Below are 72,089 nucleotides of genomic sequence, written 5' to 3' on the forward strand. Positions count from 1 at the left end.
TACCTTCGATTAGCCTGGGGTGCCTGTTGGGAAGAAAGATCCCCCCGGGCACCCAGCGCTGCAATAAACCGGTGTCGGCTTTCTGAACTATCATTTGGTTTGGAGAGTTTTCCTGGCTACTGTTTTTGGTAACACTAATGCTCGTATGACATATTTTGCAGGATTAGAAATTCAAGAATTACCTGGATTTAATTTAATCCATATTAATTGCTAATTTTAGTCTGCAGGGCCAGGTGCAGCCATAAGGTTCAGAGGAGGAGTGCCCTGCACCTTGCTTGCTGGTCTCCCTCTCCAGACCTTGCCACAGGTTACATGCCTCAGTGTGGGGTAGGTGGGAAGAGGTGCGCGCAGGGACACGCTGAAGGCAGCCTTGCCATGTGGTGCCTTGCTGGAAAAGGCACGGGAAGCCAGGGACAGAATTTTACAGCTGCTGCACAGCTCGGTGGCTGTTCACCCGCTGCAGCATCTGTCTTGTGGCAGTGTGTGGCTGCCAAGGGGACTGAGCATATATTGCCACCATGGTGGCAAAGGGGGAAGATGTACTGGGCAGAGCTAAGGGCACAGGAATTATTGTTCTAGCTATGGTCTTAATTTAGTTCCAATTTAATATTCTTCATCGCCTGTCTAAAATCCTTAACATTATTCTGTAACCTTTTTTTTTTTTTTAAATTCTATTACAGTGACAACTGTATGCGGGAGCAAGTAAAGTACCATATGCTTTGCAAGTAAAAGCTGGCCTGTGAGGAAAGACTTTTGGCACAAAGCTCTATCTAATATATGAAGAACAGACTGGAAGACAAATTCTATTTTTGGCAAAGAATGAAAGCAAAAAATAAATCAACAGATAAACAGAACCATTTCCATTCACTTAATAAGACAGAGGAAGCAATGGAAAGGATGAAAAAATATTTGATTCCTCTTATTAGGAATGATACAAACTCACAAGGGCTTGGCTGTTTGTGTAAGAGTATCACTTTGACTCATAGAGTGACACTCTTTGTGTTCTAATCAGTGGTTCTTTATAATCTGAAAAGTAATTTTAAACTTTCAATACGGAAAATGAATCAAATTTGTTATTGAGATTAAAATAAATAAAAAGGTCAATGCTTTTTCTTTGTATATTGATATATAAAAGACCAAGACCTGGGAAAGGTGTAATAAGGTCTGGCAATTCACTTTAATGCTAAAATCATGGAGAGCATATATTAAAGCATCATTTGAAGCACAAAGAGTGCTACAGTTTCAAATAATCAACCTTTTTGAAAACTGTATATAGTAGTATAAAACAATTGCTTATTACCTTTTGATAAGTTTTCTTATACAGGCCATTGATATAAAAGTTAATTTCATTAACTTCTAACACATCTTAGGCCAAGTTTTTAGTCCTGTCCTTGTCTGTGAGTACCATTTGTGCCTACCTTTTGGCACCTGCAAACAGGAGTGAGCAGTGCTTCACTGTGGCGTGTCTAGCTATCTAACAGGAGTACAAATCACTGGGCAACAAACGGGGGATATCGGATAAATGCAGTCACACATAGTAAAGGTATTCTCCTAAGAAATTGGGAAGAGAAAACCATATGAATAAAATCTTAAAAGAGGACCTAGCAGAAAGATAGCTATTAATATGCAGTAATTGAGTAAGGATCAGTGCAAATCCAAGCTCTAATAATTTTTCTAATTTTATATTTTATTTGGTGGCAATATGAGTTTAACTAGCTGAAGTATTTCGCAAATCTTTATATTGAATATTTTTTTTATGTCAGCTGTGAAGAAGTGGTGAAGAAAAAGACACTTTGTGGAAGGCAAGCTACAATGTTCAATAATGATGGCAAGGTGCAGGATTAGAGGTAAAACCAGAAATAGATCCGGTTGGTGAAGGAACACATTAGATTAGATTTTCCTGAAGGGATTTTGATGTTCCAATTTCTCCTTTGGCTTTGTGATGCCAGCCTTTAGGTATTAGTACAGAATTTTATAGGTTTATGGTGGTGAGGGAGAGACTTAGTGAATATCTCCTTTTCCTGGCCATGTAATTGCCAGTCTTAGAACTGGGAGCTCAAGAGTCTTAGTTTGCAGAAGCTTGTGGGACAGGTTGGTGTGAAAATCGTCTTAGCTTGTCTATCCATACAGTACTGTGTAGTGTAAATGTTAGTTGGCACTAGCCAGCTGGCACCACTTCGAAAATCTCCATGTGTTTTAAGATTACTTCAAAGCTTTTAAAGGCCTTTTATTTTGAAGGTTTCTGAAACTGGAGGAAACTTTTCAATTTGAACTGTTTTCTCTGTTAACTTTTAGTTATTTATTTTAGCTGCCTTTAAGGAGAGGACTACTTTTGATCCAGTCAGGGTGGATATGTGTATTTTGGCATGACTAACAGGATTAGAAATGGGAGTGGCCACATCCCATAAAATTTAGATGATAAAACATGTGATAAAATTATTCTGAGAAATTATCCATGCCTATGAGCAGATGACAGGATGTAATCCTTCCTTCCTCCAACCTGACAAGCATCAGGCATCATCCAAAACCTATTCTGGATGCAAAATCTGTATCCTCTAAAGTTTCTTTTGAACAATTTAGGCATTTCAGGGGACCCACAGAAATTAGCAGCTGAAGGTAACCTATACTAGTGGGGAGAAAAGAAAGTTTCCTGGTGGATGCTCTGAGGGTGATTCTTTGCTGCTTAAAACATTGTTGACTCAGAATATATAGAAATTTCTCCTTCTGGAAAACCAATTTGAATGGGAGGAGAGTACAAGCAGTGATAATTTTAACCTCTTTTTTTTTTTTTTTTTTAAATACATGACAAAACCCTTGACATTAGTTGCTGGAATCAGGAGTGGTTCTAAACCATGTGGTGGTGATGGTGGTGTGTGTGAAGGCTGCTGGCAGCCCGCCAGCAGAGAGCTCCCCTGAACTATCAGTTATTTGCTGCAGTAGCTGTTGTCAGAGGAGCTGTATCTCTTTTTTAGCTGCTCAAGAGCTGCCAATGGGATAATGAGCAGTTCCCACTTAATTCATCATACAAAGTGCATACAAAGTACCGGTAGTTCAAGTACAAAGTGATCAGTTTTGTCATATTTGGTCTGTGTTATGTTTCCAAAGTGTCTAGGTTTTTAGATTGGTATTTGATAGACCACGGTTGCAGCCCAGCATATTTAAATTAAATAATCACATAAACTCATGATATCAGTTCTGTATTCTAAAAGAAAGGGATCATTTTGTGTAAATCTCTGCTTCTTTTCCAGAGAACAGCCTTATGGGCTGTTCTTCTGAAGCTCCCTTTCCAGGATGCTGCAAAGAATATATAGCTATTAAAATATTAGACCACATGATACACACCCTTGAGGAGCTGGGTTCACTAATAAGATGTTAAATATGAATTTGTAGTCGCCAAATTGATTTGAAGAATCAGTCAGCAATATGCAGGTGAGCGGAGGTTATCTTTATTCAGCAGCGCTGGGTGCATGAGGGATCGCTCCACCAGTCATGCACACCGAGGGGACATTTCAGTCCCCCCTTTATACAAGTTACTCATGTCTATCCATTAGTTTTCCAGGAAATCGTTTACATATTCATTATAATTCTGAGAATTCATTTATATATCTCGTGCCTGCGCAATGTCCTTGAGGAGTTATCTCTGTGTAGACTTTATTCCTTAGCAGCCATGTTTAAAGTCTCATCTTCACCACGTTGCATGTACAACAGGAATCTAAGACCAAACGTCCCTTTTAAAGATAACCAACCAAGGACTTAGCAGTCTGTGCATCCGTCATGTTGCAATAAGGGTCCTTGGACATTTCCTGACTTTAACTAAACATAGGTGCGTCATCCTTTAGATCAGTGGTACAGCATTCACTATTCAGTATAAGCTGGAAAAAACATTCTTAGCACAGAGCTATGCTAAAGTTAATATTGAAACCATTTCAAGGCTTCTTAGCAAGGAGGATTAACTATATTTTTCTACATCTACCTGAAGTGATTAAAGACTGGACAAGATGCATCTCTAAATCAAATGAAAAAGGAGGAATGGAGGGAAGATGGGACAAGCAGCAGAAAGGGGAAGAACCTGAGAGGCAGGTCTGTTCCACCCCATCCATATGTCAGGCACCAAAGTAAATGGTATGGAAGTGGTACAAGATGTTTCTCCCAGCTGTGTCCCTGATGAAGCAGCAGTCATTACTGCATACTCTTTGACCCCTTCTTTGGTGGCCAATGCAGGTGCTACACTGTGTTTCCAGGGATTTGGATTTCATCACTTATAATGCCTCTCATGAATAATTCGATGATAAATGTAAAACAAGCATGGTCTCTTTCATTTTATGTTCCCTTCTTTCTGTTGGATACTAACAGAATACATGTCCCTCTTAGGATGCCTTTCTCCAGAGTTTTTTTTGGGAAAATACTGTAAAGAGGTTTGTTTTTATGAAGCAATACTCGCACATCTATGTGAAAGCAGATTTTTGCAAAAGCCTAGTGACAGAAAATCTCTTTCTGAATGCATGTAGAAAAGGCAGTTTATTTACACAAACCTGGGTGTTCCTTATGCAGATACAGTAGATTTGGCCTGATTTATCTTATTTGCCAAAGGTGGGGTGATGATGAGTATTGCTGAACAAATGGTGCTCTTTGCAGTAGTCCGGATATTGCGGTAGATGTGAAATGGGCTTCCATCAGTTTCTGGATCAGATTGTCAACTTCTCTGATCAGCACAGTTCTACTGAAAACAGCAGCTTCTCACAGGCACATATTGGCAGGGAACCCTCTTCCTTTCCTATTTCACTCATTCCAGAAAAGAAAACGAAACAAACAACACTGTGTTTATGAGGATCTAAGAGGCACTTGAGATGGAAATAGTTGATCCTTCCAGGGCTGATAAAAAAGATTATTCATTACTAATGGTGTTTGCAAGACTGGTGCCTCAAAACTACACTTTTTAAGACACAAGTTGTTCTTTCTTTGTGATCTGTTCTGAGTAGAACAGAACACAGAGTATGGTAGAGATGTCTTGTACTTGCAAAAATGCAACAAAGTTAATAAAAAATATGTATAAATGAATCAGATGTACAATCATAGAATAATTTAGTATGGATAGCATCTGTTTTTATCCACCACTTAAATCAGGGCCAACTCTGAAGTTGCATCAGGTTATTCAGGGACTTGTACAGTCAAGTTCTGAATACCTCCAAGGAAGGAGATCCAACAGCCTCTCTGAGCAACCTGTTCCAGTGTTTGGCCACTCTTGTGAAGAATATTTTTCTTGCTCTTATTAATGAGATTTCTAACCTGAAGTGTCCTTTCCAAACTATGAGCTGGGGTTGTTCATGCTTGCACGCAAAATGCAAAAATCACAGCGTAGACTCACAAGCAACTCTGCCATGGCAAGTTATAGGTTTATGACACCTGTATGTTTGCCTAAAAGAGGGATCTGTGCAATTGTGCTAACTGTTGTGTGATTACAGTCTAAGGGCAATTTTTTGGAAAAAGTATTCTGCAAGCAAAATGCTGCCTTCCACCATATCTGTCTTGCAGAAGCCCAGTCTTATGTAGTATACCAAGTGTTGTTTTTTTTAATGTCTGCTTGACAAAATGTCAAGTCTTATAAGTAAGCCTATTTCTTGACTACCAATAAAATTTCAGTTATTGCCTGCTCTGCTCTGTGATAAGTGGGGCAGTTCAGAACAGGGGTAGTTACAGAAACTGAGCAGACAGTCACAGTTAGGAGCTGTAGCCATTCAGTGCCCCCAAGACAAGGAAGGATTTTCAGAATTACAGTCTGGGACTTCAGCACCTGTATTTATGCATTTCACTGGCAATGCCTAAGGTTTTTGTGGACTGTAGCTCCTAATCCATAGTCATTATTTTGATGGGATAATTTTAACAAACTAGATTATTATTTTTTTTAAGTATAAAAAAATGCCAAATTTGAGTTTTTACAAGGTTAAATGCCAATTTTAGCATCATGCTTACTTGTGTTTATTGAGTGATCGGTTGTCTGGAAGGACTGGTGCAAGCATATGTGATATGTTCATCCTGTAATGTTGTGTCAGCTAAAGGAACTTGAATGAATGGAATGTGTTGACAGTCAAACACAGTCCTTTCAATTCATGATAAACCTGATAAATAGAAAAGCACAAGAAATACAAGCTTGACTACCTAATCTTTGAATTCGTTTTAGAGGTCTAATGCAAAGAAGACCCCTCCCCCAATACTAATGCAACCAGATCCATCAATATTAATTAACAACATGTAAGCACCTAGAATAACAGGCTAGTACTGCGTGTTGCTCTTGCAGCTCGCTGTGCCTTTCAAAGCCCTGTCCATGTGCCTCAATAACATACTGTTATAATGCCCAATATAGGTTTTACCTCTAAGGAGCCTAACAATAGCTTCTGTTCCAGAACAGAAATGGCTTGTTACAGGACAAAAGCCTTTTGTGAGGAGAAAAGTTGAGCAAAACAGTTTTATACTCAGTTGTCTTTGTTTCCAGGCAGGCAGGCAGCTAATAATGTGTGTTTGTCAGTTTACTACTTTAACGCTGTTCCAGAAAGCAGTGCTCTTGGCCATGACATGTTTGGGTTGCTCTTTATGGTTCGTCATCTGTGTGGCCTTCTGGGAAAAGAACTTTACAGCAATTCTGTTTTAAGTAACCTTTGTTGTATCTGTGCCTATAAATACAGGATGTCTTTCTACTAGATTTTTGCTAGGCCATTTCTAATGGTGACCTGAACTAGAATGAAGTGGACATGAGCAAAGAGGAAGATCTTACTCAGCAGGTAAGAGGCGGCCTGTGGATGATTTCTGAGCAGATACACTGATATAAAATACTTTTGCATCCACTTCAAGATTTCAAGTGAGTGAACACTTCATTGTGGATCATGTGCATGTATGTTAGGCATGGTCTAATTCTGAAGCAAATGAAGGTCCAAGAAAAGCTTCTTGTTTTAGCTAAAAAAAATCCCATTTGCTTTAGGAAGCAACTCTAACACATTTAAACTTCCTGTTTCTTTCATTTATAACATTATCAAAAGTAATAGAAATAAAGGTCTAAAATCTGATCCCATTAATATTTGTGGGAAAACAGATTAGCTTTGGCTTCATTAAGGTAGATGAAAGCACTATAATTTGTGGACCAGAGTCTGACCTGGATTAGAAAGTGGCACACTTGAATCAGCTACCAATCTAAGTGGAGCTACTCAGTTTCTATATGAGTGCATTTTAAAACAAATTCTGGTTCTGAATTTGTAATAGATATTTTCAACAAAGTAAAAAAAAAAAAAAAAGAAAAAAAGAAAAAGTACCAGTTGTTTTGAGTAGTGTCCAGAAGATCTTATTGTGAAAACATTAAATAATAATTTTTCATTAAAATTTTTGAGAAAGATGTAATGTGGCTTTTAAGTAACAGTGCGGGCAGACTTGCTGAAGCTACTAGACATTCTTATCAAGGTGAACAAATGGATACTTTATATGCCAGAGGTGCACCTACTCTGAGTCACTGACTGCCCCCTAGACCATCTTTGTATATGAAATGAGTCATAGAAATTAGAGATAAAATTATTGTAGATCATGAAGTTCATTCTCTCGCAAATGTCTTCCTGAGGATTAGTCAACTGTTAAATGGATCCTGCTTTTAGCTCTCATTTACATTGCTGCAAATTGGAGGTGACACCAGCAGTGTACTTTTGTGGTCCCAAATCACTGTGAGAGCAGGATCAGCCTCTTCATTTTGAGACTCTATTTTACTTTAGGGATTTTTTTTTTCATGGTGCAGGTGGCATAGTCCAAGGGAAAGCATTTACAAATAACCTTGCCACAAAGACAACTCTGTTGCTTTGAGGCAGCAAGGGAACCAATGATCTTGAGAAGCTCATCTAGTAATTGCATATATAGTATGAAGGCTCTGGATGGGAGTAGCAGATAAAGGCAGATGTCAGATGTGAAAAAAAGTGGCACAATATTGTGAGCTAAACTCATTCCATGAAGGACGTTAATAATCTTGAGTATATTTGAAAGTTTCGAAGCTGAAGGAGACTTTGCTTCCACTCCTAATATTACCGCACATCTTCCTGTGACCTATGGCAAGTTTGTGCTTCAGCTTCTCTAACTGTAAAATAGTCACACGTACCTAATATTTACGCCACTTGCAGGTCCTTCCCTAGGAGGTTTTTGCAGCAGTATATTACTCTCAAAGAGCCACTTCATCAAACAAGGTCACTGAGGGAGAAATTAGTCACAGCAATATCTTGACAATGTGCTGTGATCTTCGTGTCTCTACCTTACAAGCCACCAGTGTCTGTAACACACATTTTTTAGCACTGTGCACAAGAGCCAAAACCTCCCTCAGTGCCTGGAGCTACTCCCTGGAAATGTCTGTGTTGTCCTGCGTATGACTCCATGGCCAGATTCGCTCCTGGTACAAATCTGTGTGGCTCCAGTGACTGCAATGAAGCTGCATTAATTCCCAGCAGTAGATAATTTGTTCCTGTGCCCTCTCTCTGCTCCTTCGCTGCCTGGTTACTTGGGGAGCAGGTGGGTAATGCTTTCCATCTATCAGGGGCAGGGGCAGGGAAAGCACTTGGACATGGGTATACTTGCTTTATGGTTACTGTTGTGTGAAGTCTTAAGAAGCATCTCCTGTTGATTTACTTCTAGTTTTTGAAATTCATTACTACACAAAAAGATTAATTAAACTTGACTGTACCAACCTGGGGCTGTAAAGGGTAACCTGGTAACCGCCAGAGTGGGCCAGAAGAGTTCTTCTGCACTTACTGTTTCGTAGCAATTGAAATACTTTTAAAACTGTGTTGATTTTTAAATAGAACTGGAAAGAAGTCTGAACAATGTGAATAATGTCACATGTCAACATCACTTGAACAATATTCTTAGCGTTTTTTTAGATTGGAAACCTTTTATTTCAGTTTTTAAACATTGTTTTACATGATAGAAAAAAAATTCAAACCTAAGTGAAGGAGTTTAACTCTTCATAAATAAAAAATTCAGCCAATCAAACCTTATGTAATTTTGACTTTTCTGTTTCACAAGTTTTTCTAATTCTTAGTTATACAGGATTTTGACATTTTGATGTTCTTTGCAAAATTAATCTTTTGTTCTTGAAAATTCTTTAGCAACAACTCAGAAGATCATCACAATTTGATTTCTTAACCATAACTTAAAATAGTGGCTAAAATAGGTTAATGATCTGAAACAAAAGAGAAAATGAGAATGTGACTGAGACCCCAGTACTGAAATTTGCTAAGTGTTTGCATCACTTTTTTGGGTAGCCAGTAATAGGAACGTTGGGGTTTCTTGTTGATTAGATATACAAAAGCTCCTGCTACAGTTGCATCTTGCCTCTTTCACCTTCCTCTCTGATAGAAATCCTTCTGCAGCTATTCATCTACGGTTACTCAGAGCATCTTTTAAACTAACTCCCTCTCTTCCTTTTTTCCCCTTTCAAGTGCTATACTGTGCATTTCTTTTTCTCATTTCCCTGTTTCTTTTTATCAATGTGTTTTTGAGAGAGGTTTATAAACCCATTAGTGTTTGCAGTCTTGCCTGAGGTCATGACACAAACAAAAAGTATGAGAAAAATAGAAGGTTCCCTCCTCAGCCTCTGAGTTTGCCTCGTAGAACATTACAGATATATTTTCACTTATAAAATCCTTCTAAGGCAAAAGTTCAAGAACCGCCTTGGATTTTCACCTGTGTTTCACACACCAGGAACCTCAGTGCTTATTATTCCTCCCAAAGGCAACACTTTGCATTTCCAAATGCTCTCAGCTTGCAGATTGGCATATTTACAGATGAACTGCCTTTTGGCAGTGCTGTATTTCATGGTATAGCTAATGTTCCACTTCAGAGCTTATATGAAGCCTAAAAGTAAACACAAACTGATGAAGAAAAATTGCTTTAGATGCATATACATTTTCTGTGTTACCACAAGATAGAAAATGTCTATGAGCTGTAGAAGCCTGATGGGATGCCAGAAGTGGCAGGTAATTGGGTTAAGTGGAGCAAGCAGTTTCATCTGCACAGTGCTGAAATACTCGCTTGCTGATACTGTCCTCTGTTCTCTCCTCTTCCTACATGCACGGTGCCCTAATATGTTGCTGTAATGCACGAGTGGAGCCCTTACGCTCTTGTGGATTGTCACAGACATCCAGACTCTTGTGCACCTGAAGTGATGCGGCGGGTAACTAGTGAATACAAGCAAAGCTGTTATTTGTATGAGTTGAGATTATCCATAATGGGAAACGAAGTTTGATCCACTCCTACTCTTCCTGCCTATTGTAGGACTGGTGCTGGTCCACCCCTACTGAAACCTTACCAGGCACAGACCCCCAGTGCAGGGGGGGCTGGTGTACCAGCACAAGTTGCAGCACTGGGGCAAGAAGTCCTGATGGAAATCAGAACTTGGGGGAGTACCAATACCTATCAGCGACAATTAACATCAGATACATCTTTAGAAAGAAAAATCTGAATCTCAGATTTGTGACATAATGTGGCCCACAGTGCTTAGATTTTGAAGCTAATCCTTCTGGCAGAAACATTTGGATCAACACCCAAATGTTCACTTACTAAGAAAGAGAAGCAAATTTCAGAACTTTCAAGACCTCTGACTTAGACTGCCAGTAACTGTATTTGAAAACAAGCAAAGAAAAAATGATGCTGAAACAGATGTTGGCCAGAAGAACTTTCTAGTAGTTTCAGTATCTCCTGTTACTGTTGCCACACAACACCAAAAATATAGGAACATTCAGCAATGAAATAAAATATTATCAGAACTTTTGCCATATTAGTGCCGTGCCTGTTTTGCTTTCCTTTCAGCACAGCAGGACACAGAGTTCCATGAAATTAAGTCATGATCTGTGCCCAGCTCACTTGCACTGGAACTCTTTCAAGCTGCTGTTTTACTTAATCATGCCTGTCTTCTGTAGAAAAAAAACTTACTAAAAATAAGAAGTTAAACAGATGATTTGTAAGTCCTATTTCCTGGATGCTTTCCCCTCTGCCCAGGTACTGGGCCCTTCCTGATGGTAGACACTACGTAAACAACTAGACAAGTAAAGCTGTGTCATAACTCGTGCATATAACTGCTTGAATATGAAGGGATGCTGTATTTGTACCTTGCAACAAATCTGTTAAGTCCGTTTAATTCACTGCAAAAAATACTGTGAACGATTTATAAATGAAAGTCCATAAATATCTGAGTTTATTTAGAAAAAAGACTCACTCTTCTGCACAAAATCACAGTGCGCCTCATGCTAAGGACCTTGAGTAATGCATAGGTTGACCTCTGTATAAATGTAACAGTTTCATTTATCTGAAGGTATAAACAACCAATGTGTGTGTTTGTGAGCAATGGGTGCAGTATTTCTTTCAGGTCGATGATCAAAATGCATAGTCTCAATTTCTTCATGGAAAATAAATCCTTTGTAGATGACTATAGACACACTAGTTATTAGAGTTCTAATGCAAATTAATGTTTCCATTAATAAATTTACAAGTGATGAATCCTTACCCTGCTCATGTCTATTCAAAGGAATTTGTTTTGGTAAGCATTATAATGTGGAGATGGTACCTTGTGTTCATGAAATCATTTAGAATGGTTAATTACATGAATAGGCAGTTTTCTGATGTATTGCTTTTGATACATGAACTGCTCTTTGACTTCAGTATACAGGTGTTATAAAAAAGGATGTGCTCACCTTTCCTTCAGTTATTTTACTGAATAGTTTTCAGAGATATACAATAGGGACAATGGGCAAAAACTGGGTCAAACATTAAAATTTTCAATAGTTATTTTTGAACACAGAGAGTAGGAATACGTTATAAAGCAGAAATGCAAATGGTGTTATGATTATGTTACCAGTTTCAAGTTTTTGAAAGGGAGCAAAAGAACTCTGAAAACTTCATAAAACAGAAATCAGGATATTTTAATGAAGGCAACCCCTGCCACAAAAGATATTTAAGAAAATATTTTTCATAAATTCATTAAACAATACATTTTTTAATGACTATGGCTTTTGTAGCTGGAACTCTTCTCTCCTTTCTCTCAAAAAATTAATTTTATACGTCTAGAAATTAAATGTATTGCCATTTTTATTTAAAAATTATTTGGGTTTTTTCCATTTGGCAGACACTGGTTCCTCTACCCCTACTGTTTCTCCCACAGCTTCATTCATTTTCTTGTATTACTAATGGAGGTGTTAAAATTCTCCATTTAATTGTCCATTATAAGCAGGTTTTGTTTCCTTCATTATTCAGGGAAGTTCCTCCATTACATTTATATTCCAGAATGATGTAGGAATCAGGTCTATTCTGCATGGGGGAGTATCAGCAATACACCCAGAATTATTTTATGGGGTATTATAGGGTGTGTTATGGTAATAAACCAAAGCCTTTAGATGAAGAAACAGGTTCATTAAAAACTGAGTGCTAAAACTGGGGTAAGCAAGGATTTCTGTTGTAAATGAGCCAGTCAGACTGTGTTTGACTGCAAGTGGGCATCACAAGCATGTCACTGTCAAGATACGTGCACGGGAGTTACAGGCACAGAGTGGATTATTCTGCCTATAGAGCTGGTGGCCAGCTGCCTTCCACACTGACAGCAATGCCCCAGCGGGCTCCCAAAGTAGCTGTAAATACAACATGTCACAGAAATTTAGAGCAAGAGGGAGAGAGGAAAGAAATACTTCTGTGCTAGGAGAAAATTTTTGGACTAAATAATGATAGAAAATAACATAATGAGAAAACAGGGAAAACAGTGAGGAATAATATAGAATAAGGGAGGTGTTAATGACCTTAAAGGAAGTCACACAACCGTTCCTTTCCATATGCACATGAGACGCTTCTGCCTTTTCTTCTACGTGCTTTTGTCTGTCAGCAGGAACCTCTTTTGCCTTATCTAGACAGGCATTCACTTTGCTTTTGTGCAGATCCCTACTTCTTCTGGAAGTTCAGAAATTGGAGGGAGTACAGATTATTGCTTTGTGGAAAAGGTAAAGAATGGTCTCATGCAGAGGATATCTTTTGATTTCCCAGTCTTTTTACAGGTGTTAATTCCAGCCCAACCCAAGAAAATCAAGGACTGCTGGTTAAGTTAGAAAGTCTTAAATATGTGCTTGAGAAGATAATCATAAGCAATGTAACAGTCTGTGATTGGCTACGGAGTGATTTATATTTTGGTTAAACCATATGGTGGGGCCTGTTTTAAGACATTGTGAGATGGAGAATTCAATGCCTACCTTGATAATTTGTAAAATAATTAATCACACACAACATTAAAATCTCTGCTTTTTTTTTAAATTTGCATGTATTTGATTTTGATTTTCTGTCCTTTTCCCTGTCACCATCAGATTAATCACACTTGTGGTAGGTTCAGGATACTCAGGAGGGACGATGATCCAGACACTTCTTGACATTCTTTGGGACCATGGAAGCAGATTAATTTTTGTAGCTTCTTTTTACACCTTCTCCATGTTTTCATCTGTTTAAAAATCTGCTCCCAGCACTACAATATAAATCACACCAATGCCATATATAAAGGTAAACATCATCTTCTGGTTCTTTCCTGTTTACACATTCAAATATGGGGTTTTTTTGGTCCTTTTGACCACTGCCCTGGAAGTTCAGTTATTTGGCCACATTAGATCCACAAATTCCTTTAAAAGCTGTTTATTTTCAGGTTTCAGTCCCCATACTAAGAGTTACCAGTGTTCTGTGTTTCAGGGCAGTTAGTTTCTTTTATATATACAAATGTTTTTAATATGAGCAAGAATATACTTAAATGTAGCCATTAAAATAATTTTTTTCATATTTAAAGGGCATGTGCTTGACAAATGATGTCACACAGTGTACGTCTTATATTTTTATCTACTAAATCTAAGATATTATGAAGAAATATCTACTAAATACTAAATATATTATGAAGGCATATTCACCAATTTTGTTCTAAAACATAAGAAAAAGAATCCTGTGAGAGCTTTTTAAATCAAAATACTGACCCCCAATTTGAGGATCAGTAAGTGTCCACAGAGACCTCCATCAGCAAGAAGTAATGGAAGTGCTACAAGGTAAAAACAGCTGGTGGTTGTACTCCATTGCCATGTTCTGTTTCATTCATGCATGTTATTTGGTTGTATATTTTATTGCTGGTTACAGAACACATCTGAAAGTGACAATGATGAAGTTGATGGCAACAATATATGTGGTTTCAGAAAGAAAAAGGGAGTCAAAGGTCCTACAAAGTACATTCCTCCTTTAGAAAATGAGAAGATGGAGCTGTCCCACACCTCAAAAATCCCAGATCCTTGTCCACTTCAAGGAACCACCAGTTCCTCAGAACCACCATCAGACCAGTCTCTTCAAAACCCAACTGGTTTCCCTCCAGTACAAAAGGACAGAAGAGGTCTTGACGGTTCCCACACTGGCAGTGACATGGAAGAAGACATGTCTGCAGAAACACGAGAAGTCCAGGAATATGCTGACACTGGGAAAAGAAAAGCAGGAAAAATACACAAGGAAATAAATACACCAGCTAAAACAGAGCAGCCCACAGGCGTGCAACCTGTGAGGAGCACAGGGAAAGCTGGGTGTGCGGAGGCAGTGCGCAGGGGAGAGGGCAGCAAGAAGGCAGAGAGTAAGCAAGAAGAACAGGGTGCGATGCAAGAAAAAGATGTCAAGTTTCATGTGGCCAAGATGGGTGCCCTGGGCAGTACTGTGACCGCACAAGGGAGCGGTACTGCAGAGTCCTTCACGGGGGCCCCTGACATTTCTAAACGAAGTCTGCAAGAGCTGAAAAATCTGCTGAGTGAAGGTCCTCTGCCTGCTTATGGGCCCCATTACAGTGGCCAGACAGGTGGCACTTTTTCTCAGAAAAATCTGAAGCCCCGGGAGAAAACAGCTGACAAGCAGGGCCGGCCCTTTGAGGCTTTTAGTCCCCATTTTGGAGAGGAGAATCAAAAATACCACAGCTTCCACAAGGAGGGAGTGGGGCAGCAGAACAAACCTCTCTTGGTCCTCAGCTCTGCCGGGTCGGATCAGCAGCAACCAGCGGGAAGTGATGTGGATCAACTGATTCTGGGACTACCAGCAGCTTCTACACGTGCAGAAAACACAGCTCCTGATATTCCGTTCGAGCCCTCTGCAGGCCATGCCGGTAAGGATATTTAAACATCACCTGATGTCCTGTTAAAAAAAATATTTCTGTTGTTTTGTGGGGTTTTGTTAAGCTGCAAACTTTAGTCAGAGCTAGCACATGAGAGAATTGATACCTGCATTTTCTGTGTGATTGGGATGGATCAGATGTTGTACTTTACATCTATGCGACCTTTTTTTTTTTTTAAAAATAAGGCATTTATGAATCCCAGCTGCCTGCCCAAAACTGCCACACACAAGCGGTCATGTCTTTTTCACTGAAACTGAAATATTTTGTCATTTAAAGTGAGCACAGGCAACAGTTCCCAAAAGTCAGGTAGACACTGCAAAGCTCTGATGGCATCTGGGCTCCTTAAAATTTCCTTTTTGTTAACATTTCCAGCAGCGGAAATTGCTGCCTTGTAGGGATGATGTTTTCAATTATCTGTCCTATGAGATGACTGGAATGTACAACCATCTCATATAAACTGTAGGGGAAGAAAAGCAAATGAGGCAGAGAACTTCCATTTACCTTCATGCTGTTCAGTAAGTCCATTTTGGAAGTGTTTACAGAGCCAATTAATTGCTACTAATAGGCTGAGATTTCTTTGAAACTGTAAAAGCTATACTTCTGGGCTAGCTGGATCAGCAAACTGAAAGCTACTATTAGCTATGATAATGTAATGGGCTTTAGCAGTTTGTTGTTTTGTGCCTATTCCAGGAAAATCAACAATTTGCTGGTGGAATAGTTATCAGATTAATAGATTTCCAGGAACATCAGGCTAAGATCATACTATCAGCTTTTCAGGATCTACATTTTACCCTTACATCAGACCCTCTGTATCTCACTGGTACAAGATATATGAATCTCTTGATAAAATACCTTGTCCATCATTAACTATGTAATAAAATATAATAATAGCAATTAAATTTTTACAACAGTATTAAGTTATCCTGCTTTTTTAAATGTCTCCTTTCAGGTGGGTAGAAATATTGCTTTGCATACTCTGGAAACAGACAATTTGAATATATCAGGTGTTGTTAGCTACAGCAGGATTTCTTAGTATGGTGTTACCCGATTTGAACAAGTCCAAACAAGAAAATCCATGAACATTATCTGTGCTAACTCATGGCACTGCATGAGAAATATAAAGCTTTGAAAAGATACTTCATGCTCAAACGACTCTCTATTCATGTCTATCAGAATAAAGAGGTTAGAGGATTATTTCTTAGCCTAAATTTGATGCTGTTCCCTGTCCAGATTACATTGGTTTTCCACATTGCTTAAAGGCTGGTGAAATGCATTGACAAATTTAGATTACTACTGTTTTCTTTTTGTCTGCAAACCCAGCAAATGTATTTTAAAATACAGGAATAATTATTCTTTGTCATAATACCATTTACACGGTACAGGGAACTGATAAGATTAATTGCAGATCCCACAGGGAGGTTTCAAACCACTTTTAGTCACTTAAAGTGAAGTGCCTAATCCAAGTTTATAACCTGTTCGGTAGGAAAAGGTAGACATTTTGGCTCTGAAGAGATATTAGGCGTTGATGAAAATTGACCTCTGAAAGTGGGCATTTCTTTCCACTCAGTAGGGACGAATTCCCATGATGATTAGTTTAGGTTATTTGCCTAACTCTGACATGCCTAAAGCTACCTTGGGTTAGTCCTACTCTGCATCACTGGCAGTAACGAGACCGTAAGAGAACTGTGGATGAGAACTGTGAAGGAAGGTGGGGGAAAGCTGTTTTAGCTCATCAGAAACATATCAAAACCCAAAAGTTTAGGAATCTCATGAGGTTTGGATTCTATTTTGTGCTGACCAAACAAATTGTAAGGCTCAGTCTGTGTTACTACACAAGTAAAGGGAATGCACAGAAATATTTCTACTTATTTAGAAATACATGTGTTTGAAATTTAATTTTTTGAATACCTTCAGTAACTTAAGAGCAGAAAGTTTTAAATGAAATTCTGCACTCTTTAGTGAGCTGTTGAATAAACAGTATTTCCTTGCTGCCAGTGACAATTAAGGCTGATAAGATAAAAGCATAAATATTTAATTTTTATAACTAAAATATTATCTTAAATATTTTAAATATTTAAATATTAAATATTTACTTACCAAAGTGCCTGAAGTCTTGGATCTAAACATATTTCAATACTGAGTAGATCTGAAATGCAGCCTCTTGTAGTTCACAGGTTTTCAAATATTTGAACTTTCTCAAATCAGAAATCTTGTTCCAAAATGTTTGGGAAAATTACAAGAGGTTGTATTTCAGATCTACTCTGTGTTGAGATATGGCCAAAGCAGGAAGGCACCTTATTGTTCTAAAAGTACACAGTTAGGGGATAATCTCTAGAGGTCAGCAGCAGAAAGGCTAAACATACAGCTGAACTTTAATGATTCAGTGTAATGCAGAGGACTGAAATCCAGTCATGGTAGTTATGTGGTTAACATCTCTCTAAAATAATAACTCCATATATTTTTTCCAAAATTCTGATTGGAAATTGTGGAAATATTACTGTATGTGCATTCTGTCCATTGCTTGTCAGCTCTTTTGTAAAAGAAGTGCTTGGACATGGGGAAAAAAAAAAAAGAAAAGAGACAGACATGCAAGATACTTGGTTCAGTATGAAAAGTATTACTTGGATAGTGCCAGTGAAACTGGAGCTGAACCTAAAGCTCTTTTAATCTAATTCATCCCCATGGAAAGATATAAACTGAAACATGTAGTTAATTAGGCAAATCTACTGACTGCACTAACATGAATTTAGGAATTTTATTTGCATAACTATATGTGATAATGATGTGCACTTCTGCAAATTGGTATGTAGTCGTTAATAATCTGGTGTTTCTTAAACTGTTCAGCACTTGCATTCTTGGGAGACCAAGAGGGATTATTCCAAACAGTAAAGATTCAGATGAAATTTCAGATAAAAATTCAGATGAAATAGCATTAGTAGTGTAGTGTAGTATAGTGTAGCGGCAAAGAAATAGAAATGTTCTTCTGGAGCTGTAAGTGGACAATCAGGAGACATAAGTGGACACTTCATATTCACTGCCTCTGCAGTCATTCCTGTGGAATAACCACATCTTACACTGGCGATTACTTAGGACTATGTTTTTCACTTGCTACTCTTCTCTGCTTTTATTTTATGTAATCTGTGCTGTTCTTGCACCTTTCCTAAAGTGAAAAAAACTGAAGCCATATTATTCCTTTGTATTCCTTCCTCATCTCCTATCTGTAGTTCAAGAATTTTTTTCTAATATTTCTTTTTCAACATTTTGAACTCAACTTGAACATATCAGGGCTGAAGCTTAGCTACTTTCTAAACCTTCTTGATTACCCTTATGTTCTGTTGCAAAAACCATCATATTTTCTGCCTATTTCTTTCCTTTTCCCTCTGAACTGAGCTGTATACAACTTACTACTTTTTTTTTACCTCACAAGCTGTAAGAGCAGCTATTTTTCTTTAAAGCAAATCAAAACTCTTGAGTCCTTTATCTTCCATACCAACAGCTGAAATCTTCCTGCTCTGTGACTCTGTATGATTTTCCATTTTTCCCTTCAATCTATACAAAATAAAAATGCTAAGACAACACTTCCATCCTATCTTTCTGGTCTATTTTGTCCCCTTTTGGGTGAGATCCAACTTATCTGTTTCTGGTTCCTGTATTCACACAGTAATTCTTCCTACCCATTGGAGACGCATACTTTCTTTCTATTAATAGTGAAAGGTTGCCAGAATAATTAGTTTAGACATATGTAAGTGAAATGCATTCCGTTTGATGTCTCTGCCAGCTGCTTCACTTTCTACAGCATATTCAAGAAGAGTTTAGTCTTTACCTTCAATACTGTGCAAAATCTTCCTTTCCCTAGATAACCTTGCTTCCCATTTAATGAGGCACTCTCACTCATTCTCACTTGAACTTTTTTTAATTAGATGAAACATTTCAGACCAGAAGGGGCTACCTAGCTTGCAATAGTGTATACCTCTGTTCATGCAACTATGCTTGGTGATTCCTTCCTTAAATCCAGATTTTCTGTTTGCGTTTGAAGGTAGGCATGCCACATATGATCCATCATATTTAGGATTACTAGTTAGATAGTTCCAGTGGGTATTACTCACCTTAATTTTTTTTCAGACACCTGCATATTTTGATTTCAAATCCTCTTGCCTAGGTGGAATATTTTCTAACCTTCCTACAAAATTATGGTAATTTTCTCATTCAATAAAGAAAAGCCATTTTTATAAAACACCGTGGAAGATTGAAAAATATGGATGATTTATTTTATCTTTCATCTATTGAGAAATAAAGTCTTATTTTCTATTCGATTCTTAATGATGTAGCTCCTCTGAGAAGCTGTGTCATGTTGTTGTCATACAGTTTGGAAAGAATAATTCATGGATAATTGAAGCTGTTCATTGGTCTCTGAATTAGATATAAAAGTTAACAAAAAAGCGCTGAACTTCTCCATGACCATATCAGTAAAAAAGCCTTCTTCACAGTTAAGATCAAGAAAGCAGACTATCAAGAGACAAAGAAATGGATGGAAAAAAGTTTGAAAGTATCAGTATCGAACAGATCAGGAAAATATTTTTACTGTCTCCTATGCTTTGATAAGTTTCTGGTATGCTTACATATTTATTCCCATAAGGGGTTAGTGGTCTTGTAGAGAGGCAAAAATATGAGGTAGGAAATAACTTTTTATTTACTTTACTGCAGAAATCAAATACTTTACTGACCTATCAGTAATAATTTTTGGCAAAACTGTTTTTGGGTGAAACAGAAATGTAAATTATATAATGTTTTCAAATGAAAATGCCTCTGATCACTATTCATATCAATAGTACTATTCAAATGTAACCCAGTACTTATGTCCATGTTCATGTTAAAAAACAGATGGGAATAGAAAAGAGAGGTTTTTAATATTACCACTAAAAATTATATCTGGCATAGGAAAAGCTGTCATAGAAGGGCTGAGAAATAGAGGCTCTTAATGTTTGCAGAGAAATGGGAGAGCACTAATTAACATGCTGTACAAACAAAGTAGACTGGCTGTTCTTAAATACACAAATAAAAGTCCTGTAAGGAAGAGCAGATGTATTTAAATTAGCACTGACAGGAATTTCCATAGGACTCAGAAGAGTGTAGGTGTTGATTACCCTGTAGGACTCACTGCTAATGGATATCAGCAGCACCATGTATTCGTTTTCATAAAGGGAGTCAATATTCATATAGATCATCAGAGCCCTCATGTGGTGGGTTGACCTTGGCTGGGTGCCAGGTGCCCACCAAACCGCTCTGTCACTGCCCTCCTCAGCAGAACAGGGTTGGAAGAAAATAAGATGGAAAAAACCCCCTTGTGGGTCAAGGTAAAGGCAGTTTAATGAAACAACAGCAAAATTTGTGCATGTGGAAGTGAAGGAAAAACAAAAGATGTTATTCTCTGCTTCCCATCAGCAGGTGATGTTCGGCCACTTCCCAGGAAGCAGGGCTTCAGTGCATGTAGCAGTTGCTCTGGAAAACAAATGTTGTAAATAACAAATGCCCCCCTCCCTGCTCCTTTCTCTTAGCTTTTATTACTGAGTAGGCGTCGTATGGTATGGAATATCCCGTTGGTCACTTTGGGCCAGCTGTCCTGTCTATGTCCCCTCCCAAGATCTTGCCAACCCCCAGCCTAGTGGTGAGAGGGGGGAGGCTGGAGAGGCAGAGACAGCCTTGGTGCTGTGCGAGCACAGCGCTGTGGGGGCTGCTATGGGGCTCAGCCAGACCCAATACACCTCAGTATTAGATTTCCAAGGATGAAGAAGAAATTAAGACAACTTTGGATATTAACCCTTCTAGTCCTAGCAACAAGACCACCTTTTCAGTAAAGAACTGCAAAACCCATCGTTCTCTTTAGACAGATTCTTTTGCAGGGAACACCTTGCCTTTCCTGTTAATAGCCAGTGCCCAAGAGAGCTCTAGAGTGACGAAATGATGCCTTGACTGGCATACCAATTGCTATGCTCGCAAGGGTTTTTATTTCCCTACCACACTGAGACAGTACCAGGTGCCACAGCGTGCCTCAGAGCAGAGGGATGTGTGGTCCGGTGTGGGACAGGCGTGCCCAGACTTCATCTCACGGGACAGGAGGGTGAGCAGCAGCGGCGTGGCTGCAGCAGGGTCGTGTTAGGAGGGAGCATGGCTGGTACAGCTGGTGCTGCTGGAGAGGCAGTGGGAGGAAGATGCTGGGGAAGAACTGATGGAAACATGTCTCTTTTTCCAGGGCATGATTTGTACCTGGAGTCTACCTGCTGGTGTCTGTTGTTACTGCCTTATGTTACATTGGTGGTCATGTTTCTCGGTGAAGAGTTTCAATATTGCTACATTTTTCAGGTCAGCCTGTTCGTGTTATTGTCAACTCCCTGGAAACAGGTAGCACGTTCTTTTCATTTCATCAGTTTGACACAGCCACCTCTTATAGAGCTGAGAAATTGTTTGCTTTAGATGCGGTGTGATCTAATAAGGGACCATGGGAAAGGATTTCTTTGAACAAGCAGATAAAGACAGATTGATCTGGGACATGCACTTTCTTCTATTGTTGCACTTTTCTATTGCTGAGAAGATAAAGCTGATGTTAACCATTTGTTGTAGCCTTATGTAAGCTGCCTTCAGCAATTTGAATGATTTCAATATTAATAACCCAAGAGTGGTGCCACTCTTCTGCTAGAAATAATAATAAACCCTATAAAATTTGTAGATTTTTTGGTAATATATTTAGTTCTGTGTTATTAATAATTTTTAAATATGTAAAATAATTTCTTTAAATTTGCAGATAATTTATACTGCTTACAGAAGAAAAATGAGTAATACTAATTGTTTCTCAGTGGTAACTTAAATGGGAAATACACATCGAACCATAGAAACACAAACATAATGTGCTTTTCTGTTTACTACTGATTTGATATAGATATCTAAGGATCTGTATGTACCATTCTGCTTTAAGAAAGATGGCCAGTCTGGATTTATATTTGATTTTAAACTGAAAATCTGAAACAAAATCTGAGAAAGTTGTGAAACTTACGTTCATGTTTCCACAAGTAGATTTTCTGAAATGAAAATAACAATGCCAGTATTTCTAGAGGCCCAGAGAGCTAGGGAAACAGTTACACTCATGAACACAGTCCTCCCTCATAAGCATGTAAGAACTTTAGACTGTGTATCTAAGTCAGCTAGACCTGTCTAATACTTACTTATTAGCTACCTTATCTCTAGTAACTAATGCTCTGGATAATGACCGTAAGGACTGGGAAAGGACAGAGTACTCAGTTCCTTAGTATACCTTTCCAAACTTTAGCCATCACTGGTTTCACAGACTTAGTTTGCCCATGATTTATGTAGCGGCTATCAAGAAAATACATTTTGGGACTTGTGCTGGAGAAAAGTAAGTACTGTCAGTAGTTATTTCACTAAAGATTATTTAAGAAGCAGATCCCTTTTTATATTTCCAAAATCAGAGGTATTAAGTTATGATATTTCTTATCTACCATACAATTTACAGAAATTTATTTCAATGGGAAAGATAAGCTGCAAATGATTTAAAAGATGAACTTCCTCTAAAAAGTGTGTGAAAGCTGCAGGAGTGTTTTTATTGATCCTAACAGATTTTGGATAAAGGCTATGGTAAATGAATAAGTATCTGTCTTTTGACTAGTGGGCTGTCTAGACTGGTATATAACCTAATTTTACACTAATACTAGATCAATATATAAATTTTATTCTCATCATTTAAAAGTATCTGTCATTAATCATAACAAGTCCAAGTGGAGGAGACAAATTCTTGCTTCTTCAATTTCATTTGTGCTTGCTTAGTGTTCTTCAAAAACATTACTTTAGAGGAATATTCTGTTACTTGATGTTATTTCAAATAATCTAGTCCTGTATTAATGCATTTATACAAATATCTTTAGCTTGAAGATAATAGATATATACAAAATTCAGAAAACTACCTACCACTGGTAGATTTTTAAATTAAGTGTATTTGTAGCTGTACTTTTTAAATAAATCCATGCATCATTAATATGAATGCATATCACATTTGTGTTTTTCTAAGATATTGATTTTATATCACTTATGTCTCTTAGGAATACCAATCTAAAGAATTACTTAGGTCAGAGTCGAAGTTGTTGTTTTCATGTATTATATGTTTTTATCTGGAAAATATTTGTTCAGTAGATGCAAATTTAACAGGTAACATTTTGGGGAGTTATAAGAAATACTTGCAAAATGTACATCAAAAGTACAATGTTCTGATGTCAAGGGTTGCCAGTCAAACTTTACTTTGAGTAATATGAAGACATAAAAATCTCTGTGTGATAGGTAGACAGGAAACATCTACCGTCTTTGCACAGGACATTAAACACGTGTAGAATAAGAGGTGGACCACTGCTTTTACAAAGGCAAAAAGGCTTTTTACTTTTTTACTCAAGCTTCTGTCCCTGGAGTTGAAGAAAATGCTACTCACTGTAATCTGTAGGAAGTTTTTCAGAATAATTTAAAATTCTATTAATCTAATATATAGCCACAGTTTATTATCTGTTAATAAACTTCTAATTGATGGTCAAGTTCATAAAGAGGTCGTATCTGCTAAATGGAAGTAAACATTTGCGTTGTAAAACAACGTTATGGGATGACTGAAGTGGTATTCGAATAGCTGTTACTGGGATGACATACACAAGACAAGGCCAGTTTACATATCTCCCCTGCTTGCTATTGTGTTTTGGCAGCATCTCTAGCAGAGTGAGTGTCACACAAAATATTTAAACAGGACTTCCTCATGTAATGTATATCTTGTCAAGGACATAGTGCCCTAATGTTCATAGAAGACACTGGAAAAAAGCTGTTTCCATAAGCAGCTTACAGCTGAAGCAGACCAAGGGGAAATATGTCATGAGAAGAAGTGGATGTGACAAAATTATTCTTTTCTTGCTTCTACCTTTTTGATTTTTGCTGTATTTTCCTATAGACTCTTACATTTACTTAAAATTTTGTCCTGTGCTTTCACCTGTCATTCCTCAGGGAACACTGTTGTTACTTAACCTCTTCTACTTTACTGACCTAAAGCACCCTTGTCACCTCCTTGCCATCTGAAGCTGGAAGATGCAAAGGTTTTGAGGAATCTGTGACTGTGGATAGATTTGCTGTCTTCTCAGGGAATAACCAGACAGCCTTGTGCTGGGTGAGCTGGAAAGCCTCCTTACAGCCTCGCAGCTGGCGGTCCTACTAGCCCCAAAGGAGAGGTCAAAAAGATGTGTGTGTGCCTGCTGGCTACTGCTAAAGGAGGTCTGCTCTAGTTTGGGTAGTTTGGTTCTGGAGAGATTGGGAGTGCTCCCACCACCCTTTGCTGTGCCTCAGCATGAAGCTTTTAACTTCCACTTGAAGGGTGGTGGTGAATGGTTGCTGTTGGTGATCTTCCATTGTAGATCTGAATGTTCTGCAAAATTTCATCTGATCATATTCTCAGGAAGAACGGAGGAATTTCCTCCTAGAAATGCAGAAAGAAATATTTTTTCACATTTTTTCCGTATCTTAATATAAAATTTTACCCTTGGTCTATTTAGTTTATTGTGCTAAATGGAAATTAATCTCTTATGTAGTCTAACTTGAATAATAACAATACATAGTAAAAAGAAAAGCAAGCTGAAAGATAGGGAGGTTTGTGAGATGAAGTCACTATGCCCAGCTCTTTGCTCCATGCCAGAAGTTATACTCAGATGTTACTGCTTTCATGCCAAGAAGTTTATACAGTCCCACAGCTGCTGTAATACAGTTAAGAAGACAACACTTTAACAGAAAATGAATAAATGTATAAACTTCTCTTAAAAGTCTGCTGCCTGTGGTGGAGGAGACTGCAGTCCTCCTCAGGAGGTCTTGAGAAAGGTTTAGTAGAAGATAAATGCCCTTTTTGTCGTGTTTCTGTATCCATGCACTTTTCAAAGGCATTGAAGAAATATATCATCTGAATTCTATCAGCTTTCAGTGGGAAATAGGTATCCAGCTGCCATTTGTCCTCCTAAAAGCACCCAATGAAGCAGCTGAGGTATCCCTCGGAAATTCCTGACTTTACTACATGATTCCCCTGTGTTCTCTTGAAAAAAAGTTTATCAATCATTCAAAAATCCAAGGGATTTTGTACAGGTCCTCAGGGGGAAAAAAAGTGTGTTTATTTACAAAAATGTTTCATGATCCATATCTTTTCCTTATTTTTGTTTTTACACTCCATGTCACAGTTTCCCACTATTGCACTTTTTAGGAGAACAGCCTGTATTCCAGCATTCATTATTTTGTTTGACGTGAGCATTCCTCTTCACTTATAGCATCCAGCAGAGAGTCTGATGTAAACAGCCTCGGAGGTCCAACTCTCCTTCACCTGTTCTCTCATATTGAATTTATTAAGCAGCAGATGGCCAGGGACAACGTACAGTTTGTCAGATTTGAATCGATAGACCTCCATGGTGTGTCAAGATCAAAGAATGTTCCTTCTCGCTTTTTTCACGTAAGTTTTCTGGTTTCTAGCTGTACCTTTATGTTTTCATGGCCCTGTCCTTAACCTATATTTTTTCCATAGTGCAGGGAGAAACCCAAACTTAGAACAAATTATCTGTTCCCTCCACTTGTTCCCAAGGGATCTGGACTTTTTTTCATTACTGCTATCAGCTATTTCTCTGTTCCCTCAAACAGTAACCTAGTTAAATAAGGCCAGTAATTTCAGTTTTTTGAACTTCTAATAATCTCTTCCCTCAGAATTATCTTTTCAGATTTAATCTATTATAAGGATTTTGTTCTACTGAACATCAGTAAATTGCAAAAAGAAAAGAATAAACACTGAAAGAAAGAAAATGACTGAATGAAAATCACTTTAGTTATGAGAAATTTTATAGTCATCAATCACAATAGAAAATACCGTTGGGTTTCATGATGACTGAATAGTAATATTTGCCATATTAATGATTCAGGAAATAAGAATCAAATTAGGAAGCAGTCCTCACCATGTGTATCCTTGATGAATCAGCCTTTCCAGTATATTGCTTGTGTGATACTTCATGTGCGTAACTACAACATACTTTCACTTCACATATCACTACGAATATTTTTAAGCTTTACTGAGTGATCACAAAAAAAAATGTTGAGCACTTTTGTTTCAAATTCCTTTTGAAGTCTAAGCTGTATTTTGTTATTTCTCTTTTAGATGTTGCTAAACTGCAACTCTATCATCTAGATAAAATTTTCTCTCTCTGTTGTCATTTGGATTTTATCAAAACGAACTTTCAGTAATTTAGGTTTTTGTGAGGGGCTGTAGGTTAATTGTAACTTCACTTTCAGCTGCTATATCAAATTGCAAATGTCTAGATTAACTTGTTCAAAGACAGCTTTTGTGTTTACCTTACCATCTAAACAAATTGGAACTTTGCATGGCAGTCTATATTTCTGGACACTAAAAAGATGTGTATGCATGTACACACACACACGTATGCATACAGAGCAACTGAGAGTAATTTCCTTTTTTTTTTGGGGGGGGGGGGAGCATAAGGGTTTGGGGGAGGGAGAGGTAGTACTATAGGGTAATCATCTTCAACGCCTTTTCAGTATCAAAGGGACATCTTAGACATCTTGGAGCAGTATTCACCGTATTGTGCGGTTTTGGTTATGTGTCACACAAGCAGAATCACTACCACTAAACTACCACCTACTTAAGAGAAGGTGGACTTGATTTATGTATTTATTTTACGAGAAGCTACCATATGCAATTTGAGGTATTTCAACAATTTTCCATCTGGATAGGCGAAATTTTGGTTTTTTCAGCTCTGAGCTTGCCCCTTCCTAGGTTTGTTCTGTCTCCCCTGCTCACTCCGATGGTGATCCTTTCCCTTAGAAGAATAAAGGTAAGATGTAAACATAAGCCAAATTTCACTTGGTAGAACTTGGCATAATTGCAGTTTTCATCAGCTAAAGGTTTGAATATATGGTAAGTTGTAAAGGTGCCTGTTTGAAGGTAGACGGTCCTCCCCTGGGGTTCTACCTACATTTCATTTGTGTAAGCTGAACCTCTGTCTTCAAATGGGGAAGGACAACTATGGGTTTATCCTGTTTACTATACAGGGGAGCACCGGAACATTAGAATAATTTCTCATGTGGAAGTGCTTCCCTGCCATTTTACCCCCAGAGTTATTAAGTCCAGAAAGTGAGACTTTTCAGTTAAACTGTGCATCTGAAAAGCAGTGAGGTATGTGTTAATGGCATTTAAAGAGAAGACACAACCTGAATTCATATTGCCATGAGTCTTTTGTGGCCACTTGGATATATGTTAAGGAAATACTCAGAGGATATGGAAGCCTAGTAGAGTATAGATATGTTTGACTAGCAACTTTTGTACCTAACTGGTGATGTCCATAATTGTATAAAGACCATGCAAGAATAAGTGTTGAACATTTGCTTATTTTTTTATGGCAACTTAAAAATCGGTCATTTGGGATACTTGATGCCAGGGTTTTCATACCAATCTTGTAGAAGGTTGTTCTGCTTCATAATGACACAGAACTGGCTGTTGCTCTCCACTTCGGTGATCACTGCATTTTAGTGTTCTTTCAGGAAAAATACTATGATTCTTACTAAGACTCTGAGTTTTATATATTTTACATACATAAAAATACCATTCAGTTCTTTTCTCATTTGGTAATCTGTGATTCTGCTCTGTGTTTAGGAGAAAGCAATTCACGGTGTTGCCATGCCCAGAAGTTATCTTGAGCTGACATTGAATCCTAAAGATAATGAATTAGATTACATAAATGCAACCAATTTTAATTGTGACATAATCCTGAACCCTGATTTATCAACGTTTCGAATATTACCCTGGACTGAGCAGACGGCAAGAGTGATATGTGATTCCTTCACCGTGCTGGGCAACCCGCTAATGACCTCGCCGAGGCACATTGCCAAGAAACAGCTGAGCCAGCTTCAGGACAATGGTTTTTCTCTGCACTCTGCCTTCACTTATGAATTTTGTATTTATGGCATTACTGAGGTTGTAAATTCGAAGACAATATCCTTTCCTGCAGCCACGATACTAAATAACCATGACCAGACTTTCATTCAGGAGCTCATTGAAGGAATGTATTATGCTGGTGCCAACATTGAAAGCTTTTCTTCTTCCAGTGGGCCTGGGCAAATGGAGATCACTTTTCATCCAGCATTTGGCATAGATGCTGCTGACAGTGCCTTCACATTTAGAACAGGCATTAAAGAGGTAGCTAAGAAGTATAACTATGTGGCTAGCTTTTTCTCAGAATCAGGTTTCTACAATTCAGGGGCTCTTTCACATAGCCTGTGGGATTTGAATGGCCAGAAGAATTTGTTTTCTGCTGGTTATGGAGTTGGGGAGCTCTCAGATATTGGAAAAAATTGGTTATCGGGTCTCTTGGCACACACAGCAGCTATCAGCTGCTTGATGGCTCCTACCACCAGCTGCCGTAAGCCTTATTCTAAATACAGTAAAGAATCAAAAGAGACTGTAAATGCAAAATGGGCATATAATGATAACAGCTGTGCCTTTAATGTCAAATGCCATGGTGGAAAAGGCACTCAGATCGAGAATAAATTAAGTTCTGCTACAGCAAATCCCTACCTGGTGCTTGCTGCCACTATTGCTGCGGGTCTAGATGGAGTGAAGAGAGGTCTTAGGTATGATGATATGCTCCAAGAAGAAAATCACACTGCTGACCTGAAACATTCCTCAGTCCCTCTGAAACTGGAAGATGCTCTTGTTGCACTTGAGAAAGATTCATGCATTAAGGAAGCATTAGGCGAAACTTTTATCCGATACTTTGTTGCCATGAAACATTATGAGTTAGAAACTGAAGAAATGGATAGTGAAAGGAATAAATGCCTGGGTTATTTTATTTAGAAGGAGCACTCTTCTGTAGTGATGCCGTGTAAATGCATACAGTGAATGGCTAAGAATCTTGAAATTAGTAAATATATTTTAAAATGTTTTTAATGCTTTGGGAATTTCCCTCTCTCCTTTGTATAGTACATGGTGACTTGACTGCATTTTATTGTCCATGTACATTCAGGACAGTGCAAAGCTGATACTCATAAAATAACTTCAACAGGCTTTTAAAAAACATTTTTTTTTTTCAATTTAAGTGAACAGACTTGCTGGTGAAAAGAAGGAAAGAGGTGAAACGAGCATCTGTACATCTGTAATGGGACTGTGCAAAGTGCAGAGAAGTAGGAATAATGGGGGTGGGTAGGGCAATGGGACAGGAGAACTGGTGAAGGAGGAAAATTTCTTGTTCAGCATGGTTATGGGATTTCTCCCAGACTATCCAGTAGCTGAAGGGTGGCTAAACCAGAAGAATCTGATAAACCAGGCTAGAATGATGAACACTGCAGAAAGAGGGGCAAAGGATTGTGGCTGTAGAACCTGAGGTCCAGGAGAGGGATTATAAAATAATCCATACATCAGGAATTCTGCTGCTGAATGAGGTTTGCAAGAATTATGGTGAATAACGATACTACAAGAAATCAAATGGTGGCTTTAAGAGGGAATTGTTCATAGAAAGCCAGGAGTATAAGGCCACTGTGCAATAAAAAAGGAGCTGGTATTATGTCTGTTTTGATAATTAATGGGTTAGTGCAGAGTTGTACTGCAAATGAGGAAAAAAAGGGCAAAGAAGCCAGAGAACTAAGAGCTCCAACTGAACTTTATTGGGAAACCTAATGTTATCAAGGATGAGGAAGATGACAGTGAAGAGAGGAACAGAAACATAAAACCAAAAAGAACAAGTGAAGATGTGAATTCAGAGACTGGCAAACAGTGGCTAAAGCAGAGGAAGAGAAGACTCATCATAAAATTAGAAATGGCAGCTGGTGTAAAGAAAAATAAAGGTTTTGGAATGGCAAGAGGTGGGTTTTAGATGTGTTCTCTGTTTTCATTACTGTTGCCACTGTCATCCTTTGCTATTAAAGATAACCCTCGTTTCATACCCCACCTCCCCATGAATTGTGATTTCTGATGTTCTTTATCTTGTCACAATATTTTGATCTATGTGTAGGAAAGTGTGAGTGAAAGTGTTTAGTCATCATTGCAGTAAAAATAAGATTCAGCCAATGCCTCTGTCAACTTGCAGAACTAGGAGGTGTGAACAGAAATGTCCTAGTTGCCTACTGATGGATCTTCCACTCTTCCCCTATGGAGTATTGTACTTGAAATGTATTTGCCTGGTACACAAACACTTTCTGTGGAATTCCAAAGAAGAACTCACTTTATACTCAGGTAGCAAGAGGGAATAAATAATCTAAGAAAATATGATAAATGCATTCCCTTGTTTCAGTCTGTGCTTGGTGGGTGGATTTGCTTCCCTCCTTTACTCATCTGACCCATTTTTTTTTTGGGTGCCTCACCTCATGAGACTGTTTTTCTTTGTTCCAGGCTGATTTACATTGGTCAGTTCTAGCCTTGCATTTAAGCTGAACTTCCCATTCTGAAAATATGCCTCTCTTTTGCTGCCCTACAACTTTTTCAGGGGCTCTGGGAATCTGTGTGTCTTCTGACCTGTCTCCTGTCTTCTTCTGGTTGTTTCCCACTCTCATCCTCACAAGCTCCTGGCAGAAGACACCCATAAAAATTCTTTCCTTGCTCAGACAGCTTACTTATTATACTCATTATTTAGTCCCAACAGTCACATGGGTTAAGAGCTATTCCTTGGTTCTTCATCTGGCAAGGATGTACTAAAGCACAACACTGCATGTATGACGTGTGTTAATGTGGTTGATAGGATTTTTTTATGGTAGTAAATACTTTGGCTAAGTAAAGCTATACCAGAAAAGGCTATGGAACATGTCTTAAGCTTCTGCGGTCATAATGATTTTAATTTCAAAGTTTATCTAGAAGTTGATCTCAAAATAGAAACACATTCCCACACCAGAGTTTCCAAAATCCAGTTTTAGATCTGTATCTGCTTTTCACAAATTATTCTTTAAAAATAAAGCATATTCAACAAAACATGAGTGAACTCAGTCTTCTCAATGAAATACCTTATAAAATTGAGTTACATGGCTCTTTCAGTTCTTTTGGGACTTGGATAAGCCTACCCTGTCATAACACTGACCACATTTTGAAGTTGAAAACAGAGAAGATATTTAAGTTCACTTTCTACATTGTACTTCTGGACCTGATTATAAGGATGGCAAAATGAATGAAAGAATCAGATAACAAAATGTATTTTTCTCTTAATTTTGTATATGTTAGTAGGATGCCATGCTACTTACTTATGACAATTTTCAAACAATTATTTTTGTGTGGGTTTATAAGGCACTTTGTGGTTTGTCTTGGATTTATATTTATCTGTCACTCTGTACAGTCACTTTTAAACAGAAAATATATAATGGACTTCCGTAACTGAGTTTAATGAACATGAAGTTCATTATTTATACTGTATGTATTATCCATATTGCTTTTGTATCACAGCATTGAAGAAATAACAACAGATCTAACCCTTGTGTTGTATATGTCCAACTATCTGATTAAATTCAGTTAAAAAAACATTATTTAGAAATAAAAAATGTCTGGAGCTGTTGTTCTACAGGTTATCTTATAGCAAGGTAAGATAAATCTACATGTATTTTTAACTGGTCCTCAATGACATAGGTTCTGAAAAGGCAGTGACTAGACTATATGATTAAATAAAAAAATGTCATGTTTCTGGCAAATCAATGCCCCCATCAATGCCCCATTCCTCCCCCCCCCCCCCCCCCCCCACCCCCTTCTTTTTTTAATAGAAGTTTCACAAATGCAGCTTGAAGCTAGTGTGTCCTAAATTTTGGTCGATATTTTGTGCGATACTGGTTCAATACTGGTTCCTAAATATGTTCTATATAATAAAAAATAAAATAACTCCAATTCTGTGGCAAAATCTAAAAAATATATCATAGTAAGCAGTTACGAACTTTTGAAGTCGAGTGCATCCCCAAACAAATTTTCTTGCATATTCTTCAGAAATGCAATGAGAAAAGAAAACTACTTCACACTGCTCAGTTGAATTTAATTCCTATTGAGTGCCATATGGCTGACATTTCATCTTGACGTGTTGTCTGAAAATACTCTTCACTGTTCTACAGGTCCAAGATCAAAGTCTTGAGCATGACTAGTTTGATAAGATAACTTAAACTTGTGCAGTGTTATAAATTAAAAAAAAAAAAGATAAAAAGAAAAAAGGCATTTGAAATCTGTAGTTTTACATTAGCTCCTGCTGACTTTCTAGGATGCTGGTGTCAGATGTTAGAAAACCTTATATAAGAATTTTCTGATATTAATAAAGCATCTTTTAATCCTTTCAGCTTTAAGCAGACTATAAATTTATATCTTTGTTGAGAAGATAGTACTACTTTTGACATTGTGCTATGATGTGATTGCTTTTTCTACATGTTTGTCCTTGCTGGGCCTTGGTTCCACAACATACAGAAGAATTACAAGGAACATCGCTATAAAATCCTAATCCTAACTTACAAGAGGTGGCTTTTGCAATGCCAGCATGGTAAAGGCATTATGGTAGTTTGCAATTTTGATTGCAGATATGCAGATAAATAAAGTTGCTAGGCCTAGCTAAGCTTTTTGATCAATACCATTAATAATCATTAAATAAACATTCCCTCAAAATAGTGAAAGGATTTTATTCTTTTTTTAACAGGGAAAAGTTAGAAAACATTTTTGTAATTAACAACTAGGGTATATAGACTTTTATGGAAGGCTATTCCATATTGCATAAGCTGTATAACCTATGTAGCATTTGCATCATTACTGTAAGTCAGCAAATCTTTTCACTGAAAAGGAAACTTAGTCTTGTTTACAATGTGCAGTGGGAGTTTTTCCACAGAAAGTGTATCCCAGAGAAGGAGATGGTAAATTTAGGTGATATTTTTCAAAGTTATTTATTAATTAAAACGTTTGATCCAAAACTAGTAGCAAATAAAGATAACGCAGTGTATAATTTCAGTGGAGCAGCAAATTAGTTAAATTTTATAGAATAATCTGAAAAGAGAAATAGATAATTATAAAAGATTTTCCTGTCAAAAATGGAATTAGGTATAGAATAGGATTTGACAGGGATCTGTCCTGGAGTCCAGTGTTCATTGTTTTCCCTGATCATCTGGCTAATGAAACAGAACAGGCTTACTGTTTTCTAAAATACCAAACTTGTGATATTTTCTCCACTAATGTCAAAGGACAAGGTAAAAAGAAAAAGTGATTTCAACACATTGGAAAATATTCTGGAGAAAAAAAAAAAGTGTACTTGAATAAGGGTAAGTGCAAGATACTAATTAAGACGGGGGTGTGAATTGCCCAAGTATGGTTTGTTGAGAGAGAAGCCTGGGCAGTCATTTCACTGGCTCAGCAATTTCCAAGCAGCAGCAGATCAGGAAATATAAACAAGGGTAGAGCTTGCAAGAACCAGAAACTGATCCTTTTGCTCAATTAAACTCTTCTCAGAATTTTATTATAAAGTGGCACACTTTAAACACATGTAGATTAATTAGAGAAAATCCAGTGAGAACAAAAGCAGATGGTTCTAAGTCCAGGTAGGACCTATTTACTAGGAAGAACAGAATGACTTTGTTTAGCTTAGAAAGAGGAGACAATGTATAGGTGTTAATCATGGTTTTCAGGTATGTAAAAGATGTAGCTAAGTAGCAGAGTATTATCTTTCCTTCCTGTCCATTCCTGTTAGAACAGAGTATTAGATTTATATCAAAGAATATTTAGACTAGACAGTCTGGAAAACTTCATAGTGTTAAGAAGAATGAAACTGGTACCAGGTAGGTATCTGTGGAAAGCGGCAGGGTATTAATAAGGGACACACTGAAGTGTAATTTATGATGTACTAAGGTAGTACACCATTAGATACATAATGTTTGCTGATACAATAAGCTGGCCCATTTTTCTTGTTTGCTGGGATCACGTTGCTGTGTGACTGTGGAACAGACAGACTGTGCTCGTTGAGTTTATAGGAAAGAAAAATACTTAATCTATTTTAGAAGATCAAAAAATAGTTAAATCACATTTTTTTTTAGTGGGGAATTCTGTTAATAATGTGTGTATGCAGGGAGTAAGGTAGACCAGAAGATATGTACTAGCAAAGCAGTCGGAACATCTGGCTTACCTACAATTAGACACACCATGTAATGAAATAATAGGAAAAGACAGTGCAACACTATACTGCCATTGCTCAGGTAAATTTTATGTTGCGCAACGAACAATGAAAATATCTCACACCCCTTTTTACACATCATATCTGGTTATATTTTGTGATACAGTGTCAGAAAATAGCACAACATCTACGGAACCCTCGATACAGTAACTTATTTTGAATTTGGAAATGCCATGCTTCTAACTAGGCTTCAGATTTTGTGATATATGAAAAGAGAATTTGATTTATTGACTAACATTTCTCCAGCATGTCAAGCTGCCGACACTGTGCCCACGGGGAATGTTCAGGCTTCCTTCTCTCAGGCTCCAGCCAGAGGGCAGCAGTGGACTGCGCAACTTTCCTCGGGGCTCTCAAGCTCTCATTTTGAGCTGAAAAATGCTGCATTAAAATATATCTGTATTTTATATATATATATATATATTATATTTTTTTAAAAAAAGTAGTATGGCAGCTGAAAGCTAATGCATACCTGTCACTTGTTTAATTAAGCTTGGTTAATTGTTGAATTTACATAGCCTTTTCAGTAAAGGATGTGCTATCAGACTCAAAATATGATTTTATTTCTTCATAACACTGTATAAATGATCTAGTAAAAGGTGTATGACTATATTCATGTGGGTGGGTATGTGTATCATCTTTATGTATTCTTTAACAGCATTGCAACAGAAGTACAAATTTAATGGCAGTATTCAGTATTTGTAGCTTAACGAAGGCCCTTGCTGGAAGTTTGTTCATACTTGCATCTTATTAAAATACTTTGGGAAGTCTACTTGCTTACAAGGACTGCCATTTTATGTATACTGATTCCCTTCATTTCCAAACAATTTTTTCCTGTCTGTTAGAGGAAAATAATGAATACATAGCGAATGAATGCACCCTAGACATGCCTATTCCAGCCACATTTCTATTTCTGAACAGAAACCTAACTCTACCTAGACTCTAAATTATTGGAATTTAGCTACACATTCTGAATATCAGTCAGTACGTGGCATAGGCATTTTTAAGTGATTCTGACTCCATACGTGTATACACGGCTTTGCTCTGCAAGTTTGCTTCTACAACTCACGTTTTCCACATTTTAAATCTCTTTGCTAAGTTACAGTATTGAAGCCTTAACAATACTTCTTCTCCAACACTTTCTTTGCAACATCTTCATGATTTTTTTTTAGTTGAAGAACTCAACTATGTTGAAAATTCTTCAAGTGCTTGGAATAAAAACTGATCCTGTTAAGGTTGTTGCAGAGCATTAACTTAGCTGCTCTGAAACTCTGCTGTTTTAAAGCATTTTAATACACCTGTGGAAAACAGACAAACGTGGTGCCAGGGTATGGCAGGAAGGAAGTAAAGAAGAGAGGAGCTATTTACAAGCAATTCCACTAAACATGTATATTAGTCTTGAGCAGAGGGAGAAAGAGGCGATAGGGCTGAGCAGGTGAGAGTCCTTTCTGCAAGCTCTTATTCATCACCTGAGAAAAAACCCAGAAAAACAGTGGTCAGGAGACCAGCCTCTGGATGAAGAATGAGTGAGTCTGTAACTACAGAGCAATTTTCTTTGATTGAACATATGCAACAACAGTAGTTCAACTTAATCTGTATTTTAACAATGCTTTTGATTTCTTTGCTGACACTAAGCTCCTGTCGTAACAACATCCACAAATTAGTGCTTTCTGCTGTCTCGACTGGTTATGATATTCCACCCTGGTAAATGTGATGTCCTTGGTTTTTCATTCCTTTTGGTTTGTTTGACTTGTAAGGCTACAGTATACCTGAGGTGAAACCCGCCACCACCACTTGCCACCACAGACCTGCAGTTAATACACGACATTGTTTTTTAACGTACACACTCTGCATCGTCTTTCTGTAGAATACTAAGTTACATTCAAAGCTATTTGGCACAGACTCACCCTACTGAATTTTAGGCACTTAACTGGTGTACCTTATTTAGGATCTTAGCTCCCATAGGGCCCCTGCCTGCTCAGTGGCAAGAGATAGGTGTCTCCAAAGGGCAAATAAAATATTATATCCTTTTCTGTGCGGTATTGTTTAAGTTCTGTTCTTCATAGCAGCCCATTTGGTGCTGTGTTTTGGATTTGTGACTAAACCGGTGTTGGTAACACACCTATGTTTTTCTTACACAGCATCAGGGGATTTATCTGTTTCTAACCCTACCTCACCAGCAAGTGAGTTGGGCTGGACAAGAAGCTGGGAGAGGACAGAGCTGGGACAGCTGACCCTAAGTGACCAAAGGGATATCATGTACAATATGACGCTGTGCTCAGCAATAAATCTGAGAGGTAGTCTTTCTCAAGTAGCCACTGCTGGGAGACTGGCTGCACATTGATCTGCTTGTGTGAGGCAGTGAGAAATTGCCTTTACATTACTTGGGGCTTTTTTCCTCTTTCCTTCGCTTGTTAAACTGTCTTTATCTTGACTCACAAGTTTTTCTCATGTTTGCTCTTCCAGTTCTCTCCCTCATCTGATGGAAGGGTGGGTGAGCGAGCAACCGCGTGGGTGCTCAGTTGCTGGCCACAGCCAACCCACCACAAACAGCTATTGGAATACTTGTGCCCTTGGCCCAAGACAACCGCAGGGGAAAGACAGTGCATTAACTAAAAATCTTGGAATTTTTGGAGAGGACATAATGATGTGTAGTGTTAGTAATACTACAATTCTTGTGGGAAATGTGGAAAAGCCTGAAGGCCTTGAAAACTGGGAGATACGAGGCGCACACAGTATACTGTCTATGCCTGGGCATTAGATGTCTTAGAGAAAATGATCTTTTCTGTATGACACCTTATTAGTGGCCAGATTAGCAGCAAATGTGTTTTAATCAAAATTCTGTGTTCCGGAGCCTGCTTTTTGTATTTAGATATTTCATTGGTTGCAGGTATTCTTTACCACATAGCAGCATCCATGGGTTGTTAAAGTTCAGCCTATTCTCCAGCAGGACTCAGTGAGCACATCATTAGAGGGTCACAGCAGAGCTGCACAGTGAAATCTTCTGTGCCCCATAGTAAATCAGCGTTTCATGCTGAAGTTACAGTTACAGCTGCATGACACTGGAAGTGAGTAAGAAGAGTCTCACAATGAAGCTACCCTATAAGAATCTGTATATTGTACAGCAAATCAATATAAATTTACAACAGAATTACATGCTAAGCTTCTCTGTATTATGCGATAAATCATGGAGATCCACAATAGAGTTCACCATTAAGCTCCCATGTAATGTATGATAAAGCACTAAGATACAGCAAGGCCCATCAAGCACCTTGCTTTATTTGGGCTATTATCATTACTGCTGTAATGGTATGGGGGAAAATAGCAAATCACTTTGCCTTTGAGGATGTACATGGGATGTGGCCACTTTTTGCTGATTCAAATTTGTGCCACCTTTGGGATGCTTACAATGCTGCTTGGAAACGTGGCTGTGCAACACACAGATATATTAACAGAAGAATTTTAAACATTGAAGGACAGTGAGATGTTCTCTTTAGTGTAGGTATTCTGCACGATGCTCCATCACTCCTGACTTGCTGACCTCACTTGATGGTAAGGATGAACTAATCCTGGGGCTCTGTAGGTTGCCTTAGCAGCATATGCATTCATTAAGTAAAAAGCTGAAAGTTTCAGTTCTCTTTTGGGAATGCTTTGTCATTCAGTGAAATCTTTAGGAGACACTGCCAAAACTGTATTTGCAAGAAACTCTGTGAACACATCAGTTTAAAATTTACTTTAGTTTTGTTCTGATGAGAAGCTTCAGATCATAGTCACTAACATTTTCTTTTCCTAATATTTTCACTGAAAGCTTAAGAGAGTGCTCTTAAGGATATATGCTTACAGAAGTGTTTGCACTATAAGTCCGGTGTGCTGGGTGTTGGAAGGGGAAACGGAAAATTTGTGCAGATGAACAGGCATCCATAAAAACAGCAGAATGAGAAAGAAAAGCTGATGTTGATCATAGGAAAGCAAAAGAAAACAAAGAGAGATCTTATGGCTGCTTCAGGCAAATGAGTTCATCCTTTACCCAACTGAATACCTGGCATGTGGCCAACCAGTAAAGAAATGGGTGGGAAGGATGATATCTAGAGCCAGTTTCCAAGTGGAAGTTAGTTTGGAGACAGTTTACAAAGCTTTGGGAAGTTCAGTATCTTGATGGAGCTTCCCTACTCAGAGCATGTTTTTGACCTTGAAGTACACATGACCAGTACTGTCAAATAATGTCACTGCATTGAAACACAAATACTAGTTATAGAAGCCACACAGAGACCAACGGTTACTCAGTTTATTAATTGGCTTCTCTGGTGTTCCCTTAAATGTAAATGATGAATTAATCTGTCATTTTAAAAAGGGTCTGACTCTAAACCTTGGAAAAGACATTGCATGCTATAGGACCAGTGTGATCCACCAAACTCAAGGAAGAACCAATAAAGACAGGCATTACAATGGCTTCTGGCAGACAGCAGTTATCCATCTACTCAGCTGAATCCTGCTGGATCCGAGAAGCCCAAAGCTTCTTGCTCTGTCCCATGAGTGTTGCCTTGCGGCTGAAATGCTACTTTCATCCCCTTAACTCTCTGCTTGACCCTTGGAATGGTAGGGTAGCCTGTCATTTGGATCAGGGCCCAGTCTAAGTCACTTGTAGTATCAACTGTGATGCCAAAATGGCACAGAGTAACTGCTCAGAGATTAATTTTGTCCTTAAACAGCAAACATATTTATTTTGTGCAACATTGGGGAGACTAGCCGGTTCACTCCGGACAAACTAGCTCCAAAGTTTTCAGTGAAAAGTCAGGTAATTTATACAGTTTTCATGAGAGGTTACAACATCTTTACATACATATTCACTTAATTTTGACATCTAATAATCATATTCATAATAGGCAGTGTTTAGGTGGCGTGAGGTGGAGTCTTCTAGAATCATCTTCTGGGGAGACTTTTGGGTAGTCACTCAATCTTCAGCCTCACCTTTGAGGGCTGCTCAATCTTCTTCCTTGCTTGAATTTGTTTCCAGAGCTTGCAAAACCTTCTGACTCATGGCCTTCTCATCTCCTTCAAACGCCCACCTTATCTTCATTTATGACTGCTAGATTGCTCAGAGTACAATCCTCCTGTCTCTTACTTTAGTACCGTCAGCGGAACAGAACAGGCCATGTCATCTCTGTTATATCTCAACATAAACAGAGCATTACCCAGAGTATGGTACCAAACCCATCCTGACTAATCCTTTAAGACCTTGCTCTGTTTCAACCGATCTAACTGATCAAAGTGATTTCTTTCTTATGTAGGAGGAAAAGGGATTAATGTATTTTTAAAAACTAGAAACCATACAGGTAATTTCTTGGAACCTATGGGTAGCCACCGCTATGTCAAACATTTTGGATGCCAGCAACATCTCTGTGTTGGCATTGTTCTTGTTGCACCACTCAAGCCAAATGCTTAGTGCTGATTTCAGAAGCAGCTGTGTGGAATGGTCAGAAAAATGCTAATATCATTTTGAATCGTTTTCATTAAGCCTTGAGAATCCACAAAGTGTCAGCAGCTTGTTTTTGTGGATCTGGATTGCTCTCTCAGAGGGAAGTATATGGCTGAAAAGTCTGCACTACCCATTTGCTGCATTAATGAACAGAACTGTATGTTACCACCACCTTCTCCTGACAGCATGGGAAGAGGTCTTTCCATTGATCCTGTCAGAAGAAACCATGCAGCTCATATGGCTTGTACAAGATAAGTTATCCATTTATGTACTGTGTTGTGCATCTTTAAAAGCAGCAGCATGCAAAGCAAAAACTGTTTGGTTTTGTTGAAACTTGCTGGATTATCACACGGTACCTGTCTTACATTTTACCTGCTGTTTGAAGCCACAAATCTTGGGAAAAGACAGAGGTCATCTATTGTTCTTCTGTGATAGAAGAGGATGCTGTGTCTCTCTGGGTGCACCATGAGTGCTTCTTAGGATCGTGAAGTTGTAGAAATTACATTGAGAGAGGCATTGAAACATTGACTTGTTTATCCCAGGACTGCCGCTGGCAAACTCATGGCAGAAGTTTAGTTAACCTGTATCTAAAAACTCCTGGGAGCAAATATAATCCCAAAGGAAAACTTTTCTAAGATTTTCTGTCCTTCCACATGTCCTCAGTGTGGCACTTCCTGAGGTTGATTAGTCACAAAATTAGTTTGCGTGAGTACCAGCACCTGTATGTTATGTGACAAAAGCTCATCTGTATAACCACAAAGGAACACAGAGAAGCAATGGCACATGGAGCAGAGTCCAAATAATACCCTGTAATGGGTTCTCCCAGGACCATCCCAGAAGCCATCAGCTGATCACAAGCCCATCTTCACAATCCCAGAGGAGCACAGAGTCCCTAGGCAGGTGGGAACCCAAATTAATGACTGAGAGGAAGGGACGCTGTCCAGACTCCTTCCAGGGCTGTGCCAGGAGTCTATATGTGATCTATATGTGTGCTCTGCATGCATGTGCCTCCTGGTTATATGTGCTCAGCCTTGCTACTGTTGGATCTACAGCATGGAGCTGTGGTAGCCTTACCTCTCAGGCTGCTGGATTCATCACAATATAGTTTCCCCATACATCATACACATAATTTATTTTAAAAATTAGGTTAGACAGATTCTCCTTACAGAGCCACACACAGGATATATGCCCATAGACTGAGAACAAAATAAATAGAAGGAAGGTCCATATAGCTTGCTTCTCTCACAACATATCTTATTTTAAGGAAAAGAAATACTTTGATAATAACATTTAATAAATCTGACTAGGAAAGTCTAAACAACACACATCCAAGCTGACAGTCAAATTTGTTCACCAGCTTAATTTTGTCTCATTAAGTAGATGACTATCCCAGCAGTTCTGTGCAACCTGACAAAACATGAAGATGCTTGTCCAGCAAATATCAGAGTACTGCATACAATGTCTGCAGCAACAAAATTTTCCCCAAAGCTCCCATAAGAATAATTTCTTAGGTGTGAGATCTAATGGAATGATGATGCAGTTTGGTATTTTGGTATTTTTACTGGTATCATTTCAGAGATTAAAGGAGAAGACTCACACATCTGATGGCGTTCACATTTGTATCCATCTTAGTTTATCTGGTGGCTACAAGTGCGCCTCCAAGAGTCTCGAAAACAGGAAAGGTTTTTATTGTAAAGATTCTTGAGTAATAGAAGAAATTAGTCTGAGATTTAACTTCACAGTGCCTCTTGCTGACTTGTAAAACTTAAAGTACTACTAATAACTGTATAGCTTTTTTTTTTTTTTTTTTTAGTAAGGTCAAATTGTTCAAGTGAGCCTGTTTGGAACAGAATCATAAGAATATTTTTTTCCTACAGCAATGTTACAAGTGGAAATGGGAACATGAAGAAATGGATTATTAAGCAGCACAGTATCAAGTCTAAAAAAATCATAAAATGTAATTGCCACCTACTAAGACAGAAAAGAATTTCAAGATTGCTTTCTTTCTCATTGATTTCCTACTGTTTTGTTGGGTCTTCGTCTTGGAAAGTAGAAAAATGAAAACAGTATTTTCTTAGTCTTCTGTCTGTGGATCACTGTGTCTTAAGCATGCATTTTTTTCTCCCATGCAAGAATATAACTTTTTATTATTTATGTATTCTCTTACACCAACCAAAATCAGAGACACTAATTATCATATTTAGCATTAATTATACAGTTAAAAGTTATGTAAAGTTAAGAGGTTTTAAAATATCCTTTTGTCATAATACTTCCTTGTAGTTTCTTCTTTTAAGAGCTGTTGTGCCAACTGAGTGACCATTAACTGCGTTTTTTGTTATATTTTTTATGTTTGGATGAGTTACTGTGTAGCCATTCCTTTCTAAAGCATGCAGGCAGAGATATCATAAGAGTTCTGTGTGACACAAAAGCTGTTTTCTTTTTTAAAAAATGTTTCCTTCACCTGTTATAGTGTAGACACCAACTGTGTATTTAATTCTAAAAGCAATTTGAATATTCACTATGATTAAGAATTGAAATGTGGAGACTTCAGAAAAAAAAAAAAAAGTACTATTCTTGCAGAAAGCAAATCTCACCTCCAGTGACATATACAGAATCTTCTTTATTTTGGTGTAATGACCCCAGATAATCACAGCATTTAGTTTCTTGATATTTTTTAAGCTGTTTAGGCTATTGCCTTTCAGGATTTTACATTTTTAAAGATGTAAGTGGAAAAAAACCCCCACCCTTCTGTTTTTCAAAATCAATACATCATTTTGCTGAGTAAATAGTAACATTGAAAGCAATTATTAGCTTTAAGAAGATTTACGCTAGCTCATCTGATGCTTTAAACATGATTCCTGACATAGCAGGCTATGACCCAGCTTTTTGCATATCAGACCTTATACTGTAAAAATCCTCTCTGATCTGTGCAAGGGTACTCTTTTCTTTCAGACCTTTTCATTTCAAAATCCTCTCCTGAATGCCTTAATTTTACATAATGCTACCCAGCAGTAGGAACCTTCCTTAATATTTGGAGGCTTTCCCCTTGTTTTCTTATCAGTTTACATCAGTTTACACCCACCTACTTGAGTAGAGCTGCTCTGTACCTACACCACGGTGATAACAGAATTTAATTCAACAATTCAGCCCTTACTGTCATCTGCTTGGATGGTCTGCTTAGTTTTTTCCTTCTACAGCAAACTGAAGATACACAATCAGATCTTCAGATGAATCTACTGCAAGGATGCTCTCAGGAAGGATGAACTTTGGCACACTTCACCCTTTGTGGTCCACTCTTATCTTTTACGCTGTTGCACCATTGAGGGGTAGCTCTGGTCTCCAGAAACAGCACTGAACAAACACTGGCTGTAGCCTTACAAAGTGTTACTGACAGAGTAATGTCAGAGGTGTGATGAGGAGTCATTTTTTGTCCTTACTGACAGAGTAGATTACATTTTACCCATTAAAAGTTAGGTGAATATGAGTCATAACTCATACATATTTTTGTGTTTACAAGAACTAACAGGACAAGAGTCCTTGTTCTATGATCACCAAGAATGGGAAAAGGTTAAAAAATGCTTTGGTGGCTTTCTGGCAGGGAATGCCCAGGTTTCCATCCCACAGAAACTGAGATGAAGCAGAGTGAGAGGAAGTTAACATACATCAACATACATCCCAGTAAAGGATAACAGAGGATGTGGCCTAGAAACTGGTGGCTGGAAGTTCTCTTGTAATTACCAGTTTAGACATAGCCCTGAAGACCATGTCTGGGGCACATTGCTAGCTGTTCCTTCACTAGCATAACCATCTCTCTTAGAGAGAGGGTGGAATTGCATATGCTAGTTTTTCCCGTATAGATTGCAAGTCAGAACTGTGCCAATACGTCACCTTCCACGTGTATACCGAGCCTTAAAAAGAGAGCCTCTTTCCTTCCCCCCCTTCTCTCTGCTGAACTGTTCCCTGTTCAGTGCAAGAGGTCCATTCCCTGCCATGTGCTGGCTCCCCTCTTTCAGCACATTGTAGAGACTGGGACCCCTTGCCCGATGTCCCTATGGCAGGCTGGTTTTGCTGATTCATTGTTACTGCCCTCTTTGGCGTGGCCTGGGATCCCATAGTGAACTGCATCTTCCCCACCTGTGGTCTGACTAGGTGAGGGAGAAAGGGTTCGTATCTTCTGCTGTACCTTAGATATATGGCCACTGTCTGAAGTCGACATATTGCCTCACTGACTGCAGCACTCCTGAGCACGTAACTTATTTCACCTGTTTGCCTAGGCACTTTATACTGCTCTGCATGAGTCATTATTTGTATTGCCAGACTGCCTACAGCAGTAGTCTGCAAACCAGGAATTACAACGGGAAGCAGAGTGATAGTAGGAGATATAAGAGAGTGTTATAAAAAATGCAGTTGTTTTTTACTGTATTTGCAGGTGCGTGTCTGGAGGCCAGCAAGAGGAGAAGCTGCAAGCATAAACAATTTGGGAATGAAGGCCATGGTCTCCAGTAATGACTAAATCCTAATAGGCAAGGTACAATAGAGAGCACACTTGGAGGCAGGAATATATGGCTTACAGTCTGTGTAGCTATTTATATAATTTAAAAAGATGGGGGTGAAATGGTATCCCTTCACCATTTTAATGAATAATCATATAAAGGTCTGAGAAATAAATGTCAAAACCAGAAGCATTTCACTTGTCTGGGAGTTGCCTTGTGTGGGTTTTCACAACGGTGAAGATAAAATTTGTCTATACAGACACACCATAGTTTGAGCCTCCATTCAAGAGGCTGATGCATTGCAAACTGTTGAGTAGCAGTGCTTCCATAAATCAAATGTCTAATCATTACCCATGCATTAGGCACAGCGACTTCATGTTGTCAACAAAAGCATTCAGGATTTGTAGAGGCTTTTATGCTCTTTTTTTTTTTTTTTCCCTAATCAAGAAGAAATAATCTGACAGGTTCATTCCTTATTTTCAAAGGGTCTTCAAGGTGTAGCCACAACTATGCTAGTTTCAATTCAATTAAGTGGCAGTTTATGCAGAATGAATTATTGTTATCTGATCATATTTAGAGTTTTCAAATTATCTGTAAAACCTCACCAAAGGACAAAAAAATCTTAGAAATTTTGAAGTTTTTTGTCAAAGCAGGTTTCTAACATTTCCAGCTTTACACTCCTTCCCCATGTTGTGGAGTTTTGGCTATGACATCATTGAATTGCACAACCATGATAATATTTCTATTTTCATTCCAGCTTTAATATTAACTTGTTGCTTATATAATCTCAAGTGTATGGATAGGTCTATATTCTTAGGCTTAGGAAACAAGATAAATCACCAAGATCTAAACACACGTAGAATATTAACAGTGCAGATCAATATTAGTACTATTTATTAACAATATTACCATATGTTAGAATTGATACGATGCTGATGCGTCGCCGTCTTGCACCATACAGAACAGAGATGTTCCCATAGCCAGCATAATAGCATCTTCATTGTAGTCATTTTTTTTTCCGAGCATCCCTTCCCAAGATAGTGCTGTGTTCTCGCCAGACTTCCTCTAACATTCGCTGCAGCTTCAGGCAAAAGCAATAATTAATGATAAGACTTGAGTGGTGTACAGCTAAGTACTAAACCAGACTGCCTCTCCTCATCCCTGCCAGTTGCTTGCTCTCTGATCTTCAGCCATACCTCAAACTGATTGTAAGTAAAATTACATATTATGAAAACTATGATGTGTATGTCTACTGTTTCAAAATAGATTAATTTAATTAAAATCTCTGATTCCATGGGATTCGCAAGATCTTTGGTCTAAACAAAGGTCTGCTAAAGCTAATTAAGGACACTAAGGTAAAATTTGCTCTGCAGGAATCATTCTGTGTTTTAGAAAACCTTTCAAAGTGTCTATACTTTGAAACATGATGGAAAATAATGATAAAAAATACTGATTTAAGGTTTGGTCCATGCTAGAATGTTTTCATGATATAGTGATATATGATTGCAGGTGTTAGTGTTGTGGCTATAAGAGTATGAAGTCTGGGAGGAAAAGGAGTATCTTTGTTAAATAAACTTTTATACTAAAAATACTGATGCATTTTTGAAGATAAAACTTACCTATTTTTTGTAAGTTATGTCAGTTCGTCTAAAGAAATCACCATATCACCTCAAAACCCCCACAATACTTAGCAGTGCAGTTTTCTATAATATTTGTGGTTGTAAATCTTAACGTAAACACAAATATATCAAGGAAGAAAATATTTTTGCTAGAGCGTTTTGTTTGTTGGAGTGAAGTCGGATGCATTACACTGACAAAAGGTGTATCTAATTTAGAAACATCTCTTCTTATAGCTGTACAATAAATCTTTTTCTAATACCACCCAAGCCTATGATCTTTCATTTCCCCTCACTTCTCCTTTCCTTTCCCGAGACTGTCCTGGTTTATTTAGATTTGAGTGGTTCTCATTGCAGTTACACTTCCCAGAATTTTACAGCACCAGTCCTTTGCCGAAATCGCAATACATCAAGAAGTTGATGGTTTCTGAAACAAACTTTTTCTAGATTGAAAACCTTTCCATGGGAATGTTAAAGGAAGTTAGTTAAAATGTTTCAGCAGATCAATGCTGTGGCAGTGCACGAAGTTTCAACTATAGAGGGATTTACAGATCAAAAGAAAAAGCCAAACATTGTGCAGAGTTAAACAAGAGTCCTCAGAAGAGAAAGACTTATTTCCCACTCCAGTAAACAAGTTGGCAGCTACGTTCAGTACAAGTATAAATTTCTTGCAGGCCTTCAAAAACAGCTCATGTGGCAAACATCTCATTAGTTCATCTGGGAGACCCCAAATATGCATAAACTTGTGCGATGCATGACAATAACAAAGAAACGGTGCAACAACTTCAGCCATACTCTAGCTCCCATGTCCTTTAGTCTGACAAGTATCTTGTTAAGAAATGAGTGAGTATAATTGCTCAGGGGGGTACAGAGACATCCCATGTGAAATCTTATGGGACTTTTCTTGCTTTTGTGAGGGGATGTGACAATTAGTTTCAACTGCTTTCTAAAATTTAATGAGAAAGGTGATTTTTTTCCCTTGGGGCATTAAGGATTCCCCTACTTTCACCAAAGTCTCTCCCTCTCACTCCATGTCAGGCCTTTGGCCACCCCTTGAGCCCACAGTGAAGGCTGCACCGTGCTGCTGGACCTCACTGGGCTCTGGGCTTGGGGACCCATATACAGGTCTTCGTCCTTGCACAAGGTTTTATAGGAGTAGGTGGAAGCCTGGTCTGGATATACAGCCAAGTTTCAAGAGGGAACACTTAGCAGCTAGTAGACATGTCTAATCATTTTCCTCTCCTATTGTCTTTTATTTTGTCTGTGTAGGTATAATAGATCAAAATGATGAACAAGGATGCCATACTAAATTGCCTTAAGAGAAAAATTTTCTTACTTGTTATATTGAAATTATTGGCAAAGTCATGATATTTATGCAAGACACTGTCTGGGGGAGACAAGCAGTATCTTTGTAAACAGAAGATTCATGACCATATACTAGTAATGCAAGAAAAGATGTGGAAAAAAGAGGAAACTCATACTTTTGGAGTGAAGATTTAATTTGGTCTGAAACATAAAGAAGTCTGGTTTACCTCCAATGAAGAGCTTATGTGACTAAAAATAGTGTCATGGTTTTGTCTTGTGATATCAGTTGCTTAATAAAAGACTATTTCTCTCTACAGACCCACGTCACTATTATTTGTTAAGCCCTGTCTTTTGCTCCGGGCTAGAAGAGGAAACCAGAAGTATTCTAAAATAATACAGCCAATTGTGCTATTGCTTGAATCCATTTATAGACAGTATAACTGTATTCAAAGTGAAAAGAGAAGGTCTTTATATTACACTCAAATATGCAAGAAAAAGCACTAAGCAGCTCTTACATGGAAAACAGTATGCTCCTTTCCATCCACTAGATAGAGCTAGGGGACTTTAGGTATTGGTGCAAAGTTCTTGGCATAGCACGTGTTTTTTTTGCCAGGAGACCTGGTGCTCTTCTGTACTAGTCTGGAAATGTAAACAAACCCGTTTCCAGAACTGGGTAGGTTTCTGTGTTTGAAAGCTCATTTTATATCATACGTTGAATCTCATGTTGAGGTAAAATAAAAAATAGTATTTTCCTTCCTCTACCCTTTTTAATTTGTGTATCTGTAGGTTATGGCCTTGAATCCTCTTATTATGCATTTATTATTGTGCGTTAGCTTTCTTCATATTAATAGGGGTATTCCAGCTTCAGATCTTACATCAGGCAAACCTTTTTGCCTTACCTGACAAAATGACTAGGAAAACCGGCAATTTAACCATTGAAAAACATAGCTTTTGAAATGTAGTTTCTCATTATGAGAGTTTATTGCCTTGAAAGCAACCTAATATTTTATAAAAAAGTGAAACTCAACATCATGTTCTGAGATTTTGTATTTTTGTAAAATATGGATTTCGGACCTTATAACACTGTTGGTTTTTGGTTTTTTTTTTCCCCTTGTCAATTTTCTTAAGGAAGAACACTGTAAGATTGAATTGGGATCAAACTAATAAAATCCCATAGATATGAATTCAAAAAGTATAGCTTTTCTAATGATGCAACTGAGCTAGGGAAATGGATTTTTATTGATTTTTTTTTATAATGTCTTATGAAGTTCTTAAAAAAATACCATTTGCCATTACATTTTATTGAATTAAATAGAATGCTTCAAACAGCTCTATTTTGAAATTGTGATTGTGCCTTATATTTGGCAGTGTTTTCCCTAAAGTTCCTACACTTGCAAGGGAAAAGGCTGGTATGATATAGTTGTGATGAAGCAATCCACCCCCACCCCCCCCCACCCCCCCACCCCCCCCCCCGAGGCAGGGCTGGGCCTGCAGGAGGCAGATGGAGGTGAGGCTCTGCCTGCAGCCAGCTGGCCTGAGCTTTGGCTTTTACCTACAAAGCTTGCAACAAGGCCATGAGAGCAACTAGGGACGGGCAGAACAAAGTGTAGACGTTTGAGGGAAAATGGTCACTGGAATGTTTGGGAAAACTGAATATTTCTGTTTAACTATATTTTTTTCTTTCTTTTCCCCTCCTTCGAATTTATTGTTTGTGTTTTATAGAAGAACTACATTCAGGTGCCTGAGTGGAGGAGGATGGAAAGGGTAGGCATGAGAAGGCAGGAGGGCTAAACCCTTTTTCTGTGGGTAAGAAGAGAGGGAAAAAAGGAATAGATGAGAAACTTTCCCCCCTGAGAACAGTACTGAGTGATTAAGCAATCAAAGTCCACTCTGCAGAACTGTATCATCCGACATTTCAGATTTTTTCTGTTCCCTGACTTCTGAACTGGTTAGCTCTGGTTTTCTTGCTTGCTCTAGGGATGATGCTTCTGTAAACAAGCTTGACAGGCTTTAAAGCAAGAGTTGCAGCACACAGAGTGTAAAATATTGAGGAAGACAAAAGCAGATTCTAAATTAGGATAGATTTCCATCTCTTTCCATTCTCTGAAGTGAAGACTGGGAATGAACATTTTGTGTTTCCCATGGTAAGTTCTGCACATTGTACACTATTTCTGATGATCATAAAAGGAAAGTTATATGCAGCTGGGTCTCTTGCTGATAAAAGGAGAGAGCTTATTTCTCTTGTTCCATGGTAAGACAGATGTTTTCAAAATGTATTCAAGTACAGTCAGACTCCTTGCATGTGATAAGCTGGGAGATAGAGCAAAGATTAGAGGACATAGCCACTCAAGTTTGAATTCTCAGGTGAGAACCTCATATTCAAATATTTGCAAGAACCACACTAAGGAGTTGTCAGAAAAGTTGTCTCTAATATGGTTCTGGTCCTGGTGATATCACATTATGCTTTCAATCCAGGACAGCATGTACCACGTTATCAGTGACTTTATACACCTAGGAACACCAAGGCAGGAATGGAACTTATTGCAGTTCATGTTAGTGTCATACAAATGCTTTTTTCCCATTTCTCCAGAGTGTCTGCCAATGCAAAATTCCCTTTACAATTTTCTTAGCAAAATCCTTTGCTTGAAAGAACCACATGTACAAACATGCATGCACACAAACATCAACTTCTGACATATAAAAAGCATAGTATTCAGCATAGTGCTAAGTATTTCAGTCACTAACCTTTAGATTGGGCAGGCAGAACAGTGACTCAGGGTTTCTGCCTAAGGAAGTTTACATCAGGTCTTCTCTGTCCTGCTAGAGGCCCATCTTTCTCATATGAGTTGAGCAATTGTTTCCTGTGTTGATTTACTGATGTAACGTACCCTTCTAGGAGCCAATGTGTATTTATCTGTGTTTTGGTTCTGAATGATATTTCATGAATGTCCAAACTGCAGACTGAATTGCTACTGTCAAGATTAGAGACATTCATTCCCCTGCTTGGAGGCTGAGATGGAGATGCTACTTTCAGTGAATGAGTTCAGTATTTATTTGTATCGTTTCCATCCAGCTTTTTCACAGACTTAGCCCAGAACTTGATGCTACCAATCCTAGCAAGCCTCAGTGAGCCTACTCTTTCTGCCAGTCCTAATTTCTCCACGTCTGGCCAAACTTAAAAGACTGATCATTAGTTTTGAACGAGAAAAGTGGTGCTTATGCCCTATCAGGCTTACCATTGCACAGACCGACGCGAAATCTGACTTTTATTTTCTTTCACAAAAGTTCAAATATGCCTTCAGACATTTTCCCATGTTTTTCCAATTCTTTAATTTGTGGATCAGTATAAAGCCCCTGTTTATTAAACTGTGTAACTCAGAAGACATTCTTGTGCATCTGTGGAAGAAAGCAGCAGTGAAAAGAATGTTAGTTCAACATAGAGCGTATTTCATTTTGCAAAGCTGTTTTCTCCAGCTGAGGAATGTTTTTTTCATCCCTTTGTCTCTTCAGTTCTACTTTCCTTTAGATCTAAATTAATTTTGAATTCTGTTAAAAAAATTGCGAACAGTATGGGAATTAATAGCTCCCAGAATTCAGCTGGAACTCTTTTGAGTAGTATCTTTTCTCCATTGAAATAATTATGCTGGGAATCAGCTTCAGTGGAGCTGAGGCATGTGGCTGGACTATGCCAGTCCTTCCTGTATGAAGTGGACATCAGTCATATCATCTTACCTAAGATGTACATGGTGTGGGTGTCTGCCTCTAACAGTCATCCTGGTTTGTAGTCCTTGATTTTGATGAATCTGACCTGTTACAGACTTCAGTACCCTAGTGTACTTATTTTCTTTCCATTCACTATAAAGTCTGGGGCTCAAATTCAGACATTAGTATTACAGGCATCTTCATTGGGACAGATTAATCCTGCTCAACTAATCTACCTGTATATTTCATGTGGATGCGATAAGAATAAGGCCATTACACTCATTTGTTAAAAGCAATATGTAAAAACTCTTCCAGTAGTATTTCAGCTCCGTGAAACTCTATTTAGCACTTGTTCATGACTGAATTATCCAGTACACATGTAAGATACCATAACTTCTCTTATAAAGTCAAATATATTCAGACTGGAGATCTGATATTTGGATCAATAATGACAATCCAAATAAGAAGTGTGTTTCTTTTTAAATTATACATGTCCTGTTAAATTATACTCTTCTGCGCATTGCTGGAAAAATGTCAGAGAAGGCATTAACAAGACATAAGGCTCGAAATCACCCTATTTTTCAAATATTCAAGTATACAGCTGGGAAAGGCACTTCAGGGCACTTTTCTTCATTAAGCTACAGCCAACAAATTATCCTTAATATTTATAATGATTTGCAGCACCATACAACTGATTGATCTTCAGGAAAGAGTGCTTTGGTTTGCTTATGTGTATCTTTTCTGTGGTAGTTCATGAAAGATAAATATGTCTTGGCTTTTGCAGAAAGTGAAAATGTTAATGTGTAGAAACATGCCAGAAAAAGGTGTTTTTTATCTTCCACCGCATCTACTTCCAGGTTTTTTTGGTACTTTACATACTGATAAACACAGATTTAAAAATCTCTATTTATGTTAAATGTCTAGAACATGAAAGAAACTGCCAAAATCTAATGTAGAATTCATCTTTCTTTAAAACAAAAACTGAGGAAGGGATCCACATAACCATGCAATATGCAAGTTGCTGTTAACACTTACCTAATTAAAGTCACGGTGTTCCGAACATCACTGTAGCATAGGTATTGAATTCCTTGTTTAAAATGATCACAACTTGTGCTGACCGTGTTTCAGCTCTTTTTTCTTATGTGCTTGGGAAAAAATAGTCCGTTTACCTCTGTCACTCCAGAATGCTTGAGTATGGCTCAATGAATCATTATAAATATGCAATGTTTCACCCATGAAGCATGAGTATGTTTCTCTCACAAGTATGAAAGATGCATTACAGGTTTTGAAGGTCTTTTTATTTAAGGTGACTGAAATGTACACTTCATAGCAATGACCTGTTTAATTTGTTCTGTCAGGATTCTCTGCAATTATTAAATTCAAACAAGTGAACTTTCAGTTCTTGGCATTTTGTTGTGCCTGGGTAAACCAAAGATGAGATAGGTAGATGATGCAGAAGGTGAGCTGAGGGCAACCGGTGTTAGGATTTATGCTTTCCAAGTGTTCAAACATCGCTGTCATAAAATGGACAGTAAATTAACCATCCACATTTATTAAGAAAAAGAGAAAATGGTTTGACAATGACATCTTCCAAAGGTGCAATGCTCTACTCCTGAATATGTGAATACAGACCAGCTCAAGACTGTGGAATTCAAGCTGGAAATCCTTCCATGGCCTGTGTGTAAGAGGAAATTAAGTACAACTTACTATTTTAAAATTCCATGAAAATATTTTTTCTTTTTACTTTCTCTGTGGTTTTCTTTCCAAGAAGTTGGAAAGTGAGACGTAAGCTGAACTGTGTTGTGGGTGAACCAACATTAGCCAGTGCTATAAATAATGAATCAAAAGCCTTAGAAGAACTCACTTCAGTGGCTGGCTTGGGTGCAAACAGAAGAGAGAGATGTAGGATGCAGGAAGATTAATGTCATCTTTTTCTTCTGAGCAAGGCTATTTCTCATTCAATGTGTATATTTTATATCTTCTATTCCTGAGTAATTCTGGGGCACCAGTTTCCAAATACAGACTTTACAGAGCAGTAAGGAGTATTACACACCAATGTAGTGGTATATAATGCCACTATTACATATTAAAGTAGCATTTGCTTTATAATTAATTTCTGTTATACTAAAATGATGCCAATACTTGTAATTTTGGTAATTATTTACTTCCTGATGTATGTTTTTTTTATTTGTTACATTGCTACTTCCAGGGAGGGGTGGAATATACTGACTTTTGTATAGATCAGGGTTTTTTTCCAAATGTTTTCCAATTTCTGATTATTAAGGGCTTTTCAGCATGATTATAGTCAACTTTAAACATTTTTCATGCATATGGTGATGTGTAGCATATATGAATTTCCTTTTCCTCTTCATTGTTGTAACCATTTTTGTGCAGGTCTTACAAGCAGTTTAAATGTTTCAGAGAAGCAATTGATATGTTTGATTTAAATAATTGATTCATTGATTGATTACAAAATAGATTAAATTATTTAATATTATGTAATACTATTTATGTTGATATGGAAATATAATCAGTGAAAGGATAATCAAAATGATAATCAATTTTGATTAAGCCATACCTCCTGGTGGCTTCAGGAAAAGGCACTTGCACAATTCTCTACTTTTCTGATATTGATGTGCACATCTGGATTTGAGAAAGTTAAGAGGAGAAAACATTTCTTTGAAAAGTGCTTCTAAAACTCTCATTTGCAGAACCTTTGTTGAAATTTTCAACATCTTAACAAGGTCAGTCCTAGCATAAACTGTATTAGAATACTCTTCAACAACTGTTTCCAAAAGCAGTTCTTTATACAATGCAAAGAGAACCTCTGCCTTCCCAGCCGTATTTGTATACTGTACGCACTGTTCTGTTCTTATGCAGAGCGTGACAGAGCATAATACATTTATCAGACTTGTCCATAGTATTTATCACATTATCATAGGAGTTATGTGATATGGATAACGTGATGGTCCACACAGTTCAGAAAAGAGCTGATTGAAAAAACAGGGTTGGGTCTAGTTGGTCTCAAGAAGGGATTTTGCAATAGGCTTTTTGTAGAGGAATTGTAGAGGAATGAAGGTGGGTTAGTTAACGCTGGTAAAATACAGCTGGGCTGGCATCAGGGGTGGTGGGTTGGCTTATGTTGATAATGTGCAGCTGTGGCTGGTTCCTGCTAAGTAGTTAAATAGCTCTATGGGATATGGAAATGGAGGACTGGATAAGCAGGATCACTGGATGAAGAGAGACCTGAAAGAAGCAGAGGGAGGAGAGAGAGCACCCCAGATGTAGGAGAGACAAGAAGAGGCCCTGGGACAGAGGTCCTCAAACTATGGCCTGTGAGCCAGATACGGTCCCCCAGGGTCCTCAATCTGGCCCCCAGTATTTACAGAACCCCCCTATCCCACCCCACCCCCCTTCCCCCCTGGCTGGAGGTTGTGGGGGGGAAACCAAGAAGCCACAGATGACCTCCTGCCACTTCATCTGCGTGCAGGCCCCCTGTTTAAAAAGTTTGAGGACCTCTGCCCTGGGAGAAGGAGGGGGCCTGAATGAGAAGAGGCTGGCTGGAAGAGGGGCCTGGAGAAGAAAGACTCTGGATGCAGCAGAGGCAAGAAGCAGGGTGGACTGGCCTGAAGAGGATGAAGAAACAGCATGGACAGTAGATGAACTTTTGAAACCTTGTGGGGGACTGGTGGCTGTGTTGGGGCAAGGCGTGGGAGCTACTTATTGAAGTTAATCTGGTATGTGATTGTAAAAGCCTTGTTGCAGCTGGCTAGTTTGGATAGTGCTGTGACAGCTTTTTTCAGCCTGTTCTACGCGGTGCGCTCCTGCCATGCGCTTCCAGCAGCACCACTTGGGTGGTTTTGCGGTCAGCCAGTTCGGACAGTTCATTCCGCTAAAAACTAATGCAGGAAAAAAATATCTTTTCAGGAGGATCAATAGGATGTAGCCACATGTCTGATTGCATAAGGACTTGTGCTGACACAAGAAAAAGATTGGGAAGTTGCAGCCAAGAGCAAGGTGAGATTCAGTTGGCTTAAAGTAGCTTAAGCTTTCCGCAGGATAGCCAACCAACCTTAAAGGGACAATTTTTTTAGACATAGTACTTAATTATTATTCTGATGCTTTATTCTTACCTTTATCTAAGTACAAAGATGCTGAATGAGTTTGCAGCGTTTTTGTATTGGATTTACCAGCGTCCCTGCTGATATGCCACAGAGGATACTGCCCACTGTGCTAATAAAAATGGAAGTTATTCAGATTTCTTTCCATGGGAGCTATGTTCAGATTCATCAACAGTTGTGATGCATTTAAATAATAATAAATTTGGCCTTGAAATGCCATTTCTTCTTTCTGCTTTCCACTTTATTTTAAATATAAATCTCAGATGGAGAGGTGAAAGTATAAATATGTCATATGTATGAATATTAGTAATTCTACAATTCTCATTCTGTAGGATATAGTATTGTAGAATTCAGATGTCAAAACCCAACAAAACTGGTTATTTAGCTCAGATATTGGCCAGAAGTATTAAAATTGCACGCAGAAGACTCTTTACAGGAGATTTTTTGTCCAGTTGTGCATTTTCCAGTTATTTGGATTTTTAAGTTGAAGTATAATTAAACAACTAACTCTTTTTCTCATCTGAATATAACCAGAATACCAAACCTTTTGATCTTGCTTTTTCACTAATTATAATATTTTTAGATTCTAAAGAAGGATGTAATTTATAACTGAGACTTTCAGCACATCAGGCAACAAACAGGTTTTTTATCTATGGATGAAAAGCAACAGAACTAAACGGGCAAGAAAAAAATATCTTAATTACAGACAATTTGTTTTCCCTATGACTGTCAAAACCAGATTGTGTCCAAAATAAAAGCAATTATTTCTATTAATTACTAAGTAGAAAGGTTGGATGTTAATGCTTAAAAAAAAATTCAGCTTTGAATGTTTCTCTTCTACATTTATTAAATATCAACTTTATGAAATTAAATGATTTCTAAATTAAAATTCCATATATTAATGTAGAGCACTGGGTTACAATTACTAGCATATATATACAGAAGAAGCAAAACTAATTCATGTTTGTTTTCAGTCTCTCTAGATTTAAAATGTTATTTGGGTTGCAAAGACAGTCTAATTTCTGTTTTCATTTTTTTGTATGACAAAGTAATCATGGAAAATGTTTTGTTATTTCTTCAAGTGCTCCCCTTAAAGCCTACTGCAGAATAGAAGATGTTTTAAGAGATGATGTCTAATTACCTATTAACTACCAAATTGCCTCTATCTATTTAGGATCTGGGATGTCAGTAGGGATCTCTCTGTGTTTTGGAAGCACTGGAAAATTTTGTCTTTTTACATGAAGCTTTGCTCTACTAGGAATGATTCAGGGCAGAAGTTTTCCATATAATTTTGATCCTTTTTAGTATTTATCTAGAATTTATTTACCTCTCCTGACTTTTTCGTTCTTCTGCCTGAGAAGCATTTGGACAATTTTTCATACACATTCGATTTCTGAGTGAGAAGCATGGTGCAGACTTTCTAACTAATGTCTCTGTGGGGCTTACACCATGCCCTGCTGTATGAGTGCTTTGGCCCTAGAAAAAGCTGAAGACTTGGCTGTGATACCCTCTCTTCAGTTTAACCTGTCTGTTCTACGTAGTGCTTGCCGTTGCATAACCACAGTGCATTGGATAACTAAATTTGTCAGTCTGAAATCATACTCTGCAGCAAAGCACTGACATTCAAAACTAGTAACTGAAATACATTTTGACCTTACAGAAGCCATAATAGTTACAAATCTTTTAGCTTCTTTATAAATCAACAGCGAATAGCAGGTGGAGAATGTTGTATTTCAATAAATAGAAAAAATACTAACTACTAAGCATATGGAGACTTGCTGTTTGCAAAACATACTGTATAATTTTCTCAGATTGCTCTACCTAGCAATGGTGGTGTAACAAGAAGTTCTGTTTTCTAGAGCTTTATACCCTCCATACTCCAGTATTTTTAACCATGCCGCTGCTGAACCATTTGAGCTAAGGGCCTTTATTTATGGATGTAAGTGTCATCCTGTATCCTCCTCTGTGGGACTCGGGCATCTGAATCAGTGTAGCAGTAGATCATACATGTCATGAGTTAAGCAGTTTTTAATGTGGTTTAAATCAATTCAGGATCAAAGTGGCTTATTGATTTATTAATGACACAGTTAACTGGCAATCAGTGAACTATACATTCAGGATCAATACAGGCAGCACAACAGATAAACCACAGTCCCAGATGGCTGAAAAATATTAATATAGCCCTACAGATTTCCCAAAAGTCTTCTGTAGGTAATGCCTTCCCCCCCTTCCTCCCCCCCCCCCCCCCCCCCGAATACTTACATATACCCTTACACCCTCTGGCAGTCCAGGTGCAACAACTGCCCCCCCCCCCCCCCCCCCCCCCCCCCCCCCCGTGTGGATACAGGTCCCCCAGGTGGTCCCCTGCTTGGGGCCATAGACAGGTGCCCCACATAGCCCTGTGTGCATGCTGAGGAGGGGTGCCCCCACTTTGCTTCTGTGCTGGGGGTCACTGACTGGGTACAGGGTGCTTCTGCACCCCACAGAGAGCTGTTGAGCTTGGCCCAGGCAGGGATAGGATACCATAGGGTGATGCCTGTCAGTGCCTAGCCAGGTTTCTTATCTAGCTCTGAGGTCTCTCCCAACACCTTCTAAAAATTTAGATTTATCTTATGCTGCTTTTCAGCCAGTTTCAATAGCCTTTTTCCAATTTTATGGTTAGTGTTTTATCTAATTAATGGTTGTCCTGGAGTTCCTCCTTGGCACTGTCAGTGTGGGGCAAAGGTGTGCTCAGATCGGTGTGGTTGTCCCATCACACACCTGTTACACACTCATATACTTGTACTGGGTGTAGGCATCAAGGTGTGGGTACTGGGGTGGGGGAGAGGGGGGAATGGTTAGTCATCTCCCTGTCTTTACATGCCACAGGAGTTTTTTCCACCTTACTTCCTCCCCCACCCTGTTGAGGAGGGGGAGTGTATTGGTCATATGTATGTCCAGTAACATATTGGACACATTTATTTCTGACATGCATGGTCACTTATACCTTCTCTGAGTTTCTTGGCTATTTTAAAAAATATGATTCTTTTGCATTTTGAAAAGCAAATGCATCTGTGATTCACATTGTGGGGAAAAAATGCTATCTGCTGGTGTCTACTTCCCTGGACTATGACCATGATAATTGACTCACCATTCATAAAGGCTAGACAAATTATATGATACAGTATGAAGGTACTGTACATGAATATCACACACACACACAGAGAACATATTTTTAAATAGGTGTTCTATAAAATTTTGCATTTAGGAGGTGAAGCCTGAATACTCTTCCCTTATGCCTTTGAGTCTGTAACTTGGCAAGTATTTAATTTTCTAGTGTGCAATGTGTTTTGTGGATACTGATCCTGAGAAGCAATTTATAGACATGACGCTCCTATGAAGAATAAAGGTATTAAGATGCAAGGTAAACTACAAGAAAACATACAGTTGGTCTTGAATGAATACTTAGCTGGTCTGAGGAAGAGCAGGGAGATTAGCTGCTGATCTGTTCATGTGTTTGTGGAGGCAGGTGTAAAAGAAAAAGGAAGAACACAGACTTTCATGCTCTGCATGTCCAGCTTTGCTACCAGTTGGACATAAGACACTTCCTTTTCTCTGCATTTTAAACAAATTACATTTCCCTGTTATCCACTGCTACAACTACCAAAGTTGCATGTGTTAAGAGGTGAGAGGCATCTATTAAACACTAGGGTACCAATCTGAACACATGATGCATGTAGTTTATCTGTGAAATGGAAGTCAAATGACTCTGTGTGTTCTGTTCTGTACAATTTTCAAGCAATATAAAAACTTCTGAAAGAATATTTTCATTTGAAGAACTGAAGGAAAAGTTGGAAAGATAGTAGACTATATGATTTCATTGAGAGTCTCCCCCTTAATCTTTAAAAAGATTGACAAAGGAATCATGTTGATCTCAGTCTTAAAAGAAAAAAACTAAGGTAAATTTAATTGTTAAATATAAGTGTATTTTGTGTCAAGGGTGTTAAAAAATTATATACATTATTGTTCTGATTGGTATTTTGATTATAATTTACGTTTTACATTTTAATAGACTATAATGAATATATCCCAGAATTTTGTAGAGGGCTGAGATGTGATTAGAAAAGTCTTTTGATTGACACAGTAAAATTTTCTGATTTGGGAAAAAGACACAACACTAAGGAAAAGTTTCTGATTAGTTATTAGTGATCTAAAGGTGAGGAAATTTGAGCATTATCTCCTGAAGATATTTACTTCCAGTAGTTGCATGAAATGTGAGGGTTTTCTCTGGATCAAGGGTTCAATCCTGGCTCATTCCCAGGTTATCCAGGGCTAACAAAGTATCTGGTAGTGATCGGAATTGCTAAATCTTCTCAAATCTAGACAGACTTATCCTTGTTCTTTGGTTTAAGCTATGGCTTTATCTACTTCTCAATCTTTTCCAAATCTCTGTTGAGTCCTGCTGCATCCCTTAACCTCTGGATCACTCATTTCAGAGGCCTTGGAAAGCTTGGAGTACCATTGTGAAAATAAGAAGGATCTTTTTCTTAGCTGATGGCAGCAGGCAGTCAAAAAGTCTCTGTAGTCCAGGGAAATCAAAGGGCTTCACCTGGAAACCAGACCTTTGATTTAGCCATAGCACTTAGCACATTTTATAAAGTTTTTTACTTAACTCCTTTTTAAAACACATATTCTATTTTAATTTAAAAAGGTAGGTTGTCAATACTAGTCAAAACATTCGTCATTGCAGATGTTGAGTTCACTGAGAAAAAGCGTTTGTGTGCAAAATGCAGTTTTGTTTCACGCATCACACTATGACATCATTTTCCAGCTGACAGCAAGTCATATAGTCCCATTAGCACCTGTAAATAAAAAAGAGGCTCTATACTCCTCTATACTCTACACTCTCCTGTAAAGATATTGCTACCATAGAAGTACTGTAATGCAAACAACAAGAAGTACTTTTCCAGCAGTTGAAAGAAGATGTTACAAGAGAGAAAATGGCCAGAGACATTATGTTCTGAGGCCATAAAAGCACGTGCAGCTTACCAAAGCCAACTACCTAATTGCACCATCTGTGTTACTGTGGCATTCTTAAGGCAAATATAAAAGCAAATATTGCATGGATCCATTGATATGTGAACAGACATGTTCAGTAATCTGTGGTGCCATTTTGACTTTGCAGAGACAATGGGCACGGCTCCAGTACTGTAATTCCAGGAAAGTTCCCACTGAAATCGTCTCTAATCAGAACTGCAGAGTTAGGTCAATATTGATATTTCTAGCCCAGCAGACCAATGACTTTTAACGCTATTTGTCTGACTGTATCCTATAAAACTCACTACAGAGCCATCTGAAGAAACTTCAGGGATTTATTTTAACAGTTTCTTTATAACTGATCCAGCATCAGTTCTTACATATGATGCATTTTCAGACCTCATTTTTGTGCAGAATAATAACATCAACTATTATTATTATTATTGGTAATGGTATTAATATTAGTATCCATATTAACCATGTTTCCTTACCCAGAAACATAACATGCTGGAGCCAGAGAAAAAAAGTTCTTCCTTTACAGGCAGACAGAGTAAGGATCTCTTGGAGTGCTTGCAGGCTGCATCTTCTCTTTTCTCCCAGGAATGCAGTGCTTGCCTCAGGAGGTATTTGGAGGACACTAACGAAGTCACTCCTTTCCAGCATTACAAAACCAGCTGGTGTCCCATGAAGCAGAGCTGTGGAAGCTACTCTGCCTGTGTTGTGACATTCAAGAACACTTTCTTCTGTTCAGCCTCTTCCTTACTCTGCTTTTGTCTAACGAGGTAATTAATTTCTGATAACAATGTATTTTAAGAAAATGTTGTACAAAACCACTACTTGATAATACTTCTGTTATTGTAAAAATACCTTTCTCTTAATAACAGGTAAGGCCCAAACCCTGCATTTAAATTTGGAAATCTCCAAATTTGAAGTTGAAATACAGTACTTTACAATACTTACATGTAATGTTTATCAAAGACAGGTGGGGAGTTGCCAAACAAACTTTGTCTCTACTAACAAAAACTTACGAATGGCAGTACCAAAGAAGGAATGTATTATAGAAAGGATATAAAAATATTTCCTGTAGAAGCAGATATTATAAACAGATGATATCACTAACATATGAATATATAAATTAAAGAATAAAATAAATTGAAGAACAAGATGGATTCCAAGATACAACTTAGTGCAGGCTGTATACAACTGCGAGGTCCATGAAGATCTAGGAAAGCTTCCCAGGCTGCCACCTTAGGAACTCTCAAATAAGGTGATTTTGCCTATGCAGCAACCATCAGGTGAGACCTGGAGTTACCTTTTTCCTTTTCCTTCTCCTTTCTTTCCAGTCAAATTAATAAAATAAAAACAGGTTGCACTTTACACAATATTGGAGTGAGCAGGGTCATACTAACTGCTAGAAAAATGCACTGTTTGTGTAAAAGCTCATTCCTTTTGTCATTGAAATAGTTTCAATGGAATTACAACAGGACCAAATGTGTCCCTGGCTATTTAGATCTGTCATAGTGCAAAGTTTTGCACTTCTCAAAAATATCACTTTGTAGGGTTTGAAGGTCAGGCAGGGCTACAGAGGATCAATTTGTAGCAAGAACTGTGGAAGGTCTTTGATGAAATTGGTGTGAAATAGAGCACATAGACAAAAAAGGAAACAGCTCTTTTTCTCTCCCTGCTGTGCTTAATTTCAAACACCAATGCTATTGTTAGGGAGAGATCCCACACAGATTTCAAAAGAGGATGTGTGTCCTCATACTAACACACGCTTCAAAGTGCCACGGGGTTGAAAAATCACTGTGTTTAACAATAACTTTAGCTTAACATAGACAAAGCTGCCAGGCAGCATGGCTATTAATGCTGAGCTGCTATGCAGTGTTTACCAAACCTGAAGTGTACAAACATCAGTAATCATGCCTCTGCATTTTCATCTAGCTGTTGTCTGTACTAAGGGTCCACCATTTTGCTAATACAGGGCCTTCATTTAAATTAAAAATGAGTGATGTTCTTTAAGTTATTTTCTTAAATTAACAGATTTTAATTTCAGTATTAAATTTTAAAGAAAAATGGGAAACAAGCCGAAACAAACCTTCTAAAGTTACAAGGAAATGTTAGACCTTCCATATTGCTGGTGTTGCCTTAGCTGAAGACCAGTTTTGCCCCTAGCAAAAGAGTAGCAGGAAGACAGCCCTTGATTGCCCTTATTTTTCATTGGAAAAGTTAGATCTTTCTGCATGCCAAATCCTCTTTTTAAATAGTATGATAAATTGAATTCTGTTTAGTTTTATATAAGAAAATTTTGCCAAAGTGGGCAGTTGTCTAGCAAGACAGAACAGTTTATGGTGATGGACAAGTATAATGAAAAAGAATATCATGCACATAAATCATTGTTCTTAGGGGTTAAATAGGATGTGTAATGACCTGTTCAGGTATTAGAAATACTAGCTGATGCTGTGTGTGTCAGCCTGGTTGATCCTTGCAGACACAAATACTGAGGTTTAGAAAAATGTGAATTACCACTAAAGATTTAAGGCACAGACATTCTAATGAAGTTTAAAAGGTAAACTTGTATAAACTAGAAATAAAGCTTAAAAATCTACTATAAGTAATTGTCAAGAAAATGCAGATGTATGAACTGCAAAAAGTGCTCCTTTGAGTTTGTTTTACCACAAGTGAAGGAAACAAAAGGATGCCAGGAGAAACTGGATTGGTATTTATTCATGATGCTTTTTTGTTGTTTGTAGAAATCACATGAGAGAAAATAAGGAAATGAAAACAGTTGCAGTAAGTAGAAGTGAAGAAAAACATAAACGTGGGAATAAATGTAAGCAAAATTTTAGAACATATTGAATAAACATAGTTTTTCAACTTAAAAGGAAGATATAATGGAAAACCTGATCTTTTAAATCTTTTTGTTTTATACATATGATCCTCATGTTAGTTTAATTTCCAAACTACCTGTTCCACCGTTCTCTGTTTTTAAGAATCGATGTAAAGATCTGATATCTGAACAACACAAAAAAAAAGATTCTTTTGATTTTAAGTATGAAGAAACATAGATTACTACCCCAATAACAGTTACGATTTTGCTTATTTATTCCCTTTTTTTCTGAAATGCTACAATAAATGGCACTTGATGGGACACTTGTGCTTTCTCCCAGCAAGATATCAGAGGAGAAGACGGCTCACCCTGACATAGTGTTGTTACACAGTTCAGGACAAACACCTGGAAGTGTCAAGCAGTGTTATTAGACCAAAAACAACCAAAGGAAAAGCTGGGGGTGTAGTTATGCTTCTGATGAAAGAATTTGGGAATATGTTGAAGTTGCAGATTAGCTAGAGGACAGCAGTGCATTCAGAATATGAAGAAAATCCTTTTTGCTGATGGTGTTCCCGCAGTATTATTGACATCTCCTTTTGCTCCTTTAGTGCCTGAGCTGGTTGAGCAGCCCTCTATGCAGGCTGATGGAAAAGTTGCCAGTTTTCTGAAAAAATGTATTTATTCCTGAAGTAATTTGAAAGGCTGACAGGCTGTGAACAATTGAAGCTACATTTTTTTTTTCTTTGCAAAACAGCATTTAGGTAATGTCAGCAAAGGTCAGTTCCTGGAATTAAGTCAGTTAAATGCTTTGAATTTTTTTTAATCTTCTACTCATAATGCCATGTGCTGGCATGATAATTCTGTAAAATGTCAGTGTGGGTATTGTTAAATATATTGTACAGAACAAAATCTGCCACCCATTCACACATGGTCTGGAATCAACTATCCACTGTCCCTGTCAATCCATCTATAGGAAATACAAATTTTGCAGATGGTCTGTGCTTTTACATTATGTATGTCAAAACATTCTGGAATTCAAAGGTGTTTGAAACGTGGGACTACTTGTTTTTATTTTTTTCTGACTCTATTTTTTTCTGACTCTCCTTTCCATAGATTAGGTTGGCAGAATAATTTGTTTGCATTTATGGATAAATGAATTATTTTCTGTACACAAATGTATCTTGGAAGACAAATACTCATTTTGCTCTCTAGGCCAAGTAGAAGGAGGATGTTAGACTATCATTTTTATTGTGACTAAAAAATGGGCTAGTATTCAGTAAATTTAAATAGATTTTATAATACAGAGTAAAATTCACTCCTTGTGCAGAGTTGCATGAGGAGTCTATGACAATGTTGTTAGGGAATTATAATAATCATAAAAATACTTTTAAAGGTGTGCTCTGTTCCCAGAGCCAGCTTTGACTTGTTGAGAATTATGAATATTTATCAGAACTCTGGATATTTCCTCTTTAATCAGTGCTATGGAGCAAGTTTATCAGGAAGCACAGGGCTCATATGATTGTTACTCACTTTGAACAAAGGAACAAGTTGGATGGTGTACATGTACATTTATCTCTGTGCACCAGGCATTCACTATACTGATTGTCCCCAGGAAGCATAAAGCAACTGTTGGGTCTGTTTGTGCATAAGGAGGATTCACAATTTTATAAAGAGTTCTTGGACTGCACATGGACAGCGTGATTGCCCTGGAGAGGCAGGTCATGTCATTGCTCTTCCTGCCTCACCGCTTTGGTGCTTGTGGGAGAAACATCTCAGGCACCATGCAGGTACAACAATGCAGCACTGAGCACCTCTTCTTACTATTTCAGCCTCTGTTGATAGAAGAGATTGGGTTGAGGTGGGGTCAAGGGTGGTTGCTTCAGTGTTTATGAATTTTTGAACCAACGTTGATACCTTAAGCCGATTACATTGACCAGAATGGTTTCGGTGTTGTGTATAAGCTTCATCTGGCTGAATGGAACACCCCGCCGTTTCTGCTTGTAGCCTTAAATCATGCTCTGGGAGGATGAACTCTGTTTTCATGTATCTGTACCATGCCTAATAGTATGATGGTGCTATGTACTCCAAATAATCACAGTATTTTGATTCTGTAAATCTGGTATCCTGTGCAGATGGCTGTGAACGCTGCTGCAGTTGTGTTCTTTAGCATAGAAGCTGAGTGGATGTGAGCTTTGTGCATACCACCTGCAAGTCAGGATCTGCAGGGCAGGGACAGGGTGCTTAGCTGGGGTAATGGCCTGCATTTCAAATGTATAGACCTCAAACACTCAACAGTTAAACATGTGAAGTTAATTTCAACTCAGAAAAACCTGGATCACCAACATGAAAGGTGTATTTGACTTGACTAGTCAGATTTATTTCCTCTTTTTCTTATCTGTATGCCATCTTCTCAGCAAGATATTCTTAAGCCAGGGACTGGGTCTTTACTTTTTTTATTTAATTGTCTACGTATTTCAGATTATACATATACTTTATATATGTTTAGTAGTTATATGTATCCATCAAAACCTTACATTCAAGAATGATGTGTTAGATGGAAATGATCTCACCTACTTTAAACACTTAATTGTAAATTAGCTTTTTAAAGGAGAAATACAGGTCTCAAAAGAGTTATTCATCTATCTGAAGGCAGTGTATTTAGAATGAGACATACTGTCCTCAAGAAGTGACTTTTTCTTTCCAGTGCTTATAGAGAGAGCCTAGGAGAGTAGCCCAAACTTCAGATCCTAGTGTTGGGACAAATGATGGTTGGGTGGACAAAAAAGATGAGTACATGCAATAAATAATGGCTTGGCTTCACAGCACAAAGTGCCTCCCTTGGTCCCACATTAGCGTTACGCTACCCTTTTGGTGTGCCTCCAGTACAGGATCTGGTGTGCAGTGTGACCTCACAAACAATCTTCTGGCACAGGAAAGGGAGTAGGTGGGAACGGCTGAGAGGTGGGAAGAGGTGGCAGGAGACGAAGGGGCACTGAAACACTTTAAGCAGATGTTTTCTCTGAACAATTTATATCATGAAACTATAGCCCAGGGCCAAACAATCAACATGAAACAGCTTTCATTTTCATCAGTATTATCAAATGCTGCTGAGATTTACTTGAAGAAATGCAAGAAGAAACACTGAGTTCAATTAAAACAAAAAGTTACTGAAAAATATTAATTCTTACAATGTTTATTTTTTTCATATCTGATGAAGGAATTCTGAAAACATGTTTCTAAAAGTAATGGGATAATTTTGTTTCTAATATTTTCAGATTTCCCTTTTCTTCATTCTTCTCTCTAGAAAGCCTGGGAAACTTGTAAAAGCTAGGGAGAAAAATAGATTTCACTTACATTTTTTATTTCTTTTCCTGTGAAAATGTTTCAAACAATGTAAAATAAATTCAAGTAATTGTCATATTCTTTCTAACTTTTATTCTATACTTTTCCAGTAAAAGTAGTACAAAAAGTGAGATAATGTACAAAACTAAACATTTAAAATTATGTGTTCCAAAGAAAATGAAACATGAAATTGTCTAAATTCATTTTCCTCTTGAGCAATTGAAAAGTGAAACATTTAAAATTAAATAAAGAGTGAAACGTCTACAATCCTTCTTTATCTCTCTTTTTCTCATAAATTACATTGTTTAGAATTTCACCGTGTTAACACTGAGCAGACTTCCACTTAGTACAGACTTGCACAAGGTCACGCATGTATGATTTAGAAAAAAAAAGTCACTAATCCCAAGAGACTGTAGCCTAAACAGAAAAAAACAGAAGAGCAATGAAAAAGTCCTTATTCAGATGCCTTTTGTGATCTTAGGAAGGTCATCTTAACCTCTCTACAACTCAGGTCCTTATTTGCTTAATATGGAGCAACTACTTCCATTTTTCACTGAGATGTACAGAAGATTCGTATATTACAATTTTGATTTTTTCAAAGACGATATTGATGACAGCCTAATAGGGATTTATAATGTAAACAGGTAGGTCAGTAGCTGAACCATGGCTCTTGAAGCTTTCTGTCCATCAACTACTTCGTTTCTTGTTAATTTATGTCTTGAACATTATTAAAGCTTCCTTTTAGTATGGATTTTAAAGTAGGTCTTTTTCCAAGGAAAAGACGTTTGCTTTTATCGTGCTCAGGTGGAAAATAAAATAATAATGTAGAAAACCCCCAGATGGCTTCCACTTTAAGGCTAACATCTTTGTATTTTTCAAAAGGGAAAGAGTAACAAGTATATTTGCCATGTCCTGCAGAGCTCTGCACATAGTCATCCAGTTTCTCAAATAATATTTAAATTAGTTTCAAACTTTGCAATTACATTTTCCCCTGAAGTAAAGTAATGGCATTTTTATCTTAATTTTGCTTTCCCATCTGTAAAAGTAGCATTACTTCATGCTGTATCCTTCACATTAGACTTTGGGATGTGAGAAAATTATCTAAGTCTGGAGTTATCATTGAGGAAATGTAGTTCGCTGCATCACGCAGTTCAATTTAGATTAGGAGAATGAAAATAGTGTTTGGCAGAAATGAAGAGAGGAATCTAGTTTTAAGAGTTAACACACTAAATGAAAATTTTATGCAGTATGACGAACAATTTTGAAACATCTATAAAGATGTTTTAAATACAATCACTGATTCCCCCATCCTCTGTTTGCATATTGGGAATGTATTATCAGATCTTTAACTCCTGACTTGTAGCTGGACTCATGGAAAGTAGTACTGTCCGAAATGCAAAGTTCTCAGCAGGCCCTGTTGGTTCAGTGGGAACTGCTGAATGCTCAATCTGAAAAGCAGATCAGTGAGACTTCAGTTCTGCATATGGTCTGTCTGGAAACTCTGACTGAGTTTGGTAACTCTTCATGGGATTTAGGAGTTAGGACAGAGGCCTAGACCTTTACTTCAGTTTATATATATTTCAGTACTGGACATCTGTAACCATTCTTTGAAAATCTTGACCTATGGGTTTGTTCAGCATCTGAAGGAACGAGATGAATAAGTCACTCTGAATTCTTCTTTATTCAGTCACATCCCATTGCCTGATGTGACCTTTGGAGTAATTATTGAATGACGGGTAAAATGTCCTCCTTCTTTGGCAAAGTGTCAAGGGGGTATTATTTCCTCAAGTTTTGTGGGGGGTTTTTTTGGGTTTTTTGTTTTTTTGTTTTTTTTTTTAAATATTGGGCTCTTTTTAAATCATATTCCTGACAATCTGTATATTATACATGTAAATGAAGAAAAAATACATAAAAATATATCATAACATTACAACAACAGTAATAACTGTAGCAGGAGCAATGCCAGAAGTCCTGCAAGGTTCCTTTGAACATCTACCTGTGTGGATCTCCTTACCTCAGATCTTCCCCAGTATTTCTGTTTCAATCGCAGTTTGATGAAATTTTCATACCTAATTCTATAATACACAGAGATGTAAATTACTATGGTAGTCTCTATTTTCAAAAAAATATTTACTGGACTGAGCCTTAAACTTCTGGGAAAATTTGTCAAAATCAACAGATGAGACAGAAAATAACTCTTTTATGAAAGCAACATAGAAGCAAAAAGAAAGAATAATATTGGCTGGTCATACTGACATGCAATGAGACAAGAGAACTGATTAAATCTGCTGTCTGAAGAATCCTTTGAAACAAAGGAATAACATATAAATGTTGCCAGAATAATTTAGGATAGACAGTTAATAGTGGTGAATAAGAGCTCTTCCAGCACATACTCTTTTAGAGTTTTTCAAGAAATATCACTTTGTCAACCAATGGCACCAAAACTGGTCCAAGGCTTAAAAGATGCAAAGTAACTAATCACTGTCTCTGCAATAACAGAAGTTGGAATTGACTTATATTGCAGTTTTAAGGGCAAATTTTCATTTCCAACTTTCCCAGAGTTGTATGTGTGGCTATAATATACCAAATACATTTGCAAGAACTTCCAGTCGGAAAGTCACTCATCACCAGAGCCTGGGATGAAGGCTCCTTTCAAGCAGCCTGCCAAATGTATTTTCTTCTTATGTGCTGATTCTGTCCAGAAACAAAGATAACTATAAGAACAGATACCAAATGGTGATGAGTGTATTGTTAGGAAGTGACTTGGAAAAACTTTGGTTTAGGAACTTATTCCATCTTAATGTGTCATACCACCTTGGGTAGAGGAGTTGGATAAAAGAATGGACAGGTCTAAGAGAAGATGTTGCATCTTAATGGTCTACAAAACAGGGTGTAAAGTGAGGGAAGAAAGTTTATTGGTGATTTGGAATTATTCAGGGTGTCCTGACTTCAGCTGGGATAGTTAGTTTTCTTCTTAGTAGCTAGTACAGTGCTGTTTTGATTATGATGTGAGAACAATGTTGCTGGGTGATGTTTATACTAAATCAAGGACTTTTTGTTTTCTTGGGCCCTGCCAGTGAGAGGGCTGGAGGGGCATGGGAAATTGGGAGGGGACAGAGCCAGGACAGGTGACCCAAACTAGTCAAAAGGGTATTCCATACCATATGACATTGTGCTGAGCATATATAAGGTGGAGGAAGAAGAAGGAGGGGGGGACATTTGGCCTTACAGCGCTTGTCTTCCCAAGTAACCGTTACACGTGATGGAGCCCAGCTTTCCTGGGGATGGCCGAACACCTGCCTGCCCATGGGAAGTGGTGAATGAATTCCTTGCTTTACTTTGCTTTCGTGTGTGGCTTTTGCTTTACCTATTAAATTGTTCTTATTTCAACCCTTGAGCTTTAAATTCCTTTCTGATTCTTCTCCCCATCCCTCTGGGTGAGGGGGAGTGAGTAAGCGGCTGCGTGGTGCTTCGTTGCTGGCTGGGGTTAAACCAAGGGCTTAACAAGACAAGGGCAGGTTGTGAAGAATTGCAAAAGACTTTATGAAATATTACAATTAAGCAGTCAAGTAAGAGACAGAATTCATTTTTACGTAAAATAATGCATTTGATCAAAATGCATTTGAGATGACTGTTACTACTCAGGAGGGAGATCTGAGGTTCTGTCCTGTAGTTCCCCGAGAGCATCAGCTCAGTGCTTAGTAGCCATCTAACCAAATCTAGAGTTAAGAATTGTAGGGAAGAGAGTACAAACCAGAAAAAAACCATTATGCCACTTGAATAATTTTTTTAGTTTTCCCACCCCCCACCCATGGTGTGCAGTTTTGATCCCCTCATTCTAATAAAAGACATATTAGAATTAAAAAAGATTCAAGGAAAGGGAAAGCCAATGAGAATGTTCAGAATTAGGAAACAGTGTCTATATGAGGCAGGACTGAATCGATGAATCTGCTGTAGCCCAGACAGAGCTGATGCAGGGGGAATACAACAGAGATCTGCAGAATGATGGGAGACACAGAAAGCATGGTTAGAGACTGTTCATTACATTTGTCAGTAGGAGAATTGCATTGCAGTTCGTATTACTCCCATGGAAATCCTTTCCAAAGGGTTTTGTGGAAGGAAAAATTTTACATGGATTCAAAGGTTACTGGACAATTTCTTGGAACAGAGGTCAGATGATGAAAACTGAATAACAATCCACGTCAGTCTCAGGAACCCCCCTGAGCATAAAACAGGCAAAGGCTGAGGGTACTCATGGGAGATAACATAAGTGCTTGCCCTGTTTTTGCTTTTCCCTAGACTTGTTTTCATGACCACTGCTGGGGATAGAATAATGATGGGCCATTTTTCTCATCCAGTATAGCCATTTGTAGGTGACCAGAATTTGATGTCATGCTGTAAATCTTATTTCTGCAAGCACTATTTCTAATCAGTTACACAAAATGGAAGTGGTATGTGAGTGTGGCCAGGTTTTCTTTATGCTCTGAGACTATTAGTGTGTTTCTATACATTACACAGGCTGGTGACTTTTTGAAAGATATTCCATCCAAATAGAAAAATGAAAGAGTTAAGATGCTGCTCAAGTACCTGAAAAGTAAAGCATGGTATGTGGAAGTGAATTTTCACATCTTTGAATACCAATATCCACAGGTGCTTCCAAAATGTGCAGTGAAAAAAATTTGGACCTGAAAGCCATCACAGCACACTAAATGACAATCTCACAAATATTTGTGCAAATTGCTTTTGCTTTCTCAAATGTCTGGTTTTAACTCAGCTCTGGCTATTTTGGATGCATAAATAAATGGATGTATTTGTACATCCTATATTACTGCATATAAAGATACTATTACTATAGTGCAAGTAAACAAAAATGAAGTGACACCCTGCCATTGCAAAATATCTAATTCATGAAGCTCGTTGACTTATTTTAAACAAGAGGTGTGTTCTATTAAAGAATGTAAAATGAGTTCCATCAGTAAACTACTTAAAGTCCTACATTCGACATCTGTGGTATTACTTTTGGGGCATAAAAATACAAAGGAAAACATAAAGTCAGATACTTGAAGTATACCCCTTTAATATCTTGTTGCTTGGAACATCTGTCTTCTACCACAAGCTGAGTTATATACCCTCTGTTTTCATAGCACATCATTTAAATGTGAGTCAGAAAAAGAACACTACTTGGAAACTTTAAACATAACTTTGCCATATGCTGTCCAATTACATCATCTTCTTTGTTGGTCTCAGCTCCATGAATTCACTGAGTGAATTTATTGGCAAGCTACCAGATCACTAGCAATTTAATTTGTTTACAGATATTTATAATTTTAATTATTTATATGCACTACACTTCAACTGCCAGAGGTATTTTGACTTCTAAATGGGACCCAGAAGGATCATTTTGATAACACTCAGATGACTGCCTGAACAAAGGCCCTTTACCCATTAATTGGTTGCAGGCACAGAGTGTTGATAAAGTCCCTTTGCGAGCTTGTCACTGAATTGGGTACAAATGATGTAGCAATATCACACAAATTAGCTGGAGAAAAAAATACCCCACCATATACAAGAGTTTTCTTTCTGTTTTTCTTTTTCTCCTTCATAGAATGTCTTAGTAGCATACTCTACCTAAGCACAGAAGCAAAGACCTTTTAAAAACAAACACTACTTAGGAAGCTGAGCACACCACAGAGTGAATCTAGTGGGTGACAGCTCTGCATCTATGTTTTCTCCTGGCTTTACTTCACATCTATTTAATTATTTGCTTTATATAAAATCTCTGGTGAAATTAGCACT

General features: G+C 37.9%; 1 protein-coding gene across 4 annotated transcripts; it reads left to right on the forward strand.

Moving 5' to 3' along the window:
* Positions 1–7,312: 7,312 nt before the first annotated feature.
* Positions 7,313–31,456, forward strand: LGSN (lengsin, lens protein with glutamine synthetase domain). Of its 4 annotated transcripts, XM_027809171.2 has the most exons (5): positions 10,089–10,192; positions 13,359–13,548; positions 14,164–15,160; positions 25,510–25,688; positions 27,894–31,456. In XM_027809171.2, exons 2-5 carry the CDS (start codon positions 13,534–13,536, stop codon positions 29,091–29,093), a joined length of 2,391 nt encoding a protein of 796 aa, XP_027664972.2. In that variant the 5' UTR covers positions 10,089–10,192; positions 13,359–13,533; the 3' UTR covers positions 29,094–31,456. The 4 variants fall into 4 exon arrangements, with proteins under 4 accessions (XP_027664971.2, XP_027664972.2, XP_055569942.1 ...); XM_027809170.2 differs by lacking the exon at positions 13,359–13,548 and having other exon boundaries at positions 7,313–10,192; XM_055713967.1 differs by having other exon boundaries at positions 13,359–15,160.
* Positions 31,457–72,089: the final 40,633 nt, after the last annotated feature.

This window comes from Falco cherrug, chromosome 6 (assembly GCF_023634085.1).
Source record: "Falco cherrug isolate bFalChe1 chromosome 6, bFalChe1.pri, whole genome shotgun sequence".
NCBI classification, from domain to species: domain Eukaryota; kingdom Metazoa; phylum Chordata; class Aves; order Falconiformes; family Falconidae; genus Falco; species Falco cherrug.

Excerpts from the sequence above, each read along its gene's own strand:
- LGSN (XM_027809170.2), top strand. The coding sequence starts at position 10,115 with ATGCACGAGTGGAGCCCTTACGCTCTTGTGGATTGTCACAGACATCCA. Across the intron at positions 15,161-25,509 it reads GCCCTCTGCAGGCCATGCCG|CATCCAGCAGAGAGTCTGAT; the intron begins GTAAGGATATTT and ends CTTCACTTATAG. Across the intron at positions 25,689-27,893 it reads TTCCTTCTCGCTTTTTTCAC|GAGAAAGCAATTCACGGTGT; the intron begins GTAAGTTTTCTG and ends CTCTGTGTTTAG.